This window comes from Equus quagga, chromosome 17 (assembly GCF_021613505.1).
Source record: "Equus quagga isolate Etosha38 chromosome 17, UCLA_HA_Equagga_1.0, whole genome shotgun sequence".
NCBI classification, from domain to species: Eukaryota; Metazoa; Chordata; class Mammalia; order Perissodactyla; family Equidae; genus Equus; species Equus quagga.
Window position 1 is genome coordinate 13,360,812 of NC_060283.1, and position 72,089 is coordinate 13,432,900.

The following is a 72,089-nucleotide window of genomic DNA, read 5'->3' on the forward strand; positions in this document are numbered from 1 at the left end:
TGCTCCCCCCCACCACCAGTAGAAGCAAGGGGAAGCAGTAACCAAACTCTATCTCTGTGTGGAGGCACAAATCCATGCCATCAAGCAGTATGAAAAAATATATTAAATCTCCAGAACAGAAGGAAAATGACAAGTACCCAGAAAACAATCTCGAAGACACTGAAATGTGTAACCTAAATGATAATGAATTCAAAATAGCCATAATTAAGAAACTCAATGAGTTAAAAGAGAATACAGATAGACAACTCAATGAGTTCAGTAGCTATGTCACAAAAGAGTTTGATATGATAAAGAAGAACCAATCAGAAATGTTGGAGATGAAGAACACAATGGAGGAGATTAATAAAAATCTGACTCTCTGAACAGTAGGGTCAATAATATAGAAGACAGGATTAGCAATTTGGAAGATAGGAATATAGAAATGCCACAGATAGAGGAGGAGAGAGAACTAAGACTGAAAAGAAATGAAGAAACTATCTGAGAAATATCCGACTCAATTAGGAAATGCAATATAAGGATTGTAGGTATCCGAGAGGGAGAAGAGAAGGAGAAGGGGGCAGAATGCCCGTTCAAAGAAATAATGGCTGAGAAATTCCCAAACCTGGGGAAAGGGATGGAACTCCATGTGACAGGAGCTAATAGATCTCCAAACTTTATCATTGTAAAAAGACCAACCCCAAGGCATATAGTAGTGAAGCTTGCAAAAGTCAACGACAAAATGAAAATATTAAGGGCAGCCAGGCAGAAGAAAATAACCTGCAAAGGAACCCCCATAAGACTGTCAGCAGATTTCTCAGCAGATACCTTACAGGCTAGGAGAAAGTGGAATGACATATTTGAAACTCTGAAGAACAAAAACTTGCAGCCAAGAATACTCTATCCATTGAAAATATCCTTCAAATATGATGGAGAAATGAAAACTTTCCCAGAGAAACCAAAGTTAAGGGAGTTCATTGCCACAAGACGCCCCTACAAGAAATGCTCGAGAAGACCCTCATACCTGAAAAATCAAAAAGAGGAAAGGGGTTACAAAACCCAGAGGAAAGGAGATAAGTAGAAAGACAAAATCAGAAAGTTGCAGCTCTCCATCAGAACAGGTTAGTAAGGCTAAGTTTAATATTAAAGATAAAAGGAATGGAAACACCAAGAATAAATATGATCTTGTCATTTTAACCACAACCTCACAACACGAGACAGAAGAAAAAAATCTGACAATGACAACCTAGAAGGGGAAGAGAAAAGGGATAGAACGTTTTAATTTAAGGAAATAAGAGGCTATCAGAAAATGGACTATCTCATCTATGAGATGTTTTATACAAACCACATGGTAACCACTAAATAACAAGAACAGAGACACAAATTATAAATAAGAAGAAAGCCAATATAGAAAACTACCTACCTGAATTGGTAGTCCAAAAATCATGTGACGAGAAACAAAAAAAAAATGCAAGAGAACCAGAAAATAAGCAATAAAAAGGCAGACTTAGGCCCCCACATTTCAATAATCACTGTAAATGTAAATGGATTGAACTCTCCAATCAAAAGACACAGAGTGGCAGGATGGATTAAAGAACAAGATCCAACAATATGTTGCCTCCAGGAAACACACCTCAGCCCCAAAGACGAACACAGACTCAGACTGAAGGGATGGAAGACGATACTCTAAGCTAATAATGAACATAAGAAAGCAGGTGCCACCATACTTATATCAGACAAAGTAGACTTCAAAGCAAAACAGATAAAGAGAGACAAAGAGGGGCAGTGTATAATGATAAAAGGGACACTCCACCAAGAAGACATAACACTTATAAATATATATGCACCCAACACAGGAACACCAAAGTATGTAAGGCAACTTTTAACAAGACTAAAAAGAAATATCAACAACAATACAATAATAGTAGGGGACCTCAACACCCCATTAACACCAATGGGTAGACCATCCAGACAGAAAGTCAACAAGGAAATTGCAGAATTAAACGAAAAACTAGACCAGATGGATTTAATAGATATATATATAGAACACTCCACCCAAAAACAGCAGGTTACACATTCTTCTCAAGTGCACATGGAGAAGTCTCAAGGATAGACCATATCTTGGGAAACAAAGCAATCTTCAAGAAATTCAAGAGGGTTGAAATAATATCAAGCATCTTTTACAACCATAATGCTATGAAACTAGAAATCAACTACAAGAATACAGCTGAAAAAGGGGTAAATGTGGAGATTAAACAACATGCTACTGAACAACCAATGCATCATTGAAGAAATTAAAGAAGAAATCAAATATTATCTGGAGACAAATGGAAATGAAAACACGCCATACCAACTCATCTGGAATGCAGCAACAGAGGTCCTAAGAGGGAAATTCATTGCAATACAGGCTCACATCAATAAACAAGAAAAATCTCTATAAGCAATCTCAAACAACACCTAACAGAATTAGAAAAAGAAGAACAAGCAAAACCCAAAGTCAGTAGAAGGAGGGAAATAATAAAAATTAGAGCAGAAATAAATGAAATTGAAACAAAAAAGACAGTAGAAAGGATCAATGAAACAAAGTGTTTGTTCTTTGAGAAAATAAAATTTACAAACCCTTAGCCAGGCTCACTAAGAAGAAAGAGAGAAGACTCGAATAAATAAAATTAGAAATGAGAGAGGAGAAATTACAATGGATACCACAGAAATACAAAAGATTATAAGAGAAAACTATGAAAAACTATACGCCAGCAAATTGGACAACCTAGAAGAAATGGATAAATTCTTAGACGCTTACAACCTCCCAAAACTTAAGCAGGAAGAAATAGAGAATCTGAATAGACCAATCACAAGTAAAGAAATTGAAACAGTAATCAAAAACCTCCCCCAAAATAAAAGTCCTGAACCAGACAGATTCTCTGGAGAATTCTACCAAACATTCTAAGACGATTTAATACCTATCCTTCTCAAACTATTCCAGAAAATTGAGGAATATGGAGCACTTCCTAATACATTCTATGAAGCTAACATCACTCTGATCCCAAAACCAGGCAAGGACAACACAAAGAAGAAAAACTACAGGCCAATATCACTGATGAACATAGATGCAAAAATTCTCAACAAAATTCTGGCAAACCGAATACAGCAATACATTAAAAAGATCATACACCATGATCAAGTGGGATTTATACCAGGGACACAGGGATGGTTCAATCTCCACACGTCAATCAATGTGATACACTATATTAACAAAATGAGACACAAAAACCACATGATCATCTCAATAGTTGCAGAGAAAGCCTTCGACAAGATCCAACATCCATTTATGATAAAAGCTCTCAATAAAATGGGTATAGAAGGAAAGTACCTCAACATAATAAAGGCCGTATATGACAAACCCACAGCCAACATCATACTCAATGGGCAAAAACTGAAAGCCATCCCTCTGAGAACAGGAACAAGACAAGTGTGTCCACTCTCACCACTCTTATTCAACATAGTACTGGAGGTTTTTGCCAGAGCAATTTGGCAGGAAAAAGAAATAAAAGGAATGCAAATAGACAATGAAGAAGTGAAACTCTCACTGTTTGAGAAGACATGATCTTATATATAGAAAACCCCAAAGAATCCATTGGAAAACTATTAGAAATAATCAACAGCTACAGCAAATTTGCAGGGTATAAAATTAACCTACATAAATCAGTAGCACTTCTATACTCTAACAACGGACTAACAGAAAAAGAACTCAAGAACACAATCCCTTTCACAATTGCAACAAAAAGAATAAAATACCTTGGGCCAAATTTAACCAAGGAAGTGAAAGACCTATACAATTGAAAACTACAAGACTTTCCTGAAAGAAATTGATGACGACATAAAGAGATGGAAAGACATTCCATGTACATGGATTGGAAGAATAAGCATAGTTAAAATGTCCATACTACCTAAAGCAATCTACAGAATCAATGCTATCTCAATCAGAATCCTGATGACATTCTATACAGAAATAGAACAAAGAATCCTAAAATTCATATGGGGCAACAAAAGACCCCAAATTGCTAAAGTAATCCTGAGAAAAAAGAACAAAATGGGAGGCATCACAATCCCTGACTTCAAAACATACTACAAAGCTACAGTAATCAAAACAGCATGGTACTGGTACAAAAACAGGTGCACAGATCGATGGAACAGAATTGAAAGCCCAGAAATAAAACCACACATCTATGGACAGCTTATCTTCGACAAAGGAGCTGAGGACATACAACGGAGAAAAGAAAGTCTGTTCAACAAATGGTGCTGGGAAAACTGGACAGCCACGTGTAAAAGAATTAAAATTGACCATTCTTTTTCACCATTCACAAAAATAAACTCAAAATGGATCAAAGACCTAAAGGTAAGACATGAAACCATAAGGCTTCTAGAAGAAAATATAGGCTGTACTCTCTTTGACATCAGCATCAAAAGGATCATTTTGGATACCATGTCTTCTCAGACAAGGGAAACAATAGAAAGAACAAACAAATGGGACTTCATCAAACTAAAGAGCTTTTTCAAGGCAATAGAAAACAGTATTGAAAGAAAAAACAGCCCACCAATTGGTAAAAAATATTTGCAAGTCATATATCTGACAAAGGGTTAATCTCCATACTATGTAAAGAACTCACACAACTCAACAACAAAAAATCAAACAACCCGATCAAAAAATGGACAGGGGACATGAACAGACATTTCTCCAAAGAAGACATACAGATGAACCATAGCCACATGAAAAGGTGCTCATCATCACTAATCATCAGGGAAATGCAAATCAAAACTACACTAAGGTACCACCTTACACACGTTAGAATGGAAAAAACTAACCAAAACAAAAAGTGACAAATGTTGGAGAGGTTGTGGAGAAAGAGGAGCCCTCATACACTGCTGATGGGAATGCAAACTGATGCAGCCACTATGGAAAACAGTAAGGAGATTTCTCAAAAAACTAAAAAATAGAAATACCTTATGACCCAGCCATCCCACTACTGGGTAGCTATCCAAAGAACTTGAAATCAGCAATTCCAAAGGTCCCATGCACCCCTATGTTCATTGCAGCATTATTTACAATAACCAAGACGTGGAAGCAACCTAAGTGCCCATCAACTGATGATTGGATAAAGAAGATATGGTATATATACACAATGGAATATTACTCAGCCATAAAAAAGGATAAAATTGTCCCATTCACTACATGGACAGACTTTGAGGGTATTGTGTTAAGTGAAATAAGCCAGACAGAGAAAGCCAATCTCTGTATGACTCCACTCATAAGTGGAAGTTAAACATGTAGACAAAGAGAACAGACTAGTGGATACAAGGGGAAAGGAGGTGTGGGGGTGGGCACAAAAGTGTGAAGAGGTGAACCTACAACATCACTGACAAACAATAATGTACAAGTGAAATTTCACAAGGTTGTAAACTATCATAATCTTAATAAAAAGTAAAGAAAAAAGCAATTTGAGGTTCTAGATTGGATGCTGAATCAGAAAAAGTATTCTAAGAAGATATGATTACTATAATTGGCAAACATTGTATATGGTCTATGTGTTAGTTCCCAGTTCTAGAGGAAAGTTAAATTTTATGAATTTGATCATTGTATTGTGGTTATGCACGAGAACATCCCTGTGCTTCCATGGTAAATGCTGAAATATTTGAGGCAAATTTTCAAAATGTCTGGAACCTACAAAAGAATTTAAATGTGTGTATAAAACAAATGTGGAAAACCATAAATGGTAACTGTAGATGAAGATTATGTTTGTGTTTAACATATTATTGTTGCAATTTTTCTGTAGGTTTGTAATTTTTACAAACTAAAGGTTCAAAGAGGAAAGAAAATACCTTTTTTGTAGATAGGATTAATCAATTTTCACATTTTTCAATGATCTATTAAATAAGTCTATAATATCACAGTGTCTTTTTTGAGACTTTATGTTAATTTTCTTTGAGTATTTTTCTGTGTCATTATGGACTTACGGCTTTTCATAGATTCAATGTAGTCCAACTACAGTTATAGCTCGCCATTATTACAACTTTGGCCTTAGAATCCCCCATTCTGTTGACCCTTAAATTCTTTGGACATGGCCTCATTGATGTTTGAAAGCTTTCTTCCTTCTGACAAATAAAACAGCTCAAATTTACTTTATATTTGTCTTTAGGAAACATAGAATCAATAATTTTTTCAAGAGGTCTTAGTTACTTTTACTGAAATGAAAATAATATTAGTGATCAGGATGTCTGTGGCTTAAGATTTTCATATGTGAAATGAGATGAATAGCCCTAGCTACTACACTGAACAGTTATAATGATTAAATGAGATAAATCACAGAAAGTACAGTGCATAGTGTCTGGTCTACAATAAATATTCAACAAATGTTACCTATAGTTGTTATCATTACTAAAATGTAAAAAATATGGAATGGATTCTCTGATTATTCCAATTCTTCTTCTAGAATTGGAGAGGAGTACATTGATCTATAGTTAATTTAGTTGCTTTAGAAAAGGCTCAGGCCATTCACCCAAGGCATTCACTTTTTATTTCCCTCCAAGTTCCTCTCACATCTTTAATATTTCTTAGCCTTCCTTGAGCTGTGGCTCACAGTCAAGTTGCTCATAATATGAGGCTCATGGATGCTGAAGATCCAAGGGAGTGCTTTGAAAAGAACAGTCCAGTGTGCTTAAAGTTGAAGATATTTTATGGGAAGCAAGACTTTCAAGCCTTTGGTGAGTTTATTTGGGTATCATTTCAGCATGCCGATTGCCTTATTGTTGGGAGTAGGTGGTAGAGAAATATCCAAAATATGTCAGGATTTACATCTATGCCCATCTAGAGACTTGAAGTCTCTAGACCGTGAGTCCACCTAGCATTGCTCAATTGCCTCTGGTAACTTTCTTGTTAGTTTTTATTGCAAGATTTCCTGTCTAGGGTAAATAATAATGCTATATCAAGGGCTTTCATGAGGAAAAGATAACACAGCATATGTAAAAGTGCTTTATAACAGCTACATGTTATATAACTACAGGATTTTGTTTTAGCATGCCTAAATCTAGTACCCTGGGTGATGTCGTAAAAACATGGGACTAGAGGTCAAGAGTGTGTCTGAATTCCAGGTATGGCTCAGTTACTGGGTGAATAATATTGGGCAAGTCACATCAACATTGTAGATTTTGGTTTCCCATTTTAAAAATGCAGATAAAAATACATGCACTTCTAGAAATGGATATGAAAAGGACTGCATCAATGCAAGTAAGAGAATTAGCTCAAGATTGCAGATGGAGCCTAGTTATCTTATCGTTTGCCTAAGCCTTATTGGATGATTGAATTAGCATCAATAAGATCCAAGGAAGAGAAGAAAGAATTTATTAATGCTCCAGATGTATTGAGGAAATTCCTGTAAACTGGAGAGTGGAAAGGATCAGGACTATGGAGAAATGAAACTGTAAGAAACCACCACCTATAACACTTGTGTGAAATGTCTGCTAGAAAAGTGCAAAAGGCAGGATTAACCCAGAGTAAACAGATACACAAGTTGGAGCAAACCCAACTCAGGGCTATTATTTATCAGAGCTAGATTACTCAGAGCTTGGCTCATTGACCTTTGATTCCATCCTGCTTCTGCTAAACATTTTGCAAGTATGAGGATCTCTAGAGTGCAAGGCAGTTAGGAGGGGTACTGGGGACAAGAAGTAAGACCCTTGGAAGAGTGGAGGACCTCACAGAAAGATGGCAAACTATTGTTTACATCTTGTAACATGTCCTATTCCATCCCCCAAAACATCAGGGGCATGAAACAGTAATTTTGCTTTTTTTTAAAAAATGTCAATAGGAACTCTCAAACTCAAAGATAAAAAGAAAACCAGGAATGACTAAAGAATTAACAGGGAAAGAGACGTATCAAGTTCAACTTGTGTATGAATTTGCATCCGCTGAAAGAGAAATAGAGCAATTATGACTTTAGATAACTATAATTGTGATATTTTCTGTTACATGCATAAAAAAGAATCACCTAGAGATTAACTTTATTGCTGAGTACTGTCCCATTATATCTCATTTTCTATGAGTATAATCTGCTCACCGATAGGCTTATGTCACAAGGAATAGCTCCATAAACACTTGATTCCAATATTTTGCAATTTGATCTAGATAAATATTGAAAAAGACTAGTCCTATACCGTCTGTGCTATCTTCAATAGAGACAGGTTACTTTTCCTTATCAACCACATGATCAATTCCTGTATGATCTAAAAGCAGATGATTCTGGAAAATAAAACTGAGAAAGACTGTCCTGGGCTCTTGCTGGAAGGGACTCTATCAGGTATTTCTGATGGCCAACACAGCTGTAAGTTTACAAGCACTCATCAGATGATGAGACTTAGAAAATTATACCCATTAAAAGTCTTAAGGCAGTTTTCCAGGGAACTTCTGAAAGCAGACAGTCCGGAGAAGTTGACTGCCTCAAAACAAACAAAACAAAGACAAAAACCAGAAAGCCACATAAACCAATGACCTTCCACTGAAGACCACGGAAACAAGATTCTCTTAGATGGCTCAAACTCCTAACAGTCTCATTCTCTTTCACATGTTTTATCCTTTACTGTTTTGTTTGTACTAATGTTTTCCAGTTTAAGGTTATACAATTCTGATTTTCCATAAAATATTCGCCTTAACTGTTAGTAATAACTTGTTTAAGTTCTAAGGACAATCCCACCCTGACTTTATAATTTACTTCTTTCAAGCTACTGCTAGCGCAGTCAACTTAAAGAATTTCTACATAAGGCAGCTCCTGGACGAAAAAAAACCCACAAATAGTGGACATACATTCAATTGATGCTGCTAAATTGAACTCTGAACAATGATATCCTGGTCAGCAATTAATCTTTAGAATGGTTAGAAAAATGCTATTGATGAACATTCATGGTTTATTTGCTGGAACTATACTTTTGTAAAGTCCTATTGATAATAGTTGACCAAATATGATAAAACTTATCAAAGATTATCACTCAATCTAATCATATGAATCACTCCAACCCTCGGCCATACTAGCCCTTTATCAATGTTCAGAGGTATTTCCTTTGTGGTAATACTATAAATCAAATCCCAAAGGCTCAGACATTTGAAACGTTGAGTTATTCTTAAGAAAATTATAAAAGTTTCAAAATTCTGAGACATAGAAAAAAGTGAGTATTGTACCAAACTGTGTCACATTCATCTTACCAATAGTGATACTCTTTTTGGACAATACATACAAGAAGAAAACATCCGTGTGCTGCAAAGATAGACATACAAATATTCCCAAGAATAAGGAACTATTTTTCATGTCAAAACCCAGATATGGAAAACCTACAGCATTAGTAAACTTAACCACACCTCATGAGAGACTCCCGGCTTTTTATCCTATGAGGGAATCAGGTTATTTTCTGCCAAACCAGGACTGGAAATCTTAGTTAGGCCATTCCAGAGTCTCTCCCAACTCCTTCAGTAGACTGTGTGTCTTTTCAAAGAGTCTGAAAGTATCAAGTACACCTGGAGTGTACTTGCCATCAGGTGTCTGATGAGACACCTGCTGAGAATTGGAATCGTACAGCTCAAGGTGGTCATCTAGCCTTGTACTTCATATCTGTTACCATACTAACTAACACACTTCAAGCTATGTAGCCATATTAAACTAGTTTATGTTATGTTAACTCACAGACTTAAGGGTAATGGAACAATCTTGGATTTTCTTTGGCCAACTGGTGGGAATCTGTGCTATTGAAAACACGTTGGGTTAACACCAAAGGTGAGTTAGAACAATCCGTATTTAAAATAAATAAAATTCCACCTTGCTTCCTACGCTTTTATAACAGGAAACTGTGTCTACCTCTCTAGATTAGTGCCCTAATAAGATGGAGGTAATTCACCTCAATACTTTTATCTCTATTTTCAAGATAGATTATGCATGCTAAGATGTCTGGCTACATTTTGATAATGTTTTAACATGAATTTGTTTTTCTTGAACACCAAGAACCCCAAATTAATGCAATGTCTTATCTAACATTGTAATTTGAACATATCCACTTACATACAATGAACTAGTTAAGAATGGCCACCTTAAGCCAACATAAACGAGGAATTCGATGAAGATATTCATTGGAAAATCACACACAGTTATCTGGACTGTGTAAGACTGTGTAGTAGGGCAACATGTCTGTTTTTGACATTCTTCTCTTCATTGTGTCTCTTCATGATTAGCATGATCATATCAAAAGGGGCTGGATCTAAAACCATAGGGGAAAAGTATTTCATGCAATATATTAAGGTAGTTTTGTTTTGGGTTTTGTTTGTTTGTTTCATTTAAGAAATGTTAATGTACATTTTATATTTGTCAGGCACTTGCCTAAGCATTTCATAAATGTTAGCCCATTTAATTTAAAAGATAAAAAAAGAGTAATAGTAGATAGTATTATTCACCCTACCTATAGATGAGGAAACTGAAGCACTGAGAGAATAGATAACTGGCCGAAGACACCAACTTATAAACAGTAGCATAAGGATCCAACCCTGAGATACAATTACACGCCCAAACTTGCATAACCAGATCCCTAAACATTGGACCCGGGTGGTGGGAGGGAGTGAATGCCTCTGGATCCCGTGCCAGCTAACAGAATCTTTCCACCTCCACATCCCAGGTTTAAAAGGGCAGGGTCCACATTAAGAGATTCAGTTTAGCAATTTCTGTGAAAAATTTACCAAAACACATTTGCATGCCAGGATAAAGGAATTTCATATTCTGGAAAAGTCTGTTGCTTCTCATTTGTTCCGGGTGACCCCTCTGCGTGGAGACAATTTTCAAGGTGAGGACTCATCTCACTGGAGAGAATCACTGCTTTCTAACGTCCTTTTTCTCCCACAACAAAGTGGGAAAATCAAATGTTTTTTGTTGGCTTTAGATAGAAAGTACTGAGCTTATTTATTGATACTTATACCGGCGAAAAGGAAGTCTATTCCATTTGAGAAATAACACATCTGCACCTGCTATGCAGACAGCAGATGTACTGTGGGAAAAGTTCTTGGCTGCACTAACTCAGGCTTCCATTTGGAACAGATAAATGACATGGAGGGATTTTGGAAGCTGGTGGGTGAACGAAGAGGTAATAACATTTTCAAGGAAGAATGCTGATCCAAGTAACATTTATCTAGCACCTACTGTATATAGATAATATGCAGACATTATTCTCTTTACTCCTTTAGGAAACATTCCAAAGGAGGCAGCTTGTTCCTCGTATAAATACTAACCAGGAAAGTGAAGTAGTACTCTGTTCAAGTTTAGAGAAGAAATAGGCAGAAGAATACAGACTAGAATGCAGGCCAGATTTACTGTTAGTTTAAATCATATGAAAAAGAAAGTTAATTTAAAAGATTTTACCTATAATGCTATGACCATAAAATAGTTTTTGATATTTCGTTTTCCCTTCTAAATTCATCTTTCTATATCCTTACAATTCTCATATATGTTACATATTGAATATGCACAAGCACAGCTTTACATATTCTAATAAAAAACTATGTGTTGTTTTATGTTCTACATTTTCTCTTTTCATTTTAATACTCTTTCACGTATCTGTGTGTGTGTGTGTATCGTATTTATTATGTTATGTTCCTTAGAGTTGCAACATTCTAAGAGATCATAATTTATGTAACCTTATCTTAGTGCAAAACATAGAAATTGTGTCTTGTTGTTTCTATTTGTTAATGTTGCTTTATAAAACCATTCTTTAGAACTCATTTTCTTTGTTTGAATTGTTCCCCTTTGAAAACATTCCAAGTAAGGGAAAGGCTGGGTATGAAGTGCCTTTTTTTGTGGATTTTGCCCATTGCCAGTGCTGAAAGCTCCTGTTGAGGGTTTAGTATTCTTGTTTAGTGTTCTATAGGCTCCTCAGGTTCCAGTATACCTTATTAGCCTGGGTACTAAGTTTTGTTGTTGTTGTTATATTTATTTTTCACCGTGTGTATGTGTGCATGCCTGAATGTAGAGAAATCTCACATCATGTGGTTTTCAGGTATTATAATAACGTTATAACCCCAGGAATTTGGCATCAAACTCCTTTTTCTTCCTGTTCTCTTGCCACATTCTTAAAGGATACCTCCGGATAAAAGGTTACATTTGCCTCTAGGAATATTAAACTTCCACCATCTTGAGACTCTCGAGTATATGTAATAAATGTCTGGTGATACTTTTGTTTTTCATAACTGAGGCTAAATGTTATACTGGTGGCTAGTGGGTAGAGGTCAGGGATGTTACTATATTTTCTGCAATGCAAAGAATTGCCTCCCACAACAAAGAATTATCTGGGCTGAAATATACATAGCACTAAAGAGGAGACACTACTATAGATTCCACAGACGTTAAGGGGGCCAGAAATACCAGGGACAAGTTTGTGCCATAAATTTGACAGCTTAGACGAAATGGACAAATCCCTCCAGAGATCCAAATAGCCAGAAGTTGTCCAAAAAAACCTCTGAAAAGATATATATTTACTAAAGAAATTGAATTTGTAGTTAGAATCATTTCTACAGAGAAATGCAATTGTAAGTAAAAATGTTTCCCAGTCCTAGATGGCTTCACTGTTGAAATCAACAAATATTTAAGGGGGCCAGCCCCGTGTCCGAGTGGTTAAGTTCACACATGGCGGCCCAGGGTTTCGCTGGTTCGGATCCTGGGCGCGGACATGGCACCACTCGTCAGGCCACGTTGAGGCGGCATCACATGTACCACAACTAAAAGGACCTGCAACTAAGATATACAACTATGTACCAGGGGGGACCTGGGGAGATAAAGCAGAAAAAAAAAAAAGATTGGCAACAGTTGTTAGCTCAGGTGCCAATCTTTAAAAAAAAAAACCAAATATTTGAGGAAGAAACAGTATTAATTCTGAACAAACTTCTTAAGAAAATGAGGAGGAAATGCTTTCTTAATTCATATTTTGTGTCTATAACTTTTATTATTTCAAAACCAGATAAAGATTTTACTAGAAAAGTACAGACTAATATCCCTTATAAACATAAGTACAAAAATCCTTAACAAAATAATAGAAGTTGATACAACAATATGTAACAAGAATAATACCTCTTGATCAAGTGGGATTTATCCTGATGATATAAGGTTAATTTAGCATTCAAAAATAAATAATTATAATTCAACATATCAGCAAGAAAAGAGAAATATCATATAATCATCCTAATAGATGTATGAAAAGTATTTGACAAATTTCAACATTGATTTATGATTTAAAAAAAAAAACTCTTAGCAAGCTAGAAATATAAAGGAACTTCCTTACCTTGGCAAAGCCCATCTATGAAAAATCAACAGCTACTGTTATACTTAGGTGAGAGAATAGATGTTTTTCCCTAAGATCAACAACAAAGCAGGGAAGCCCATCTAATCCCCCATATACAACATTTCCCTGCAGTTTCTAGGCAGTGCAATAAGACAAGAAAAGGAAATAAAAGTCATACAGAAGGAAGGAGTATAATTCTTTTTATTTGCAAAAAACATGCTTGATCATATACATAGAAAATTTTAAGTAGTATTCAAAAAACAATACCTACTAGAACAAATAAGTTAATTCAGTAGTTCACAGTACATAGAACAATATAGAAAAATGGATATTTCCATTAACAAGCAACAAATATTTTTTAAAAGCTCAAAATATAAAATAATTTGCATTTATTTATTTATAATAGCATTCAAAAAATTAAATAAATGAGGATAAATTTAATAAAAGATATTCAAGTACAATAAACCAAAAAACTAAAAACATTTTGCTAAACATTTAAAGAATTCTTTTTTTAATTTAAAGAAAACATAGAGAGTTACATCATATTCATGCATTGGAGTATTCAATATTATTCAGATATTACTTCTCACCCAATTGAACTGCAGATTCACTGCAATCTCAATATAAATTTCAGAAGCTTTTTAAAAGAAATTCACAAGCTATTACAAAATTTACATAGAAATGCAAACAACCTAAGCAAAAAGCATGTAAAAAAATTGATAAGACTCACACTATCACATTTCAAGACTTACTGTAAAGCCACAGTAGTGAAAACAGTGGTATTATCATAATAGACATATAGCAGTGGGAAGCAAATAACTATAAAGGGAAATCAAGAAACACCGAGGATGAAGGAAATGTTCTATATCTTAAGCATGATGATGGTTTCCTGGGCATACACATGTGTCAAATCCATAAAATTATACAGTTTATATGCTTTTAATTCTGCCTATTTAAATTATTCAGCAATAAATTTTTTTAAAAAAGATGCAACCACATCTATAATAATGCTGGCAAAGACTCCTCTGCACAAGAGACTTTAGGGGGATAAAAGGTCTGTTGTTATCCCCAAAGGACAGACAAGCAACTCGGGGTGTGAGGCAGGACACATGCACATGGAATAGTTGAAAATATTCACTTGTTCAAGCAATCTCAAGCCTGTTCAAGCAGCAGGTTCCAAAAAGTAAATGAGATCTTTGGAACCAGAAACATTTTCTCTTTGAAAGAATCCAACACGGGTTCCATCTCCTCAAGTCTTTATCTTAACTGATCTTCCCAAAAGACATGTATTTCTAAAATGAATAGATCTGGGAAGCCAAAATGCGTCAGTGCTAAAGGGCTGATACATAAAATAATCTTTTTCCTGCTTCCTTCAAGGAATGATAATAATAACGACATATTAGTACTATTTTGTGCCAGGCACTCTGCTAAGAGTTTTACATGCACTTTTTCATTCACTTGGTGCCAGTGCCTGGATGACCTCATTTAATTCTCACAACATAACTATAACATAAGTACAGTATTATTCTCAGGGTACCATTCACACTGAAGTCATTCACATTGTGATCTAGGTTAAAGTTACATCCCATTCCCTCAAAACAGAAGAAAAACTCAATGGGCTGATTTGAATAACTACCGCTAAAAATATTAATAACAACAATAAAAATAACATTTTTGAGTTATTATACACTAGAAACTCTTCTATGCACTTACTATGTATTAACTCATTTAATCCTCACCACAATTTTCTAGGTAGGGTCTGTTTTCATTCAGATTTACTAATGAGGAAACCAAGGTACAAAGAGATTAGATAACTTTTTGGAAGTTACACATTTTGTTAGTGGTGGCATTGGGATAAACACTGGCAGTAACAATCTCAAAAGATGCATTTGTATATTTTAATAATACGTTTGTTAAAATAAATGTGTCTCTAAAGACTGAAATTCAGGGTAGTGTGAAAAGTAAAGTGAAAATTTTCAGAAAGAGAACCATGTTCTCTCTGCCCATTCTCATCCTTCTTTGGAATTGGTGAGGACTTCAGTGAGAGTGACATCAATAAAAGACACTTAAAAATGTCTTGGGGGGCCGGCTCCGTGGCCAAGTGGTTAAGTTCGCGCCCTCCACTGCGGCGGCCGAGGGTTCGGATCCTGGGCGCGGACATGGCACCGCTCATCAGGCCACGTCGAGGCGGCGTCCTACATCCCACAACTAGAATGACGTGCAACTAGGATATACAACTGTGTATGGGGGCGGGGGGTTTGGGGAGATAAAGCAGAAAAAAAAAAAGATTGGCAACAGTTGTTAGCCCAGGTGCCAATCTTTAAAAAAAAAAGGCCTTGGGATTAGACATTAGCATAGAACCTGCTACTCTTTTTTTCTTGGTGTCTTCTATGAGATGGTCTCCTCAGAACTTTCTTGATGCCCCTCCAAACTCCTGTCTTTCAGAGTAAGGCTGGAAATCTAGAGTGACCATACTTTCTCTTCCTCTCCAAGGCAGTTATTTTAGAAGTGGACAGATCTTTCTCACCTGTTATCTTCCAAGGTTCAGGTAAAGGTGTGAGGATACAGTTCCTATTGATTCAGCATCTTCTCATTCCTGACTGTTTCTTGGTCCTCTCTCTAGGTGAAAGTACCTGCCAAGATGCTCCACTTGCAGAGTCCACAGATGCTGCAGATGCTAAAAAAATCCTTGTGGAAGAGCCTCCCTGAGTCCTTAAAGGTGAGAATGGGACATTCTCAGGGAAACAAAAGGTTGCTTCACTTCCTGTGACAGAAGCGGGAAAGAGAATGAGCTTTTACCGAGCACCAATTCTGTGGCAGGAACTCACCCATGCTGCATCTCATTTAGTTCACATCACCTCTTTGCAAGGGAAGTATGTTATGCTCATGTCCCAGAAAAGGAAGCAGGGCTCAGTAATGTGACCTGCCCAATGCTCATAAATGGCAAAACCTACTCTCTGTAGACTCAAAAACTTTTCCTTATTTACTTCTAAAATATGTTTCATAGTAACACTGGAAAATTTGCCTAGATTTCTCTTCAAAAGTTTGACCTAAGTACATTCTAGTTTTTAAACATTCATGCTGAGGAGGGATTAATCACTATGCATCTTCTTGGAACATGTAATAGGTCAAATCTCATTTCATCGAAACCCAAAAGATTGCCTATTATCCATAGAGGAGACCTAGAAATAATTATATACTATTCATTACTTTATTGTAACAACATGTGTTCAAAGGGATTGGATTTATGCATATTTGTATTTATTTTTCACTTTTAACATTCAGGGGATTGCCAAAACTAGTAACCGATTTTTTAAAAGCTCTTTTTCCACCTAAAGATCAAAGAGCAAGTCACACACAACAGTTCAGCACCAACACCAACAGGGACCTCAGGGCCAGGAGCAGTGGCAGCACAGAAGCCTTAGTAGCAATAGCAAGTACTTGTTGCCCTTATCTTATCCCAGTCACTGGGCTTTATCTATGAGACACACAAGCCTCAAAACTCTCCTATGAGGAGAGTGCACTCTTCTCCCTATGTTGTAGATAATGAATATGAGACCAAGAAAAATTGAATAACTTGCCCAAGTAATTACTGCTTGGGTCAGGAATATAATCCACCTACTGAATTTCAACACTCCTGATCCTTCCTGCATGTTTTGAGAAAAATAAGCCCTCAACATCAAATGGTAGTAAGAATGGGGGGAAACGGTCGCTCACACATTGCTGGTGGGAATGTGAAATGGTACAGCCACTCTGGAAAAACAATTTGTAAGTTTCATTTAAAATTAAACGTGCAACTATCATACAACCAGAAATTACACTCCTGAGCATTTTCCTGAGAAAAATACAAATTTACACTCACACACAAATATATATACTATTGTTTGTAACACCCTTATTCATAATAGCCTTAAACTGGAAACAACCCAGATGTCCTTCACTGGGTGAATGGTTAAATGAATTATGGTACATTCATACTATGGAATACTACTGAGTGATAAAAAATAATGAATGGACCATTGATACCTCAAAACAATCTGGATGAAGCTCGAGAGAATTATGTTGAGTGGAAAAAGCCAGTCTCAAAAGGTTACTTGCTGGGGTGGGCCCCGTGACCAAGTGGTTAAGTTCACATGCTCCATTTCCTTGGCCCAGCGTTTTACCATTTTGGATCCTGGGTGCAGACATGGCACCACTCATCAAACAATGCTGAGGCAGTGTCCCACATAGCACAACCAGAAGGACCTACAACTATAACCTATAGCTATGTACTGTCAGGCTTTGGGGAGAAGAAGAAAAAGAAAAAGAAGATTGTCAACAGATGTTAGCTCAGGTGCCAACCTTTAAAAAAAAAAAAGGTTACATGCTGTATGATCCCATTTATATAAAATTCTTGAAATAACAAAATTAAAGAAATGGAGGACAGATTAATGGTTGCCACTGGTTAAGGAGGAGGTGGAGAGTGGGAAGGTAATATGTGTGTCTATAGTACCAACAAGAGGGATCCTCATGATGGAAATGTTTTACATCTTGACTGTGTCAATGTCAATATCCTGGTTGTAATATTGTACAGGCACAGAGACAATAGGTCTGCCAAGTTCAGAGAGTAAGTAGCAGAGCCAAGATTTTACTCCAGGTAAGTTAACACTTGGAGGCAAGTGCTAACCATTTATGTTCATCCACTTGGCACAATGCACTGGATATTGATCAATAAATATCATATATTCTATTTCTGTTGTTCATCCTTCTTTAGAATGTGCACCCTAATCCTACCATAGGAGCTAAGCTGATGGCAGTGACATCTTATTGGTTCTGTGGCTAAAAGGACAGACTCAGGAGACAGCTTGCATAGGTCTGTGCCTGTCTCTTCTACCAACAAGCTGTGGGCTCATGCCACATTACTAAATCTTTGCATGCTTCAGTTTTCTTACACAAAATGGGAGTAATGACAGCTCTGACCTCTTGGGGTTATTGTCAGGATGAAAAGACTATTTTGAATGGGTAGAACTGTGCCTTGCACACAGAAAAGCTCTGCAAATAATAGCTAATATTGTTATAGATAAGACCATAAATTTACAATGGGGTGAATCATAGATACATCTATTTCCCTCATTTGAGGCTAATACTTTGAAAGACTTGACCTAATTTTGGGGTAAGCTGAATACATTCACTTCCATTTGTAATCTCAACTATTTGTAAACCATCTGCCCACTCTGGGGAAGAGGAAGGTAAGGATTCTTCTATAGGTAGATCATGTGGTTTTATTTTCAATTACTGGAAGTGGGCCAAAGAGACAACTGTCCCTGCCCTTTAATTACTATAGCCTCCACTTATTGGTGGGACATCTTTTGTCTTTACTACAGCATAATTTGAAGACATATGTTAAAAGCCTGAAACACAGGATAACTTTAGATCCAGAATCTCCCTTCCACAAACCTTCCCAAAACAAATATCAGGCACATATGCAAAGATTTCTGCAAGAACATTCTTTGAAGAGTCATTTGTTACATTGAAAAGTTGGAAACATCTGGAATGTCCATCAAGAAAAGCTAACAAAATAAATTATGGGGCACTTTTATTCTTTTCTCTTACTAAACACAGCAAAAAAAAAAAAAAAAACCCTAGACGTTATATATAAAACAAACATATGAAGACTCTGAGATATGGAAAGAAAAAGGTAGACCAAGTAGGGACCTTTGGACTCAAGGACCAGTATAGCAATGAGTTCCTTGGATTTTCTTTTTGTTTCAAATATTTCAGACTAGGTGCTGGAAAAAGCCAGAAACTCAAATGTACCCACCATCACAGGCAAAAGAAGTCCCAAGAAAACCTCTTTAGCCAATAGACCAGGAAAGGGGTAGCCTAGAAAGATAGGAAACTTTAGGCAATAATTGTCTACTCCAGCCAACCACCACAGGAAAACTGAAGCTCTATTCCCACCAGCATAGGCTGAGTAGGGAGCCTGGATTTCCATCCCTACCAGAAGTAAGGAGACACTCTTTCCCCTGTCTACTGAGGAGGTGTCAGAGAAGGTGTAGTGAAGAGTCAGGACTTTCATCATCCAGCAATAAAGAAGCCAAATAACCTTACTGTGGCATCAGTGGAAACTACATGGAGAACAGTAAAAAGGTACCCAGTCCCTCCACTCCAAGCCAGGTATCAGTAGAGGCCTAGTGGAAACTGGAACTCCCACCCACATAGGAACATGGAGTCTCAATACCCCTCTAGTGTCAGTGGAGGCTCAATGGGAAACCTGGATTCCTACTCTCAGCTTGCTGTAAGGAGTGTCCCCTACCCTTCATCCCCTGCCAGAGCAGTGTCATAGAAAGCCAGCCAAAACAGAACATTTGAATAAGAACCAGGGTCTTATAACATACTCTCCAATATGTCCAGGATTCAATTTTAAAAAATCACTTGTCATTTAAGAACCAGGGAAATCTCAAAGTAAGTGAAAAAAGACAATTAACAGATACCAACAGTGACATGACACAGATCTTAGAATTAACTGACAAGGATTTTAAAGAAGCCATCATAAAAATGTTTCCATGAGCAATTAGAAAAACACTTGCAACAAGTGAAAAAAATAGACAGTCTTGGAAAAGAAAGAAAAGATACAAGGAAGCAGCAAGCAGAGATGTTACTTCCAAAAATATAAGAACAGAAATCAAAAAAACTCAATAGATGGACTCAGCAGCAGAATGGAGAGGACAGAAGAAAGAATAATAGAACTTGAAGATAGAATTATAGAAATTACCCAAGCTTAACAATAGAGAGAAAGTACACTGGAGGAAAAAAAGAGGAGAGTCTCAAGGACCTATCAGCCTATAGCAAAAGGTCTAACATTTATGAAATTGTGGTCTCAGAAGCAGAGGAGACATAGTGAGACTGAAAAAAGTACCTGAAGAAATAATGGCTGAAAATTTCCCAAATTTGAAAAAAAAAACTTAAGCCTATAAATTCAAGAAGCTGAGTGTAACCCAAACATGATGAACCCAAAGAAATTCATGCCAATGCACATCATAGTCAAGCTTCTGAAAACTAAAGACAAAGAATAAAATCTTGAAAGCAGCAAGAGAAGAACAATCTTACTTATAGGGCAAAAACAATTTGAGTGGCAACAGATTTCTCATCAGAAACCATAGGAGGCTAGAAGGAAATAACAGACATACTTCAAGTGCTGAAAAAGAACTGTCAACACAGAATTCTAAACCCAGAAAAAATATCCTTCAAGAATTAAGGGGAAATTGAGACATTCTCTGGTGAAGAAAAACTAAGAGAATTGCTGCCAGCAGACCTACCCTAAAAGAATGGCTAAAGGAAGTTCTTTACACAGAAAGGAAATAATAAAAGAAAACATCTTGGAATATCAGGAAAAAAGAACAATGGATAGTAAAAACATAGGTAAATACAAAAAGCTTTCCTTCTCCTCTTGAGTTTTCTATGTTACATTTGACTGTTGCCACAAAAATTATAACACTGTCCAATGTAGGCATCAATGTAGGTAGAAGGAATATTTAAAATTATATAATATATAGAACCTTATTATAATTGAAGGAAGGTAAAGTGATGTCAATGCTGAGAGAGGTGAGGGTGAGTTTGACTGTAAATGAGTAGCTCTAGGGAGATCTTTGTGGTAATTCTGTATCCTCATTGTGGTAGTTACATGAACCTACTTAATAAAATGTCATAGGACTATACGCATACCTTGTACTAATGTCAGTTTCCCAGTTTTGATGTGGTACAATAGTTGCTTAAGATTTATTGTTGGGAAAAATTGGGTGAGCGTAGATGAGACCTCTTTGTACTATCTTTGCTACCTCATGTAAATAAATAAAAAGTTTAAAAAATGAATTTTAGTTCATCAATATTGTAGAATGCTATCCACTCGTTAAAAATCATTTTTATTTATTAGAAAAGAAATATGGCTAGAATATATTTATTCAGCAGGAGGGAAACTTTTCAAAATCACCTGTATCTGAAATTTTCACTTTGTAAAATTTGTTGTCTGTGTATATGAATAGAAGGAAATTTATGACAGATTTTTAAATTTTTTTATTGTGGTCCAAATAGTTTATAACATTTTGAAAATCCAATGATACATCAATATTTGTCAAACACCATATAAATGTGCCCCGGCACCCCTTGTGCCCTCCCTGTCCCCCCCTTTCCTCCTGGTAACCACTAAATTGTTCTCTTTGTCCATAAGTTTGTTTATATTCCACATATGAGTGAAATCATAGAGTGTTTGTCTTTCTCTGTCTGGCTTATTTCGCTTAACATGATGCCCTCAAGCTCCATCCATGTGACTGCAAATGGGGCAATTATGTCTTTTTTATGGCTGAGTCATATTCCACTGTATATATATATATATATATATATATATATATATATACCACATTTTTATCTGATCATCAGTTGCTGGGTACTTGGTTTGCTTCCACGTCTTGGCTATTGTGAATAATGCTGAAATGAACATGGGGGTGCATAAGTCTCTTTGTATTGTTGGTTGCAAGTTCTTTGGGTAAATACCCAGGAATGGTATACCTGGATCATATGCTAATTCTATTTTTAATTTTTAGAGAAATCTCCATACTGTTTTCAAAAGTGGCTGCACCAGTTTGCATTCCCGCCAGCAGTGGATGAGGGTTCCCTTTTCTCCACAACCTCTCCAACATTTATTATTTTTTGTCTTGCTGAGTATAGCCATTCTAACAGACATAAGATGATATCTAAGTGTAGTTTTGATTTGCATCTCCCTGATGATTAGTGATGTTGAACATCAATTCATGTGCCTATTGGCCATCTGTATATCTTCTTTGGAAAAATGTCTGTTCAGATCCTCTGCCCACTTTTTGATTGGGTTTGTTTTTTTTTTTTGTAGTTTAGTTGTGTTCTTTATATATTATGGAGATTAACCCCTTATCAGATATATGACTTTCTTCCAGTTGGTGGGTTGTTTTTTCATTTTGATCATGGTTTCCTTTGCCTTCCAGAAGTTCTTTAGTCTGATGAAGTCCCACTCATTTATTTTTTTCTTTTGTATCCCTCCTCTGAGTGGACATCATATTTGAAAAGATCCTTTTAAGGCTCATGTCAAAAAGTGTATTGGCTATATTTTCTTCCAGAAGCTTTATGGTTTCATGTCTTACCTTCAAGTCTTTGATCCATTTTGAGTCTATTTTTGTGTATGGAGAAAGATAATGGTCTACTTTCATTCTTTTGCATATGGCTGTCCAGTTTTCCTAGCACCATTTACTGAAAAGGCTTTCCTTTCTCCATTATATGTTTCGGGCTCCTTTGTAGAAGATTAGCTGTCCACAGATGAGTGGTTTTATTTCCGGGCTTTCAATTCTGTTCCATTTGTACCAGTACCATGCTGTTTTGATTACTATAGCTTTGTAATATGTTTTGAAGTCAAGGATTGCAATGCCAGCAGCTTTGTTCTTGTTTCTCAGGATTCCTTTGGCTATTCTGGGACTTTTGTTTCCCCATAAGAAGTTTAAGATTCTCTGTTCTATTTCTGTGAAGAATGTCATTGGGATTCTGATTGAGATTGCATTGAATCTATATATTTCTTTAGGTAAAATGGACATTTTAACTATGTTTATTCTTCCAATACATGTACATCAAATATCTTTCCTTTTCTTTAAGTCATTCTCGATTTCTTTCAGTAATGACTTATAGCTTTCCTTGTATAGGTCTTTCACCTCCGTGGTTAAATTTATTCCTAGATATTTTATTCTCTTTGTTGTGATTGTAAATGGGGTTTTACTCTTGAGTTCTTGTTCTATTAGTTCATATTAGAGTACAGAAATGCCACTGATTTTTTTTTTAAAGATTTTATTTTTTCCTTTTTCTCCCCAAAGCCCCCGGTACATAGTTGTATATTCTTCGTTGTGTGTCCATCTAGTTGTGGCATGTGGGACGCTGCCTCAGCATGGTTTGATGAGCAGTGTCATGTCCGCGCCCAGGATTCGAACCAACGAAACACTGGGCCGCCTGCAGCGGAGCACGCAAACTTAACCACTCGGCCACAGGGCCAGCCCCGAAATGCCACTGATTTTTGTAAGTTGATTTTGTTTTCTGCAACTTTGCTGTAGTTGTGGATTATTTCTAATAGTTTTCCAATGGATTCTTTAGGGTTTTCTATATATAAAATCATGTCATCTGCAAACAGGCAGAGTTTCACTTCTTCGGTGCCTGTTTGGATTCCTATTTCTTTTTCCTGCCTAATTGCTCTGGCCAAAATCTCTAGTACTATGTTGAATAAGAATGGTGAGAGTGGGCGCCCTTGTCTTCTTCCTGCTCTCAGTGGGGTGGTTTTCAGTTTTTCCCAATAGAGTATGACATTAGCAGTGTGTTTGTTATATATGGCCTTTATTATGTTGAGATATTTCCCTTCTATACCCATTTTATTGAGAGCTTTTCTCACGAACAAGTGTTGGATCTTGTCAAATGCTTTCTCTGCACCTATGGAGATGAACATGTGGTTCTTTTTCCCCCTTTTTTTAATATGGTATATCACATTGATTGATTTGCACATGTTGAACCATCCCTGTGTCCCTGGTATGAATCCTACTTGATCATGGTGTATGATCTTTTTAATGTATTGCTGTATTCAGTTTGCCAGTATTTTGTTGAGGATTTTTGCATCTATGTTCATCAGCGATATTGGCCTGTAGGTTTCCTTCTTTGTGTTGTCCTTGTCTGGCTTTGGGATCAGGGTGATGCTGGCCTCACAGAATGTGTTAGGAATATTTCCATCATCCACAATTTTTTGGAATGGTTTAAGAATAGGTAATAAACTGTCTTTAAGTGTTTGGTAGAATTCTCCAGAGAAGCTGTTTGGTCCTGGACTTTTATTTTTGTGGAGGTTTTTTTATTACTGTTTCAATCTCCTTACTTGTGACTGGTCTATTCAGATTCTCTATTTCTTCTTGATTCAGTTTTGGGAGGTTGTGAAAGTCTAATAATTTATACATTTCTTCTAGATTGTCCATGTAGTTTTTCATAATATTCTCTTATAATCTTTTGTATCTCTGTGGCATATTTTGTAATTTCTCCTCTTTCATTTCTAATTTTATTTATTTGAGGCTTCTCTCTTTTTTTAGTGAGTCTAGCTAAGGGTTTGTCAATTTTGTTTATCTTCTCAAAGAACCAGCTCCTTGTTTTGTTCATCCTATTTACAGTATTTTTTGTTTCAATTTCATTCATTTCTGCTCTAATTTTTATTATTTCCCTCCTTCTCCTGAGTTTGGGCTTTGTTTGTTCTTTTTTTCCTAATTCTGTAAGAGTAGTTTAAGGTTGTTTATTTGAGATTTGTCTGTTTTTGACATGGGTCTGTATTGCTATAAATTACCATCTTAGGACTGCTTTTGCTGCATTCCGTAAGAGTTGGTATGGTGTGTTTCATTCTCATTTGTCTTCAAAAATTTTCTCGTCTCTCCCTTTATTTCTTCAGCGACCCACTGGTTGTTCAGTAGCATCTTGTTTAGTCTCCACTTTTTTGTTCCTTTTCCAGCTTTTTTCTTGTAGTTGATTTCTAGTTTCACAGCAATGTGGTTGGAGAAGATAGTAGATATGATTTCAATCTTCTTAAATTTATTGAGGTTTACCTTGTTTCCCAGTATATGGTCTATTCTTGAGAATGTTCCATGGGTGCTTGAGAAGAATGTACATTCTGATGTTTTTGGATGGAGTGCTCTCTATATATCTACTAAGTTCATCTGGTCTTGCTTTTCATTTAAGTCCACTATCTCCTTGTTGACTTTTTGTCTGGATGATCTATCCATTGATGTAAGTGAGGTGTTGAGGTCTCCCACCATTTTTGTGATGTTGTTGATATCTCCTTTTAGATTTGTTAATAGTTACTTTGTGTGCTTTGGTGCTCCTGTGTTGGGTGCATACATTTTTATAAGCCTTATGTCTTCTTGGTGGAGAGTCCCTTTTATTATTTTATACTGTCCCTCTATGTCTGTCTTTATCAGTTTTATCTTGAAGTCTGCTTTGTAAGTATGGAAACACCTGCTTTCTTTTGTTTACCATTAGCTTGGAGTATTGTCTTCCATCCCTTCACTCTGAGCTTATGTTTGTCTCTAGAGCTGAGATGTTTCCCAGAGGCAGCATATTGTTGGGTCTTGTTATTTAATCCATCCTGCCACTCTGTGTCTTTTGATTGGAGAATTCAATCCACTTACATTTAGAGTGATTATTGATATATAAAGGCTTAATATTGCCATCTTATCACACAATTCCCAATTCGTCTGCATTTCCTTTTTTTGTCCCATGTATTTCAGACTACCAATTTGATTAGGTAGTTTTCTCTGTTGGTTTTCTTCTTTTTCCCCTTGTTTATTGTAAATATCTCTATTCTATTTATTTACTTAGTGATTACCCTTACTTTTATATAAAAAATCTCATAGTTGAGATTGTCCATTTCCTGATAGCCTCTTATTTCCTTAGACTATACTGATTCCATCCCTTTCCTCTTCTCCTTCTAAGTTACTTATTATTTTTTTTTGAGGAAGATTAGCCCTGAGCCAACATCTGCTGCCAATCCTCTTTTTGCTGAGGAAGACTGGCCCTCAGCTAACATCTGTGCCCATCCTCCTCTACTTTATATGTGGGACATTGACCACAGCATGGCTTGCCAATTGGTGCCATGTGACACCTGGGATCTGAACCAGTGAACCCCAGGCCTCCAAACCAGAATGTGAAAATTTGACCACTGCGCCACCAGGCCGGCCCCTCTAAATTATTTTTGTCATATCTTTTTCGATCTTGTGTTGTGAATTTGTGGTTAAAATGATGAGATCACTTTTGTTTTGGTATTTTCCTTTTCTTTATCCTTGATGTTAAAGTGAAGTGTTTACGAACCTGATCTGATAGAGAGTTGCCATTTTCTGATTATTGCCTACCTATTCATCTCCTTTCTCAGGGTAGCCTCTTCCTATTTTTTGGGGGGGGGGCCTTCGTGATGATTTCTTGTAGGGGAGATCTTGTGACAATGAACTCCCTTAGCTTTTGTTTCTCTGGGAAAGTTTTTATGTCTCTGTCATATCTAAAGGAGAGTTTGGCTGGATAGACTGAAGTTTTTGTCTTTCAGGATTTTGAATATCTCATTCCACTTTCTCTTAGCCTGTAAGGTTTCTGCTGAGAAATCCATTGAAAACCTGATAGGGGTTCCTTTGTAAGTTATTTTCTTCTGTCTTGCTGCCCTTAGTACATTTTCTTTGTCCTTGACTTTTTCCAGTTTCACTACTATATGCCTTGAAGTGGGTTTTTTTACATTGACAAAGTTAGGAGATCTGGAGTCCTCTTTACATGGATTTCCAGCTCCCTCCCAAGGTTTGGGAAGTTCTCAGCTATTATTTCTTTAAATAAGTTTGCTGCTCCATTCTCCTGCTCTTCCCCCTCTTGAATACCTATAATCCTTATGTTACATTTCCTGAATTAGTCAGATATTTCTCTGAGAAATTCTTCATTTCTTTTTAGTCTTAGTTCTCTTTTCTCCTCCCTCTGAAGCATTTCTACAGTGCTATCCTCTAACTGGTTGATTCTCTCCTCCATATTATCAGCTCTGTTGTTTAGAGAATCCAGATTTTTCTTTAGTTCATCCATTGTGGTTTTCATCTCCAACAATTCTGACTGGCTCTTTTTTATGGTTTCAATCTCCTTTGTGAAGAAGCTCCTGGATTCGTTAATTTGTCTTTCTGTGTTTTCTTGTAACCTGTTGAGTTTTTTTATGATAGCTCTTTCGAATTCTTTGTCATTTAGGTTATGGATTTCTGTGCCTGCAGGGTTAATTTCTGGGTACTTGTCACTTTCCTTCTGGTCTGGAGATTTAATAAACCTACTCATCCTGCTTGATGGAGTGGATTTTTGCTTCCTCATGGTGCTCTTATCTGGTTGCAGCTGCCAAGTAGCACCACTGGGTGGGGATCAGGTACTGTGTATTCTGGACTCCATACAAACAGGGGCTCCCCAGATCTGGCCATTGACTACTTATCTCTCTGAGCTACTGCTTGGTGGCAGATCTGGGCTGCCATGCAGGGGGAGGGGTACTCTCCTTCCCCAGCACTTTCCCCAGTGTCTGCTTGTCTCTCTGTATGGGGCTCTGGGAAATTGGAGGATTGTGCACCTTTTCTTTTCCCAACCATCACTCCCTCACTCACCACTCTGTGCTCCAGGCAATCCTGGGGCTGGAGTGCTGGGGAGGGGGGGTGTGATGCACCTCCCTCTCCTGTGCACTTTCTCTTCCACCACTGCCACACTCTCCACATCATGCTCTGGGCGATTCTTGGGCTGTGCACTTTCCCTGCTGCCACTGCCAAGTTCTCTGTGCTTTGCTCCAGACAATTCTCTGGCTGCAAACTTTCCCCACCACTACTACCATGCTCACTGCACCATGATCCAGATGATTCTGGAATTGGAGTACCAGGAGGGGATGGGGCACCCTTTTCACCTATGCACTTCCCACCCGTCTTTCTCCATGGAGCTCCTGCAGATCAGCTTCCACTTCATCCAGAGGATCCAGCCCTACAACCACCTTCAGGTTTATGGCTGTGTGGTTCTCTCAGACGTCTTTTGTGATGTGTATATGTCCTCTGTTGGTGTATGACTGTCCTTTTGGTTGTATCTTAGAGAGGAGAGGGCAAGGGAAGAGCTCACTCTGCCATGATGCTGATGTCACTTCTAAAGATATTATTAAATTTTACAATGAGAGAGTTCATGATTTTTATTCATAAATTTTATTTGTCTAGATATTTTACTATGTGAATATTATTAAAAGATATATTTATTAGGGAAAAAAAGTAGAAACTAAAAACTGGTCAGTAGAAATGCTCAGGTACATTCCAATAATAAAATTCCATTATTTCATAGAAATAATCCTTGTCCTGATCAAACAAGGCACTTTGCCATCCCTTCCTAATAAGCTAACTCTCTCACTTTCTTTGGATGCTGTAGGTTTATGGGACTGTCTTCCACATGACTCAAGGAAACCCATTCAAGCTAAAGGCCCTGGTGGACAAGTGGCCTGATTTTAATACAGTGGTTATCCGCCCTCAGGAGCAGGTAAGGTGCCAGATGAGGAATGAATATGTTTCTCTGTTCTTATTTGCTATGTGCCTGCCATGCTCCTAGCAACGTGATGGACCCTGGGGATACATAAATGAATCACAGTGATGGTGAACAAGGTCTGTCCTCAAGAAGCTCACAGCCTAGAGGAGAATATAGGTAAGTCCATAGATACAGGCATACCTCTTTTTATTATGCTTTGTTTTATTGTACTTTGAAGATATTGCATTTTTTGCAAATTGAAGGTTTATTGTCACTCTGTGTCAAGCAAGTCTATTGGCATCATTTTTCCAACAGCATTTTCTGACAATGTCTCTGTGTCATATTTTGGTAATTCTTGCAATGTTTTAAACTTTTTCACTATTCTTATATTTTTATAGTGATCTGTGATCAGTGATCTTTGATGTTACTATTATAATTGTTTGGGGACACCACCAACCACACCCTTATAAGATGGTGAACTTAATCAATGAATGCTGTGTGTGTGTTCTGACTGCTCCACTGACTGGCTATTCCTCTGTCTCTGTCTCTATCCTTGGGCCTGCCTATTTCCTGAGATACATCAATATTGAAATTAGGCCAATTAATAACCCTACAATGGCCTTTAAGTGTTCAAGTGAAAGGAAGAGTCACACATCTCTCACTTTAAATCAAAATCTAGAAATGATTAAGTTTAGTGAGGAAGTCATGTTGACTGCTGAAATATGCCAAAAACTTGGCCTTCTGCACCAAAAAGTTAACCAAGTTGTAAATGCAAAGGAAAAGTTCTTTAAGGAAATTAAAAGTGCTATTCCAGTAAACACATGATTGATAAAAAAGTGAAATGGACTTTTTGCAGATATGGAGAAAGTTTTAGCCATCTGGATAAAAGATCAAACCTGCCACATCATTCCCTTAAGCCAAAGCCTAACCCAGAGTAAGATGCTAACTCTCTTTAATTCTATTAAGGCTGAGAAAGATGAGGAAGCTGCAGAAAATAAGTTTGAAGGTAGCAGAGGTTGGTTCATGAGGTTTAAAGAAAGACGCCAATGGAAAACAGTATGGAGATTCCTCAAAAAACTAAAAATAGAACTACCATATGATCCAGCCATCCCACTACTGGGTATTTATCCAAAGAGCCTGAAGTCAGCAATCTCAAAAGTCCTATGCACCCCAATGTTTATTGCAGCACTGTTTACAATAGCCAAGACGTGGAAGCAACCTAAGTGCCTATCAACAGACGAATGGATAAAGAAGATGTGGTACATATATACAATGGAATACTACTCAGCTGCAAAACAGAACAAAATCATCCCATTTGCAATAACATGGATGGACCTTGAGAGAATTATGTTAAGTGAAATAAGCCAGTGAGAGAAAGATAATCTGTGTATGACTCCACTCATGTGAGGAATTTAAAACTATGGACCAAGAACAGTTTAGTGGATACCAGGGGAAAGGTGGGGTGGGGGGTGGGCACAAAGGGTGAAGTGGTGCACCTACAACATGACTGACAAACATTAATGTACAATTGAAATTTCACAAGATTGTAACCTATCAATAACTCAATAAAAAAAAAAGAAGAAGAAAGACGCCGTTTCCATAACATAAAAGTGCAAGGTGAAGCAACAAGTGCTGATGCAGAAGCTGCAGCAAGCTATCCAGAAGATCCAGCTAAAATAATTAATGAAGGTGGATACTAAACAACAGATTTTCAATGCAGACAAAACAGCCTTATATTGAAAGAAGGTGCCATCTAGGACTTTCTTGGCTAGAGAGAAGTCGATGCCCAGCTTGAAAGCTTCAAAGATAGGCTGAATTTCTTGTTATGGGCAATGCAGCTGGTGGCTTTAAGTTAAAGCCAATGCTCAGTTACCATTCCCAAAATCCTAGGGCCCTTAAGAATTATGCTAAATCTACTCTGCCTGTGCTCTATAAGTGGAACAACAAAGCCTAGATGGCAGCATATCTGTTTACAACATGGTTTACTGAGTATTTTAAGCCCACTGTTGAGATCTACTGATCAGAAAAAAAGATTTGTTTCAAAATATTACTGCTTATTGACAATGCACCTGGTCACCCAAGAGTCTGATGGAGATGTTCAATGAGATTAATGTTGTTTTCATGCCTTCTAACACAATATCCATTCTTCAGCCCATGAATCAAGGAGTAGTTTTGTTTTCAAGTCTTATTATTTAAGAAACACATTTCATAAGACTATAGCTGTCATAGATATTGATTCCTCTGATGGATCTGGGCAAAGTAAATTGAAAATCTTCTGGAAAGGATCCATTATTCTAGATGCCATTAAGAACATTCACAATTCCTAGGAAGAGGTCAAAATATCAACATTAACAGGAGTTTGGAAGGAAGTGACTGCAGATGTGATGGAAATATCAAAAGAACTAGAGGTAGAAGTGGACCCTGAAGATATCACTGAATTGCTGCAATTTCATGATACAACTTTAATGGATGAGGAATTCCTTCTCATGGAGGAGCAAAGAAAGTGGTTTCTTGAGATGAAATCTACTCCTGGTGAAGATGCTGTGAAGATGCTGAAATGACAACAAAGGATTGAGATCATATAAACTTAGTTGATAAAAGGAGCAGCAGGGCTTGAGAGAATTGACTCCAATTTTGAAAGAAGTTCTACTGTGAGAAAAATGCGATCAAATAAGATCTCATGCTACAGAGAAATCCTTCTTGAAAGGAAAAGTCAATTGATGTGGCAAACTTCACCGTTGTCTTATTTTAAGAAATTGCCACAACCACCCTAACCTTCAGCATTCACACTCTGATCAGTCAGCAGCCATCAAAATCAAGGCAAGACTCTCCACCAGCAAAAAACTTATCACTTGCTGAAGGCTCAGATGATGGTTAGCATATTTTAGCAATAAGGTATTTTTAAACTAAGGTATATACATTGATTTTATACATGATGCTATTGCCCACTTACTAGACTACAGTATAGTGTAAACATAATTTATATGTACTGGGAAACCCAAAAATTTGTGTGACTCACTTTATTGTAATATTTGCTTTACTGTGGTGGTCTGGAACTGAACCCGCAATATCTCCGTAGTATGCCTATAAATTACAACATAGTGTGAAATGTGCAGGAAAAGAAGAATGAACAAGATAAAGAAGTAACACAAGTAGAAAGCTGATTAAAACTATATGTGGTACACTTTCATACTCATTCATTGTTTTCTTTTGTTTTCCAAACAGTCCCCAAAACACAAATCTGCTGATTCTGAAGACCAAATACTCTTCGTTTTTTCTTGCACTCAGTTTGTGGGAATAGAGGCAACCGATGGAAGGTTGTGCTAATTTAAGATTATGTTGATAGTATAGATAAGAGGCTGATCTCTTATTAACGATATAAAGGAGCATTTCCCAGGCTAGACTTCTATATTGTAATAAACCAGATGCTACTTCCATTTTTAACTTTTAACCTAACAGGGAAAAATATTTTTTGCTCTTTAAAAACACCAACTTTGAAACCCCAACTCATTTACACTAACTCTCAACTTCTTATTGTGATACTGTCTTCCCAGTGAGATGCTGCATGGAGTTGTAACCTCCTGTCATCAATAAAGTCAATAAAATGGGACACAAAATAAAACTAAATGTGAGAGAGATTTCAGGTAGAGGATCAGAGAGGCTTCCTAGTGGACATTTTAGAAAAACTGGATGTTGAAGATAAAGAAGTTTTCTTAGACAGGGCAGGACTGCATTCCAAGCAGAGAAAATAGCAATTGTGAGGCATAAAGTCTGAAACAACAGAATGAATTGAGGACAATTAAGGAGCAAATTAACATGTTGGGAATTGTTGATTGGAATTACATATTGTGTAATAATTTGGCTTGCTAATATTTCATTGAGAATTTTTGCATCTATATTAATCAGAGATACTGGTCTGCAGTTTTATTTTCTTGTAGTGTCCTTATCTGGCTTCATTATCAGAGTACTGCTGGCCTCAAGATATGTATTTGGGAGAGTTTCCTTCTTTTCAATTTTTGGAAGAGTTTGAGAAGGATTGACATTAACTGTTTAAATGTTTTCTTGAATTCACCCACAAAACCATTTGGTCTTGGGCTTCTCTGCATTGGAAAATTTTTGATTACTGATTCAACTCCTTACTTGTTATTGGTCTGTTCAGATTTTCTATTTGTTCATGATTCAGTCTAGGTAGGTTGTATGTTTCTAAGAATTTATCCATTTCTTTTAGACTATCCAATTTTTTTGTGTATAAATGTTTAGAGTAGTTGCTTATGATCCTTTGTATTTAAGCGGTATCAGTTATTTATTCATTTATTTTTGCTGAGGAAGATTCGCCCTGAGCTAACATGTATTGCCAATATTCCTCTTTTTGCTGAGGAAGATACACCCTGAGCTAACATCTGTTGTCAATCTTCCTCTTTTTTTATATGAGCCACCACAACAGCATGGCCACTGACAGACGAGTGGTGTAGGTCTGCAACTAGGGACTGAACCCAGGCCACCAAAGCAAAGCACACCAAATTTAACCACCAGGCCACTGTGGCTGGCCCTCAGTGGTATTAATTTTAATGCCTCCTCTTCATTTCTGATTTTATTTATTTTCTTCATTTCTGAAGAAGTGAATTTATTTATTTATTTATTTTCTTCATTTCTGATTTTATTTATTTATATCTCTTCTCTCTTTTTTCTTTTTATTTTGTTGGGGCTTCTTTCTTTTTTAAAAATTTATTTATTTATTTTATTTATTTTTGGATTGCATCATATTTCGAATTCTGTGTAGATTACATCATGTTCACCACCTGAAGACCAATTATAGTCCATCCTCTCACATGTGAGCCTAATCACCCCTTTTTCGCTCCCCCCTTCCCCCTTCCACTATGGTAGCCACCAATCCAATCTCCAATGCTATGTGTTTTTTTGTCGTTGTTTTTATCTTCTACTTATGATTGAGATCATATGGTACTTGACTTTCTCCCTCTGACTTATTTCACTCAGCATAATATCCTCAAGGTCCATCCATGTTGTCACAAATGACCGTATTTCATCATTTCTTACGGCTGAGTATTATTCCATTGTGTATATATACCACATATTCTTTATCCATTCGTCCCTTGATGGGCACCTAGGTTGCTACCATGTCTTGGCTATTGTGTATAGTGCTGCAATGAACATAAGGGTGCAAGTATCTTTTTACCTTTGTATTTTCAAGTTCTTTGGATAAATACCCAGCAGTGGGGTAGCTGGATCATATGGTAGATCTATCCTTAATTTTCTGAGGATACTCCATACTGCTTTCCATAGTGGTTGCACAAGTTTGCACTCCTACCAACAGTGAACAAGTGTTCCCTTCTCTCCACATCCTCTCCAACATTTATTGTTTCCTGTCTTGTTAATTTTAGCCATTCTGAGTGGAGTGAGGTGATACCTCATTGTAGTTTTGATTTGCATTTCCCTGATAGCTAATGATGTTGAGCATCTTTTCATATGCCTGTTGGCCATCTGTATATCTTCTTTGGAGAAATGTCTGTTCAGATCTTTTGCCCATTTTCTAATTGGATTGTTAGTTTTTTGTTGTTGAGCTGTATGAGTTCTTTGTATATTTTAGATATTAACCCCTTATCTGATATATGGTTTGCAAATATCTTCTCCCAATTGTTAGGTTTCCTTTTCATTTTGTTGATGGTTTACTTTGCTGAGAAGAAGCTTTTTAGCTTGATGTAATCCCATTTGTTCATTTTTTCTTTTGTTTCCCTTGCCAGGTCAGACATGGGACTTGGAAATATGCTGCTCAGAATGATGTCAAAGACCGTACTGCCTATGTTTTCTTCTAGAAGTCTCATGGTTTTGGGTCTTACATTCAAGTCTTTAATCCATTTTGAGTTGATTTTTCTGCATGGTGTAAGGGAATGGTCTACTTTGAATTAACATTGTTAAAATGTCCATACTTCCTAAAGTAATCTATAGATTCAATGCAATCCCTATAAAAGTTCCAACAACATTTTTCACAGAAATAGAACAAAAAATCCTAAAATTTATATGGAACAACAAAAGAACCCAAATAGCCAAAGGATTCCTGAGAAAAAAGAGCAAAGCTGGAGGTATCACACTCCCTGATTTCAAATTATTCTACAAAGCCATAGTAACCAAAACAGCATGGTACTGGCAGAAAAACAGACACACAGATCAATGGAACAGAATTGAAAGCCCACACGTAACCCACACATTTATGGACAGCTAATATTTGACAAGGGAGCCAAGAGCATACTATGGAGAAATGAGAGTCTCTTCAGTAAATGGTGTTGGGAAAAGTGGACAGCCACATGAAAAAGAATGAAAGTAGACCATTCTCTCTTTTTTCTTAGTGTAGCTAGAGGTTTGTTGGGTTTATCTTTTTAAAAAGTCAGCTTAGTTTCTGTTGTTTTTCTGTTCTCTACTTCATTTATGTCTGCTTTGATCTTTGATATTCCCTTTCTTCTGCTAACTTTGGGCTTAATTTGTTCTTCTTTTTCTAATTCCTTGAAGTGTAAAGTTAAGTTGTTTATATGAGTTTTTTCTTGTTCTTTAAAATAGGCATTTATCACTATAAACTTCCCTCTTAGAACTGTTTTTGCAGCATCCCATAGATTTAGGTATGTTGTGTTTCAATTTTTTTCCCATTTTGATCTCTTCTTTCACCCATTGGTTATTCAGAAATGTGTTGTTTAATACCCACGTATTTGTGAATTTTCCAGCTTTCTTCATATTATTGATTTTTAGGGCCACACCACTGTGATCAGAAAAGATACTTGATATGATTTCAATTTTCTTAAATTTTCTAAGACTTGTTTTATGATCTATCATATGATCTATCTAAGAGAATGTATCATGTGTGCTTGAGAAGAATGCATATTCTGCTGCTGTTGAATTGAATGTTCTGTATATGTCTGTTGGGTCCATTTGGTGTAAAGTATGATTCAGGTCAAATGGTTCCTTGTAGATTTTCTGTCTGGATGATCTATCTATTGTTGAAAGTGGTGTATTGAAGTCTCCTACTATCATTATATTGTTTTCTATTTCTTCCTTCAGATCTGTTGGTATTCACTTAATATATTTAGGTGCTCCAATGTTCAGTGCACATACACTTGCAATTATTCTATAATCTTGATGAATTGACCACTTTATCATTATATAATGACCTTCCTTGTGTCTTGTTAACATTTTTTGATTAAAACCTATTTTGTCTGATATAAATATGGCTAACCCTGCTCTTTTTGTTTCTATTTGCATTGTATATCTTTCTCATTTCTTCACCTTGACCCCATGTGTTTACTTAAAGCGGAACTGAGTCTCTTGTAGGCAACATATAGATGACCTTGTGGGGTTTTTTAAATCTCTCCAGCCATCTATTCTTTTGATTGGCGAATTCAATCCATTTACATTTAGAGTGATTATTGATAGGTAACAACTTACTAATGCCATCTTATTATTTTCTGTGGTTTTGTAGTTCTTTTCTTCCTCTCTTTCTGCCTTCTTTTGTGAATTGATGATTTTCTTCTAGTGTATTTTCTGTAGCATGTGCTAGTTGACAGATGTCAGCTACAGGGGTCTTTGCTGGTGTTTTGCACTCATGCAACCATGGAGGCCTGGGCTGACTGCTGGTGAAATTCCCTGTCTCCAGCAGGGCCCAAAGGGAGACGGAGTGAAGAGGGACTCAAGTGTTTGGCATCAGAGAATATAAATGCCCATACAGTGAAAGCTGTTGAAATCTGTAGGGGGTACACAGCAGCTCTTTTAACCATTGATTTCTTCAGTGTTAAAACAATCTGGTACAACCCTGAGAGAGCTGACAAGAGCCTTGCAGCAGTTGTAAGCCCCTGAGCCTAGCAACCAGCCACATTGGGCTCTACTCAATTAACAGGAAAATGCAACAGGGATGTGCTATTCGACCTTTCAGTCAACTGTGCTGGGGCTCAGCATGCCCAGTAGTGACTGAAGTGTTCATATCAGCCACACACAGCTGAGCATTACAACCAGCTGCCAGGGGGAAACCTATCTTTCCTGGCAACCTGCTGCAAGAACAACCCTGCCAGAACAGAAGGACACATGTAGCCCACACAGGACACCCCTGGAACATTTGGAACTGGTGACGAGAGGGAAGCACACTGTTGGGCCTTGTAAGGCATCTCTTACATAAGGTCACTTCTCCAAGACTTGGAGACATAGCTGACCTACCTATAAACAGATAAAAGCACAGACAAAGAGGCAAAATGAGGAGACAAAGGAATACATTGCAAGTAAGGGAACAAGACAAAGTCCCAGAAAAAAAACTAAAATGAAACAGAAATAAACAATCTACCTGACAAAGAGTACAAATTAAGAGTCATAAGGATGGTCTCTGATCTTGGGAGAAGAATGAATGAATGAAAGTGAGAACTTCAATAAAAATTTGGAAAATATAAAAGTGAACCAATCAGAAATGAAGACTACAATACTGGAAATGAAAAACTAACTAGAGGGACTCAGTAGCAGAGCAGATGATATAGTAGAACAGGTCAACAAGCTGGATAAAAGACTAGAAAAAATCACCAAAGCTGAACAGATAAAAGAAAAAAGAATTAAAAAGAATGAGGACAGCCTAAGGGAGATCTGGGATAACATCAAGTGCACTAATATCCATATTATAGGTGTCCCAGAAGGAGAATAGAGAGACAAGGGAGCAAAGAATCTATACAAAAAAGCAATAGCTGAAAACTTTCCTTACCTAAGGAAGGAAACAGACACCCAGGTACAGGAAGCACAGAGAGCAAGAAACAAGATAAACCCAAAGAGGTCCACACCAAGGCACATTATAGTTAAAGTGTCAAGAATAAAAGACAAAGAGAAAATCCTAAAAGCCAAAAGTGAAAGGCAACAAGTTACATTCAAAGAAAACCCCATAAGGCTATCAGCTGACTTCTCAGCAGAAACTTTAGAGGTTAGAAAGGGGCAGCACAATATACTTAAATTACTGAAAGGAAAAAAACCTACAGTCAAGAGTACTCTACGCTGCAAGACTATCATTCATAATGGCAGGAGAGATAAAATATTTCCCAGACAAGCAAAAATTAAAGGAGTTTATCACCAAGAAACTAGACTTATAATAAATGCTAAAGGGACTTATTTAAGTAGAAAAGAGAAGACAAAAAGGAATAAGAAAATCAACCAAAAAATCACTATTAAAAGCAAATAAACAGTAACACTAGCAGATAACCAACTGTAAAGATAATATGAAGGTCAACAGGCAAACGTACTAAAATTATCTATTTCCATGATAAGAGGGTAGTGGATACATACACACAAGAAAAGAGGTTAGACATGATATCAAAAATATAAAATGCAGGAGGAAGGAAGTAAAAAAGTAGAATTTTAGCAAGAGCTCAAACTAAAGAGATCATCAACTAAATATAGATTGCTATATATGTACATTACCATATATAAACCTGGTGTAGTCACAAACAAGAAATCTATAATAATTACACAAAAAATTAATAGAAAAGAACCCAAATATAATACTAAAAAAAGCCATCAAACCACAAGGGAAGAGAACAAGACAAGAAAAAAGGGACAGAGGAGAACTACTAAACGCCCAGGAAAAAAGGAACAAAATGGCAATAAGCACATACTTCTCAATAGCTGCTTTAAATGTCAATGGACTAAATGCTCCAATCAAAAGGCATAGGGTGGCTGATTGGATAGAAAAACAGGACCCATGTGTATGCTGCATACAAGAGACACACTTCAAACCTAAAGACACTCACACACTGAAAGTGAAGAGATGGAAAAAGATACTCCATGCAAATGGCAATAAAAAGAAAGCTGGGTTAGAAATACTTACATCAGATAAAACAGACTTTAAAACAAAAACTGTAACAAGAGACAAAGAAGGGCACTACATAATGATAAAGGGAACAATCCAGCAAGAAGATATAGCACATAATATCTATGCACCCATGATAGGAGCACCTAAATATATGAAGAAATTGTTAACAGACATCAAAGGAGAAATAGACAGTAACACAATAATAGTAGGGGACTTATCACTCCACTTACACCAATGGATAGATCATCAAACAAAAGATCAATAAGGAAACATTGGCCTTAAATCACATCTTAGACCAGATGTACCAAAATGTGGTTTTCCATCCAAAAACCACCGAATACACATTTTGTTCAAATGCACATGGAATATTCTCCAGGATTGAACACATATCAGGCCACAAAACAAGTCTCAGTAAAGTTAAGAAGATTGAAATAATACCAAGCATCTTTTCTGACCACCAAGGTATGAAACTAGAAATCAACTACAAGAAGAAAATCAGAAAAGCAACAAATATGTGGAGATCAAACAAAATTCTACTGAACAATGATTGGGTCAATGAAGAAATCGAAGGAGAAATAAAAAAATACCTGTAGACAAATTAAAATGAAAATGCGACATGCCAGAATCTATGGGATACTGCAAAAGTGGGTCTAAGAGAGAAGTTTATGGCAACACAGGCCTACCTCAACAAACAACAAACATCTCAAATAAACAACCTAACAGTACACCTAAAGGAACTGTAAAAAGAAGAACAAACAAAGCCCAAAATCAGTAGAATCAAGGAAATAATAAACATCAGAGCAGAAATAAATGAAATAGAGACTAAAAATCAATAGAAAAAGAATCATTGAAACCAAGAGTTGGTTCTTTGAAAAGATAAGCATAATTGACAAACCTTTTGCTGGAATCACCAAGAAAAAAGAGACAAGGCTCACATAAATAAAATCAGAATGAAAGAGGAGAATTACAACAGACACCTGAGAAACACAAAGATCATAAGAGAATACTACTAAAAGCTATATACCAACATATTGGATAATCTAGAAGAAATGAATAAAGTCTTAGAATCTTGCAACCTTGCAAAACTGAATCAAGAAGAAATAGAGAATTTTAATAGGCCAATTACGAATAAGAGGATCAAAAAAGTAATCAAGAACCTCCCCCCAATTAAAAGTCCAGGATGGCTTCCCAACTGAATTCTACTAAACATTCAAAGAAGACTTAATATCTATCCATCTCAAACTCTTCCAAAAAATTGAAGAGCAGGGGAAGCTTCTTAACTCATCCTACAAAGTCAGCATTACCCTAATACCAAAACCAGACAAGGACAACACAAAAAAGGAAAATTACAGGCAATATCACTGATGAACATCCATGCAAAAACCCTCAACAAAGTACGAGAAAATTGAATATGAACAATATTAAAAAGATCATACACCATGATGAAGTGGGATTTATTCCAGGAATGCGGGGATGGTTCACCATCTGCAAATCAATCAACATGATACACCACATTAACAATATGGAAAATAAAAATCACATGATCATCTTAATAGATGCAGAGAAAACATTTGACATGATACAGCATACATTTTCTATAAAAACTGAATAAAATAGGTATAGAAGCAAAGTACTTCATCATAAGAAAGCCCATCTATAACAAACCCACAGCTAGTATCAATCTCAATGGAGAAAAACTGACAGCTATCTCTCTGAGAACAGGAACCGGGCAAGGAGACCCGCTTTCACCACTCTTATTTAACATAGGATTGGAAGTCTTAGCCAGAGCAATCAGGCAAGAAAAAGAAATCAAAGGGAAAGGGATCCAAGTTGGAAAGGAAGCAGTGAAACAGTCACTATTTGCAGATGACATGATTTATATATAGAACACCCTAAAGAAAGCACCAAAGATCTTTTAAGATAGTAAACAAATATGATAAAGCTGCAGGACACAAAATCAGCATACAAAAATCAGTTGCATTTCTATACATTAACAACAAAGTAGCAGAAAGAGAAATTAACAATAGTCCCATTTACAATTGAAAGAAAAGAATAAAATACCTAGGAATAAACCTAACCAGAGAAGAAAGATCTGTACTCTGAAAACTATAAAACATTATTGAAAGAAATTGAAGAAAACACAAAGAAATGGAAAGATATTCCCTGCTCTTGGATTGGATGAATTAACATAGTTAAAATTTCCATACTTCCTAAAGCAATCTACAGATTAAATGCAATTCCTATCAAAGTTCTGACAATGTTTTTCACAAAAATAGAACAAAGAATCCTACAATTTATATGGAACAGCAAAAGACCCAGAATAGCCAAAGGAATCCTGAGAAAAAAGAGCAAAGCTAGAGGTATCACACTCCTTTATTTCAAAATATACTACAAAGCTATAGTAACAAAAACAGCATGACATTGGTACAAAAACAGACACACAGATCAATGGAACAGAATTGACAGCTCAGAAATAAGCACACACATCTATGGTCAGCTAATTTTCTACAAGGGAGCAAGAACATACAATGGAGACAGGAAAGTCTCTTCAATAAATCACATTGGGAAAACTGGACAGCCATATGCAAAAGAATGAAAGTAGACCGTTATCTTAGACCATACACAAAAACTAATTCAAAATGGATTAAAGACTTGACTGCAAGACCTGAAACCATGAAACAGCTGGAAGAAAACATAAGCAGTATGCTCTTCAATATCAGTCTTATCAGCATATTTTCAAGTACCATGTCTGCCTGGGCAAGGGAAACAATAGAAAAAATAGACAAATCAGACTACATCAAACTAAAAAGCTTCTGCACCGCAAGGAAACCATCAACAAAATGAAAAGACAACCTAACAATTGAGAGAAAATAATTGCAAACTATATATATGAGAAGAGGTTAATATCCAAAAAATATAGATAACTCATACATCTCAACAATAAAACTAACCACCCAATTACAAAATGGGCAAAAGATCTGAACAGACATTTTTCAAAAGATATACAGATGGCCAACAGGCATATGAAAGATGTTCAACATCACTAACTATCAGGGCAATGCAAATCAAAACTATAATGAGATATCACCTCACTCCTTTCAGAAGGGCTATAATTAACAAGACAAGAAATAAGTGTTAGAGAGGATGTGGAGAAAAGGCAACTCTCATACACTGTTGGTGGGAGTGCAAACCGGTGCAGTCACTATGGAAAACAGTATGGAGATTCCTCAAAAAATTAAGAATAGAACTACCATGTGATCCAGCTATTCCACTGCTGAGTATTTATCCAAAAAACATTAAAACACGAACATGTAAAGATACATCTACCCCTATGTTCATTGCAGCATTTTTCACAATAGCAAAGACTTGAAAGTAACATAAGTGCCCATCAAGGGACGAATGGATAAAGAAGATGTGGTATATTTTCAAAATGGAATATTACTAATCCATAAAAAAGGATGAAATCTTGTCTTTTGTGACAACATGAATGGACCTTGAGGGCATTATGCTAAGCCAAATAAGTCACAGGGAGAACGTCAAATACCGTTTGATCTCAGTCATAGATAGAAGACAAAAACCACAACAAATAAACCCATAGAAACAGATTTGATTGGTGGTTACCAGAGAGGAAGGGAAGAGAGAGGAGGGCAAAAAGGGTGCTTCGGCAATGTGTATGGTAATGGATTGTAATTAGTCTTTGGGTGGTGAACATGATGTAACCTGCACAAAAATCGAAATATAGTGATTCACTCCTAGAATTTATATAATGTTGCAAACCAATGTTACCACAATAAAAAAAAAGAAAGTTGCTGCGTTTGTCTGCAGAGCAGGCCACTGGGAACCCTTGTTACCCTCACTGTGTGGCTGATACTGGTAACCCCTTCCTTGTTCTTCCCTGTTCCTGGCCGTCTCTATACATCTCATCTTTGCCAGACTAGGTGGGATGAAACAGAAATGAGACCATTGTGTGGTGCCCCAAAAGGGTGGGAAAGCTGCTTGCTCACCCTACTCTTCCTTTCCTGGTGGGAGGAACTCTTTGTAGCTGAGGAGTTCCATCTTGGCACTGAGCAATGTCAGCACGGCGGATGGGATAATTCAGGCAAAATAAGCTGTCTTCTTTCTCTTCTTGTGCAGTTATTCTCAGGGTTTTTTTTGTTCTACTGCATTGCTGAAGTTTCTTAAGTGGACGCCAGAGTACTCTCAGAGCTCATGGATACCCGTCAATTGTTGATCTTTGTGGAGGATGGAAGTGGGGATCTCCTACCGTCATTTTGGTGACATCATTCTGAAAAGTAAACTTAATCAGCAGTATCATTGCTGAATTGGAAATATATTTTGTTTAATAATTTCTAGATATTTTAGGAAAGAAAGCTTTCTGATTTTCATTGGTTGAGGTAATTTTTTCCTCTTATCTTTTCCTTCATCTTCAAATAATCCCATGTCAGCTTTGATGGTTTTGCTAGATATATTTGAATGAGTATGTTTGCGTGCTTGTCTGTTTGATGAAAATATAGTTTGTTTAACAGTGGTAAGTTTTATTTTAAAGAAAGTAAATCTAGTGCATCATCATTTTCTTTAGTTTCATCATTTAACATGGATAGTCTAATCCTGTTACTTGTATCAATTTTAATAGACATGTTTATCACCAAGATCTTCTAAAAATCTCTGTGCTAGAGCAGGATTTACTCTTTTAGCCAAAGATTTTGCTTGTCAATTGTCATTTTACTCCTATACTTGTAGGTATATAAAAATAATTTTAAATGGCTCATTTTTATTTGGTTTGAAATTTTAAAGCAACAGCTAAGTTAGGAATAGTTTTGTTCAGGATATTTTTCATTATTAATTGAACAAGGAAGTCCTTGACCTCCCTATGTAAATAATTCCTAAATAAAGTCAATACACCAACAGAAAATACTAATATTTTAATATTTAAAAATATCATAGGATAATGGAACACTGAAAATCAGTATGAAAATCACTAAATACAAACACTGGTTGATTCTACTTTTCCCAACCCTACAGGAGATGACAGATGATCTTGATCACTACACCAATTCTTATCAAATCTACTCCAAGGACCCCAAGAACTGTCCGGAATTCCTCGGCTTACCAGAAGTCATCAACTGGAAACAACATTTGCAGATTCAAAGTAAGAGGACTGGGAAGTGTGCCAGCTCCTGAGATCTCCCATGTCTACACCAGTAGGGTGGCATTTCCTTTTTAACAACACTCCTATATCTCACATGTCTTTACTTCAAGCCCTGGAAACTCAGCCAGCTTTCTATTCTTTGTCTCAACTGCCACCACCTCCATGGTGAATTAGAACTTTAAGACTGCAATGTATCAGGCTTACATAGGAAATCACGAGTAATAACATTTCTTAATAGCTAAGGATTCATGATTTATTTTCAGTATCTATTAGAGAGTATGAGGATGGTAGCAGAGCTTCCTCTCTGTCTCATTTCTGTTTTATCATTCTGTCAAATTTGTGAAGGAGGAATTTAGTGGTTAAGAATATCTTCTCTGGGGTCAGACTACCTAAGATTGTGACCTTATTGGGCCTTAGTAGCTGTGTGATCTAGGGCAAGTAATGACCTCTCTGTGGATCAGTTTCCTTGTGTATAAAAATGAGAATTGTAATAGCACTCAAAACGTAGGACTGTTTAAAGGTTGAATGAGATCTTGAATGAGATGTGCTTAGCACTATGCCTTGTTTTACCAGTTAGTTTTTCAAACTATCCCAAAATAGCGATTTAAAACAACAATCATTTATTAGTTTACAATTTTGTGTGTCAGTACTTTGGAATGGACTCAGCTGGGTGATTCTTCTGCTAGTCTCTCCTAGATTCACCCATGCAGCTGCAGTCAGCTGGGGGTTATTTATGAGCTATTAAGACTAGGTTAGTCACAATCCAAAGTCTGGCTATTGACACTAGCTTTGTTTGTGCTGGCTATTGACTGTGCAGATGGAAGTGAATTTGGCGACATGTAGAAGTCACAGGGTTCTCAAGAGTAGAAAGAGAAGGCAAGCCTTAATGCACAATCACTTTTCACATTTCTTATTAAATCATATTTGCTATTGTTCCATTGGCCAAACAAATTTCATGGTCAAATTCAGAGTCAGTTCAGGAGGGAAAATCAGGATAAGGAGGAAGGAACAAACCAGGATCATTGTAGCACCAATCTACCACATTGAGTGCATAGAATTGTTCAATAAATTTTGGTTAATATGTTTATACCTCATTTCCTTTGCTGGTCATAACTGTACTGTGATATGTTCAGGAATTTTCAAAATGTGGCAGTGATTTAGCTGTTATCATATAGAAGCTGTATCATGATTGGACACAAGCTCTGATGACTCTAAACTCACGAGTTTTCCAGCTCCTGGACAGCTTTTCCCTGGCATTGAAATGAACAGTGATATCTCATATGATTCCTCATTTTTGCCATCTAGGTTCACAGTCCAGCCTGGATGAGGTGATAGAAAATCTTGTAGCTATTAAATTGGGCAAGGTCAAGCGAACACAATGCCTTCTCTATATGGTGTCTGAGACAACAAAAAAATTGGTTCATTCCATGCAGGATTCAAAGAACTTATCACCCAATGGTGACAACCACAAGTCCATGTAAGTTTGATGGAAGCTGCTCTGCACTACTCATATCTCTCACTACTGAAATAGCTTGTGTATTAGTTTTCTAGGACTGCTGCAAAAAGTCAGCACAAACTGGAATGCATTTACAATAACAGAAATTTATTCTCTCACACTTCTGGAGGCCAGAAGTCTGAAGTCAAATTGTTGACAAGCCTATGGCCCCTTCAAAGCCTCTAGGAGAGAATTTTTCCTTGCCTCTTCTAGCTTCTGGTTGCTCTAGGCATTCCTTGGCTTGTGTCTGCATCACTCTAGTCTCTGGTTTGCCTTCACATGGCCTCTTCTGTGTGTGTCTTCTCCTCTTCTGTCTGTTATAAGGACACTTGTCATTGGATGTAAGTCCCACTAGATAATGCAGGATGCTTTCATGTTGAGATTGTTAACTTATTTACATCTGCAAAGATCTTTTTTCTAAATAAGGTCACATTTTCAGTTTCCAGGTGAACATATCTTTTGAGTGAACACACCGTTCAACCCACTCTACCTCCTAACTTCTCTTTCAGCTTTTGTTCTGGCTTCCCTACAATCTATTTTCTGCTAAGCAGCCAGAGTAATCTTTTTTAAAAATATAAATTAGACCATGTCCCTCCCCTGCTTAAAAGACTCTAGTACTCACCATGTCACCTTGAAATAATTCTGAACTCCTTCATCACCCTCTAAGAGCCATCATGATCTACTTTTTAGACCTCGTCTGTCTCTTGCTTATTCCCCCCAACTACACTATCTTTCCTCCTGCTATTGATCATCATAAGTTCAAGCACTTTGAATCAGCTCTTCCCTCTACCTAAAACGTCTTCTCCCCCACCCCACCCAATCTTTGCACACATGACTTCATTATTCAGAATTGTTCACATGTCACCTCACCAGAGAGTCCTGGCTAACGCACCCATCTAAAGTCACTTCATACCTATTTTCCATACATGTTTTATTTTCTTCATAGCTCTTAGGATTATTTGAAATTAGCTAATTTAGTTAACTTACTTATTTGATGTTTAAACTCTTCCAAACAGTATTGCAAACCCCACAAGCGCAGATATCTTCTCTGTCTTGTTCACTGACAGACCCTCAACAGCTAGAACAGTGCCCAGTATATAGTAGGTGCTTAGTAAATGTCTTTGGTGAATTCATTTCACAGAACAAAAGATTTCCAATAAAGACAATTTCAACAAACTGTACATTTTACTCATTGATGGTCCAGTCTAACACTGAATAGAATTCAAAACTGAGAGTGAGGATTTGATCTGGAGATGCTCAATCCCATGCCTGGAAGAACTTTATTCATGTTTTATGACACTACAACCTGAAAACCACTTCCATATCTAGAATCTCACTGGATCTATTTGTCTACACTGTGAGATAGAGTATGAGACATTATTCTCATTTTCCTGAAAGAAAACAGTCGCAGATGATGAAACAGCTCACTCAGGTCATGTGGATAGTTAAGGCATAACTGGGGTTTGAGTCTAGATCTTCTAGTTCCACATTGTGGGCTGTTTCCAGGACACCTCCTGCAGCCCCTTTGCACCATTGCAGAAGCCTTCAGACTTCAGTGTTATATAACTTTGGGGCCACCTGCACTCCACATCATTGCCCGTCTCTGGACCTCTTGAGCTTTCCCATTTGTTCAAAATGGTGGCCAGGAGCCTTCTGACACCAACATTCTAAGATTCCATGATTCTATGTTCTGGCTTTACTGCTTGCTACCATATCCTGTGGGGCACCCATTTATTTTCTCTGAAACTTTTTCTTTCTATGTAAAAGGATAAGAACATCTGCCCTAACTACCTTGGAGGGTTATGGGCAAAGCCAAATGAAACAATTGTCACTAATTTCTGTGGAGTGCTTACTATCTTCCAGGTGCTGGTTCTAAGAACCTACAACCATTGGTTCATTTAAGCCTCACGCTGATTCTATATGGGAGGTGTAATTATCATTCCTATTTATCAGATGAGGAAATAGAGGAAGTGAGTGATGAAGTAATCAGCACCAAATCATACAAGTAATCAGATTGTAAACCCAGGAAGATATGCTTAAGTTTGCTCCTATTTGCCTCTCAGGACAATTTTGGGGGAAAAAAATATAATACTTCACAGTATGTGTAATATTATGGACTATTCTTTCCCCTTGTTTCCAACAGCAACCAAAAGACATTAAAACTCTCATCCCTGGACGTTACCCATGCTGCCTTGGTGAATAAATTTTGGTCCTTCGGTGGCAATGAGAGGAGCCAGAGATTCATTGAACGCTGTATCCAGACCTTCCCCACCTTCTGTCTCCTGGGTCCTGAGGGGAACCCTGTGTCTTGGTGCCTGATGGACCAGACAGGAGAGATTCGGATGGGAGGCACAGTGCCTGAGTACCGGGACCAGGGCCTTGTCTCCCAAGTCGTCTGTGCCCAGATCCGTGCTATGGACAAACTTGGCTTCCCCATGTATTCCCATGTGGATAGGGCCAACCACATTATGCAAAGAGTGAACTTCAACCTGAAGAGCATCTCCTTGCCCTGTGATTGGAACCAGTGGAACTGCGTGCCTCTGTGAAGCAGCCCTTAACACAACACAGTGTTGAGTAGAATGGGCATGTGACTAGGGGAACAGATGGGTGGATGGAGAGAAGGAATAAATTGTAATCAGTGGTAATGGAGTGGCCTCTGAGTTCTGGGGAAGCAGAGATGGGAGATGAACAGAACAGCCTCAGTCTCTATTCTCAAATACCTCACAGACTTCCTTTAGTTTCCTCAGTATGAAACAGACTAGGCATTCCTGCTGTCCAGCTGGTACAGCTTCTACATTTCTAGGATCCTTGTCATGCTTTATACTCAGTTGTATGCTTCCCTAAGTTGTTCTTCCTGAAACTCCTAGTTCATTGACCCTTGCCAATTTACCAGTAGGTGGTAATATTTTGTGGGTTATATGATTTTTCCCTCTGGCCTTTTTTTTTTTTTGGCTGGACAGTGGCCTGTCTTCTGCGTAGGTCTTTGCAAGATCATCCTTTCCCAGGTCACTTCTTAAGTCTTGTATTAGTATAATCACACAGAACTATATTACACACATGCACACACACAAACACACGCAATTTATAGGACACATTGAGGAAAATTCAAAGAAAAAGACTGAATGGTGTTAATATCTTCTTTTGTAACTCCTTCCCCAAGAAAATGATACTAACATCACTTCTAAAGATATCATTATGAATTCTTGGTTTTGTCATATTTGAAACGTTTCTATCCTTGGAATTATTATTCTTGATTAGTGGGAATCCTTTCAAGTTGGCTTCTGAGTCTTTTAGACATGATTCCACTAATCATTGACAGCTTCCTTTCTTTCATGTTCAAAAAGATCTTCTAGGCTTGTCTTGCTCATTTCCTTCCTCAGACCTGGAATCAACTATTTCTCCAAGCTCAATGGTTCCTCTCATTGGGAAATTATATTGAAGATCATAAGTTAGGTTGGTCACTGTTTCCAGGCTTTTTCAAGCTTGGACATGAAAAATATGTGTGATCTGAAAAATGTGTGTTTGATCTTTAATTTTCCTCAGGAGAAAATTCATCATGACTTCATACTGATATGTCGAACACAGTTTCAGATTACCTGCTTTTTATTTAATGTATTTGTTTTTCTTTATTTGTAATTCTTCCCTCTTACAATGAAAATCTTGGTTCTTAATGACATTATAATTATTTAAATTATGAATATAATTGTTTATTTAATTGCCTGATCATGTATACATACACATATAATTTCAGAAAAACAATATAAATATTATCACTAATAATGTTATCACTGAAAATTTTATAATTTTTAGTTTTAATTCCACTTATTTTTAACCTTAGGACATATCACACTTAGGACATGTAATAAACTATTGTGCTTTAAAGTCAGTTGCAAAAATTTATTTCTGTGTGTTTCAACCATCAGTTTAAAGTACAATTTGTTTTTGTTTCATTTTGATTTTAAAGGATGGCTTTAATTTCATTTTATTTAATATTTAAGAAAAACATTTACATGATTTCAAGGTCAAATCTACAAGATAAGGTACAAAGAAGTCTAACTTTCATTCCTATGTTCTTTACCCTTTCTTTCCCTCATAACCATTTTAATTAGTTTTTAGTTTTTGGCTTATCCTTCCACTTTTTAATACTATGCTAAAATGAAGCAAAATATATGCATTGTTCAGTGCTTTTGCTTTTCTTCCCTGAAACACATAGCCCAGAGATATATCTTAACAGTAAACATAGTTCTTATTCCTTTTTCCTTTTCTATTCCATCATAAGAATCTGCCATAATTTATTCAACGTCAGTTATTGATGCACATTTTGAGTGTTTCAAAGTCTCCACCTCCACAACATACACCCTACACTTTAAATTTACCTATTCTTTGTATTTTCTACCCTTTGTGCCTTCATTCATGCTAGTCCCCCTGCCTCAAATATCTGTTTTTACTATTTCTCAGCATCTTATTCTTTCCCATTTGTCAAAGTTTATATGCAGAGCTGCTCCTTTAAAATGCTTTTAAGATTTAAATCTTCCCAGTTGGATGTTGAAATCACTAGTTCCTGAATGGAAATTTACACCTTTCTCTGGTCTCCTCTTGAAGAGTGCTCCATTGATTCAATTTGTTTTATGGTCATGGCCTTTTTTAGGTGAGACCTGGATGAGGAAAGTAACTACTTATAATGGGTTAGAAGAATCTGAGGTGTAGCATTACCCCCAATAGATCAAATGTGCTGCCTGCAGAGATGAAAACCGGTGCTCTTGGAGGGAAATTTAGCTTTTAGTCTCTAAAATCACCCAGGTTGAAGTTTTCTGGGAGTTTACATGAAAAAGGCTGGTATCACTTAAGAGAATATAGGGGCGTGCCCATGGAGGAAAGTGTGTGGGAATAAAAGAGCTGTTCGACATTATTGGTTTATGTTGCTGACCTTGACAAAGTTGTCACCCCTTTGAAGATACTTTCTGTCTGGTTCTCTAGAAGTAAGAATAAAATAAAAGTCTCCCCTGGTTGTGAAAGTGTCATTTCATCCCAGAGCTGAGCATTCTGTGTTGTCCTCACCCTCCAGATGGCAAAAGAAACCTGCCTGTAAAGCTCTCTCTTATGAAATGTCTGAGTGACACATATACAGGGGTATTCCTACAGTGGCTGTTTGACTTTTACGTGACATAGAAAGCGTGCAGGTTTGCTTTTCTTTGATTAGACAGTCTCCTGACATGTTATGTCCACCTTTCTGTAATTGGAGCTTGTGTCTCCCTTGAACTCCTGCCTATAAGGGCCACATATAAGTATTTACCTTATAGTTGTCTGATCAAAAAATGGAGTTAACTGAATGCTGGAGAAGTGGCAGGAAGTGACACACTCATACATTTTTGCAAAGTCCCTGTGAAGGGCACTTAGGCCATATATACTGAGAGCCATATTGATGTTCATATTCCTCTTGAAACCCAGAGTTTCCAGGTATGGGAATCTAAAATATGAAATTATTGTAAAGAAAAAATCACATACAAAAAAGTTATAGTAGCATTAATTTGTAACAGGAAAGAACTCTGAACAATAGCAACATTTGACATTAGAGAATGGCTAAGAAAACTCTAATCTCTTTTATAAATTTATCTTGCACACCTGTTTATATATCTATAGACACATTTTTAAGTGATATTGGCACGGGTTTGAGAAAGCAGAAGAACATAGAATCTGTGTATGTCTTATAGTTTTAGCAACATGAAATGAGCAAGAGAAAGAGTTTTCTGGGTGGTTGCCCAACCATAAGCCAGGGAGATTTGGGGTACTTACAGAATGGATGGGTCTGGGATTTGCCTGCATACTCATCTAGTGGTAGATGGATTCTGCCCTGATTCAGAAGGCCCAACTTTTGCTCATTGAACTGTTAGGGGTCCCCTTCATTCATTGCCTGAACTTCCCTTTGGTTCTCAGATGCTCCTCATGGGTTTGTCAGGTTTTACTTCATTAATGCTGTGTAACAAATAAATACAAAAGCTCAGAGGCTTACAACAACAATCTGTTATTTCCCTTGTTCACAGTTCTGTAGGCTGACTCTGCTCCAGTCCATGGGTCACGTTTACATCTAATCAACCTATCTCCTTATTCAGACGTGTATCCACATTCTTCACATAAGAGATGTTGGAAGCACAAGAGTAGCAAGCAGCTTCTGCCTGAAGCTGGCATGCTCTCACTTCTGCCCATATTTCTATTGCCAAAAGAAAATCAGATGACCATACCCAACATCAATGAGGTTAGGAAATGTAGTCTCTTTGCTCTAGTGTAAGGCATAGAAGTCACATGTCAGAGGTCATGAATGCATGATTCCATTACAAGGAGAAAATAAGAAAATAGAAACTAAAATCACAATTTACCACACCAACTTGAGACCTGAAACTTCATCTTCTGGGGCACCATAGTCTTGAAATTTACTATTACCTACTGCAGACAGTCCTACATATAGATCATTTATAAATGTTTTCATAATGAAAGAACAAACAAATGAACCTATAAAATTATCACTCAATTTTTTATACAAGAAAATCAATGTGCTGAGCACTTTCTAGACTGAGCCCATTTTGCCCCACCTTTCTATTTATCTCCCAATCCAGCCACAACCCAACATACTCCCTAACTAAGAGGAAGTTTTTGTTGGTTCACAATTCCATTGGTTCCAGATTCAGGGTATATGAATATGGTTTGTGTCCAAAAGTGCCCTTATCATGGTATGATTAGTTTTTTCATATGGAGGTACATAGGCAGGTTGAAATTGTCTATATTATGAATATGTGTATATATGATATAGGTCATTAATCTCTTCTCCTGATACTTGAGTACCATGCCTGCCATCCTCATCTCTCCTGTCTAGTCCATCAAGATCCATGACACAGGCCCCCCTCTGGACCCAGAAGACAAATGTTAGGAAAGTGCTGGACACAGTGCTGGATGAATTTCAGCCTCTTCCTGTCCCACCAAATTCCCAAATCTGACTCACCAACTTAACATGGTTTACATACAAAGAGGATTCTTTAAATGTATTTTGGTTGCTGTAGGAAACCAGGAAAAGGAAAAGTGAAACAAATGGCATTCTGTTGCTTCAATGGCAGTTACTCTATGGTTTCATTTAATCTTCAAAAACCCTCTGAAATATATAGGACAGAAATTTTGTAATTATTTGGTAAATGAGTAAAACATGGATAAACTTTCCATTTATTAAGTAGCAGATTTAATATTTAGAACATTGGAGTCTTTTAGAGCTCAAAAACGGGTCTTGAAATCACCTATGCCAAGGGACTCACATTACAAATGAGGAAGCTGAAGTCCACAAAAATAAGATGACTTGGACATGCTTTCACAAACGTAGCTTGAAGCACAGGCTAACATGGGACACACTTCTCCATACTCCCATGCAGGTTCTCTTTGTCCATCATCTTCTGATTCAGATTGTCCATAAACATACCAAGATTTTATACTTAGACCAAATTTGGTCAATGAACCTCAAAAGCAGAGATTTCACTATTTACTTTGGACATATCATCCTTGATAATTTTTTAATGAATGAGAATATGACCTCAAGCTTTAAGAAAAGGAAAAGTTCTATGCACACAAAGAGATTGATGAAATACTGGCTGTATTTGATTTCAAAGCGTGGAACCAATCTGAATACATGAAAATGTGGTTTAATAATGAGAAAATATAGAAAAATGCCAGCATGTCTAGTTAAGAAGGATGAATTTAGAGTAAGACAGACTTGAATTCACATCCAAGCTCTATCCTTTCACAGCTGAGTAACCTTTGCCAAGTTAATTACTAGACCCGAGCTTCTGTTTCTGACTCTATAAATGAATGGGTGTGAAATGCTTTCACATTTTTTTACATTTTGGAGAAATAATAAGCAGGACATACAGAAAGATAAAAGAATTTCAGTCACTGGAGTGATGACCATTGCTTGTATAGAAATAGAATAAAATTAGGCTTAAAATCTTGAGCTCTAGAAGCAGATAATCATGATTTCAACTCTAGTGCTGCCATGTGCTAGCTTTGTGACCTCATGCAAGTTCTGTTTGCTCTCTGAGAAATTCTCAGAAGGTTTGTGAGGATAGAAGGAGATTATGTGTGCACAGCACAGGGAACTGATATGTATTCAGTCAATGATTATATTCACTATGATTGACCATTGGAAAAGGATCTTCTCACGTGATAAGGCAAACCAATGGAAAACTGAATTATCTTTATAGTGACTTTCTGTGCTTCCAACTCCACTGGGACACACCTGATGTGTGAAATGTAGGGTGGGTGTGTGTGTGCACACGCACATTTGAATTACCTATTATGTCACTCACAAGTCCTTGGGTGTGGCAACATATGGTGCTGTTTCCTTTTCATCAAGCAGGGAAGAAATCAGTTTCTTCACTGTTTCCAGGGACATATAGATGAGCCATTCTGTTCATTAGACAGTGAGAGAGTGGAAGCTGCAACATTCTTAATCATTTCATTTAACCTAGACTGAGAAGCTACAAAGGAGAACAAAAGAGAATATCAGAACCCAGGGAGCGGTTTTATGGTGGAATTCTTACATTCCAAAAATATTTGCAGAGCATAAGGTTACGCACTGTACTGCTTAGTTTACAATAGTGAACAAAACAGATAATTCCTAACTGTGCAGATCTAATAAATAATAAGTAAAGAGGTAGAGATCACACATGTACCCACATAAATAAACATATACTTAGAAGTCATGGTGCTGGGATTGATGTCAAGATGGTGGTGTAGATGGACTCTTAACTCACTTTCTCCCATGAACACAACCAAGTTACAACTATTCTTGGAACAATTACTCCTGAGAAGGAACTGAAAACTGGATAAAAAGAACCCCTGCAAGCAAGGGACTGTTCTGACTGAGGCAGAAGAGGCAGAAATTCCTTTCTGGAGAGAAAAAAGCCATCTTCTTAAGACACGGTGCTTCACAGCCAGCCAGGAGCAATCCTAAGGTACACAGCCTTCCCTGGAGGAGCAGGGGACTGGAGCTGGGGAACATTACCACTATAAGCATCCTTCAGACTCAGCACAACTAAAATGAGTGTCGTAATAGCTGGCTTTGCTGGCTATTAGCTACAATGGGGAATACCTCTAGAAAACCTATCAGACATAAGCAGAAAAAGCCCACTCTTATAGGACCCATGTACAAATTCACCCATTTCAGGAAGCAACCTAAAATCACCAGAAAGAAAGGGACATGGTCCTTTGGTGAAAACAGACTCACTTGATAAGCTATGGGTGCATCTCAGTGAGGGGTGAGACCTCTCCAGAGTCTGAGATATTGGCAGCAGCTGTTATTGTGACCTAGTATAGGCGTGCTGACTCAGATGCTGAAAGACACCATTGGAGTTCTTCCCCTGGCCTAATAGCCCAAGGTCTGCCCCACCCACTAGAGCACTGATTTAATGCAGCTCACCCTGGGCAGGCAGCCCACCCTAGGGACTGGCCCTACCCAACAGCAAGTCCTCAGGCAGCTTTTCAGCCTACATAGACTAGGTGCCTGGATCCACTCCAGGCAGGCAAGTGGGTCTGCCTCTGTGGCACAGGACATGCATGAAGAGTGGTTGGAGTGGATGGTGCATCGGTGGAGCGGGTGGGAGCCTCTGCAGTGGGGCACCCAGTTACTCTCCAGGGGGTCAGGACATGTGCATGGGCCAGGCTGTGTTGATGGTGTGTGTGGCCCTGTGGGCCATGGGGCTTATCGGTGGCAGAAGACCTGTTCTTCTCAAACAGGCACATAGGGGATTGGCTCCACCTTCCAAAGCCAGAAACAGTTGGGTACTCAGGTGCCTGAGGTCAGCCCCACTCAGCTGCAATCCTGAGGGGGCTGACAATAGCCTTGAAAGCTGGATGCCTACAGCAATTGTAAGTCCCTGAGCCTAGCAACCAGCCATGCTGGGGGCCTACTCACTTAACAAAAAAACTCAACAGGAATATACTATGAGACCTTCCAGCCAACTGCGCTGGGGCTCCCCAAACATGATAAAGTGACTGAAGGGTCCATGGTAGGCACAAGAAGCGGAGTATTACAACTAGCTGGCTAGGGGGACAGCCTAGCCTCCCTGGGCACCTGCAGCAAGAGCAACTCTGCCACAACAGAAGGACACACTTAGCTGACACAGGGATCACTCTTGGAATGTTTGGAACTGGTGATGAGAGGGAAGCACACTTTGGGGCCTCAAAAGGTGTCTCTTACATAAAGCCACTTGTCCAAGATCAGGAGACATAGCTGACCCACCTAATACATAGTGTCAATGCAAATAATCCATAACCAAGATATATATATCCTTGAGATGGTGGCATTTGGGCAAAACTCAGTTACTATACCTCAAAGGGTCCCCTAGAAAGGAGAATGTGGCCTTGTGATTCATTAAATAGTTTCCCTAGATTATATTTTGGGCATGTAGCACAAAGAGTGTAGGCTTTATGAACCATGGTGGGAAAAAGTGTCCAAAAGTATTGTCTTCCCTCTTTTGTTTACACCTTTATTTCTTTTCTTCCATGACAGTTTCTTGAGCCTATATAAAGAAATCTTTTACTGGGTTAGCAGAGTTAATAGAAAGTAGCAGGCATTCTTGAGGATGGACAGTATGTGCAGCTTGATAACATCCTTGCTTATAGTTTAAGTCAGATCCATTTGTAAAACAATTGAATAATAGAACGCAGTTGTGGTCTTTTCTTTTTTTGATGTTGGAAGCAAGGTAGCAGGGTTAAAATAGTGAATAGTATTTACCTACACAATATAACCTAAGAAGATTTATCAGCATTTACTTGAATACTTCCCATGCAATTTAGCATACCAAACAAGCCTAATTTGTATTACCTCCACCCCACTTTATAGGAAGAGAGAAAAATTTCCTTGAGAAGTCTCAGGGGCCCTCTGAAAATACTCAGAGAAATTCTCTTCTCTCTTCCAAGTCAAAAGAAAGCCTTTATTCAGGATTTGAACTTGGGGAGAGGAAGGAGCTTGTCAAAAATATCCAAACATTTTAAAACACTTGTTCAAATAGGAAACAATGCTCACTGCAAAACAATGCCAAGTTGTCTACTCAAAGTGACAATAGAAACTGTCAATGGCAAACTGTGAGTTAAAATAGTAAAGAAAATCTTAATAGAGAGATTTCAGTATTTCAAAACATAGGAAATTATTTTAATAAGACATAGATTTTCTGTCTTTTAGATAGACTTACTCAAAAGTAAAACCTTGACCAATGTACAAAACTCTTCAGGGCTTTACTTCTATCAATCTTCTGTCACTTCCTTTTTACATTCAGAATTTGTCCCATGCCTTTCTTTTTCCTCCTAGTACTTTGGGACAAATTTATCTTTCTTAAGAAAGGAAAGTACTTCCATTCTTTATTCCTTCTTCACTGAAAACATACATTTTACTTTCCTTGAATACAAAGATGCTTTCTGTATTAATTTTAGTAGCTTTAATTACATATATTAATTAGAATTTTTAACCCTTACAGACCTTAATTTCTAAGTAAAACCTAAGTAAGCAATTATAAACTTTCTTTTACATTGGCATTTTGGGGCTTGGCAAATTGATAAATATCTTTTTTTTTATAATCTTTTTTTTTTTTAAAGATTTTATTTTTTTTCCTTTTTCTCCCCAAAGCCCCCCGGTACATAGTTGTATGTTCTTCGTTGTGGGTCCTTCTAGTTGTGGCATGTGGGATGCTGCCTCAGCATGGCTTGATGATCAGTGCCAGGTCCGCGCCCAGGATTCGAACCAACGAAACACTGGGCCGCCTGCAGCGGAGCGCGCGCACTTAACCACTCGGCCACGGGGCCAGCCCCATTGATAAATATCTTTTATAATTTCTAGAAACATGTTACCTTTGTAGCACAATCTTTCAATAAAATACAAGACATGTTTACTAATAGACCCAAACATTTTTTAGTTTCTCTGTAATAAGAAGCCAAACGTAGATAAACTTATGCATGTTTAGTGATAATATGTTGACATTTTATCTTATTTGAAAATGACCTACGTGCTCAATCAATTTCTATCATTTAACACAATTTAATAAAACCCTTAAGTTTTAAGTTACGAGAAAGAATTTGGAAGCTGTGTTTTTCAAGTATACAGACCATAAAACATAATTATTGTACCCACAAACTCTTACCCATTTTCATTTATCTAAATCATTTGTTTCCAACAATTATGTTCAGATTACCCATGAAAACTTCATGAAACATTAAACAAAATTAGCTATCATTTAAAGATATTATTTCACTGACCAATTTGTGACAGAGATAACAAGAGCTTATTTGACTAGTAAACCCAGGCTGCATGCCTGCATCATATCCAAATACTGACAAATCTGAAGACATGTCTATTTCAAACAAACCAACAAACTTAAACAAGCTTTCATTTACCAAAGATTAATTTAACTCATGTTAACTTGAAAGACATTTGAGTTGATTTCTATTACACTTAGAATTTATGTAAGTGCTTACTTTAAGCCATTAAACAGAGCTCTTAATTTTGGTCATACTATCCAAAGATAAAATATGACACATATATAACATACATATAGACACACTTACATAGAGCCTCCACACCTCTTGTTTTAAAATTATTGCCATGAATCAGGTGCAATAATAACACACTAGTTATCAATCCAAATTTTGTTTTAAGCCTTTTTACTAATATTTGTAGAGAAGACACTCAAGATACTAGGTTTTGGACAAAGGTGGTCTTATGGTCATTTTTCTGGAGTTTTTCCTTTTTTTACCCTTCAGTTTTAGGAATTGGTGATGAGTTAGATAACCATTACCAGAGAGGCAAAGTCATAATCTTTTTTTTAGATAAAGGAAATTTGTGGAATCTTAACTGCCTCTAGAACTGCTTTCCCAGTCTCACAGGGGTTTGCAAGTTGAGAACACCTGTCCAACTGCATCACCCTAATTTACTTTTTTCCTTCTGGGTGCTTAGTTTTATTTTAACAAGGTAAGAAGACATGGAAAGAAAATTCCTATCAGACTGAATATCAGCTTCCAATCTGGCCAAATTTCTGATCCTAATTTGCTAAATCATTTTGAATAGTTTGTCAGGTTTCAGCCAGGACAAACAGTAACTATCTGGCCATATTGAACACTTCTAGTAATCTCTAGTGTACCAGCCTTCCAGAGAATCTCTCAGACTTTCATTGACTTGGAGAGTGGATTACAGGGGTGTCTGTAAAGTCGTGACCTAATATTTTTCTTGAGGTACTATTTATAACTTAATTTTCCATTTCAACAAAACTTTCAATTATTTTGGAAGTTTAAAGTCTTTGCTTTTAAGTGCACTTCTTAAATGATCTTATCTAACCTGAATGTCCCTTCTAAAGGCCAATGTAATTCCCCTGAGGCTGGCAGTAGTTTGGTAGGACCCTTAGCCACGAAAGGAGTACAGCTCACATTTCTGTCTTACTATCTCTGACTGCAAAATGGGGTACAACCGCATTTTTATGACCATATTTCAGGACCTCTAACCTGAGAATTATTAAACCAAGCCCTCAGGACATGAAACAATCTTGGTAATATATATATATATATATATATATTTTGCTGTTCTTGTAAATATTTACATCTTCTGGAACCTTTAGTTTGAGCAATTGTCCTGGAAGTTGGCGAGCTTGGTTCTTTGAAAATCACTGTGTTACCTGGCTTTTCAAAAGGAGACCCAGAGTGGCCACTGTAATTTCAAAGTATCTCAGGTTATCCTGCCAGTCATTTACAACTATCTTTATTTCATTAATCACTTTCAAGTCACAGCATGAAGTTAGGCAGAATTTGGAGGTGAGGCTGCCCATGAGAGAACTGATCAGATTTTAGAAGCTTGATTTCTCACTTTTCTTTTAGTTTTCTTTTGCTATAAAGTCTGAAAAATTCCTAGGGACAGTGTAGTGGGTCATAAGTGTGCTGCTTGTGACTGCTACTCCCTAAAGAAAGTTGTAAACACTTTTTTTTACATGCCTTGGTTTCTCCCACTGGCAGCCTCAAAGCATAATGGGGGCTCAGAGCTTGGGTGATCAACCTTCCTGTGAGCTTCCCCAGATGAGCCATTAATTAATTAACATGAATAATAGAGGAGTTCCCTACGAGTGCTACAGGTTGTGAGGATTTGACCCACCAACACTCCCACTAAGGTTCTCAGTCATCTGAGAACCCCTCTCAGCTAGGAGGAGCAATGTCTCTTTTCTTTGGAGCTGAAAACATTCAGTCTATCATTTCTCTATCAAACAGTTTGTCCAGACTTTATTAACACAATTCCTTCCAATTTAAAACCAAAATAAAAAGGTCAGCATGCCTCATTCACTCCAAAGTTCCCTCTAGGCTCCCCTGGCCTAGGAAATTCCCCCTACATTTCTCTTTCATAGGAATTCCCCCTCTAGGTTCCGCTCACCTAGGGTATATACCGGTAAACACTTAAGACACCTGATCTTAAGGTTTGAAATGGCTCATATAAACTCTGGGCTGACAACTTAACATAAAGATGTCCAGGTTTCAGGAGAACTTACTAGGGTCACCTGAATAGTGCAGTGATACTGGGGGGCTCAATGGGACCCTATTGATACCAAATGCCAGTTCAGTGTAGATTCCAGGTGGTCTCCACTGGGTTTCTCTGAAATCCTGCTGCAACTATGCCAAGAAATGTTGCTGCAAATAATCCATGACCAACCTATAAATCAAAATTTTGGTGAGTTTATTATGAGCCAGAGTGAGGATTATAACCTAGGAAAGCCTTCAAAGGTGGTTGAGAGAAGCATGGGTTTCAGTACAGTCTTATATCTTTTTAGTACAAGAACATACATTAAATACAACCACAATACATTTTCATCAAAATTTCAAAGAGGTATTCAGTTGCAAATTAGCAGGTCAACATAACCCTGATGTCAAGAAAGGGACTAATCCTGGTGTTACCAATAGAGAGTTAACAATAGGACATTACCAATAAGATGTAGGAGGGGAAGAGTGCATTCTTATCTTAAGAGAGTGCATTCTCAGGGGCTGGCCCCATGGTAGAGTGGTCAAGTTCACGTGCTGCACTTTGGCAGCACAGGGTTTCATCAGATCAGATCCTGGGCATGGACATGGCACTGCTCATGAGGCCACATTGAGGCAGCATCCCACATGCCACAACTAGAAGAACCCACAACTAAAATATACAACTATGTACTTTGGAGATTTGAGGAAAAAAAGCAGGAAAAAAAAAAGATTGGCAACAGTTGTTAGCTCAGGTGCCAATCTTTAAAAAGAAAAAAGACAGTGCATTCTTTTTATTAATGGTTAACATATGTACAGTGTATGTTTGATAGTCCATAGATCAGGCTTTGTAGTTCAAGCTGAATATGTTTTGAACTCAAATACTTACCCCAAATACCTCAATATGAGACAATCTCTTGTCAATAGAATACATTCCAAATGAGGGAACAGGACAAAACCACAGATAAATAACTAAATGAAACAGAAATAAACAAACTACCAGAAAAAGAGTTTGAAGAAAAACTCATAAGGATGCTCATTGATCTTGGGAAAAGAATGGATGAACACAGTGAGAATGTCATTAAAGAACTGGAAAACATGAATAAAAAGCAATCAGAAATGAAGAATACAATACTGGAAGTGAAAAATTCACTAGAGGGATTCAATAGCAGAGTAGATGATACAGAAGAATGGATCAGTGAGCTGGAAGAAATGCTAGAAGAAATCAGCCAACCTGAACAGATAAAAGAAAAAGAATTTAAAAAAAATGAGAACTGTCTATGGGAACTCTGACAACATCAACTGCACTAACACTTGTATTATAGGTGTCCTAGAAGGAGAAGAGAGAGACACGGAGGCAGAGAATCTATTTGAAGAAATAATGGCTGAAGACTTTCCTAATCTAAGGAAGGAAACAGACATCCAAGTGCAGGAAGCATAGAGAGTGCCAAACAAGACAAACCCAAAAGGCCCACACCAAGATACATTATAATTAAAATGCCCAAAACTAAAGACAAAGAGGGAATCCTAAAAGCCACAAGAGAAATTCAACAAATTACATAAAAAGGAAACCCAATAAGGCTATCAGCTGACTTCTCAGCCTAAAAATTACAGGCTAGAAGGGAGACACATGATATATTTAAGGTGCTGAAAGGAAAAACCTACAACCAAGAATACTCTACCTGGTAAGCTTACCATTCAGAATGGAAGGAGAGATAAAAAGTTTCCCAGACAAGCATAAGTTAAAGGAGTTTATCACCAAGAAATCAGTTTTACAAGAAATGCTAAAGAGACTTATTTAGCTGGGAAAAAAAAGACCAAAAATAGGAATAAGAAAATTATCAAAAACAAAAAGAGGCAATAAAATCATTGGTAAAGGCAAAAATACAGTAAAGGTAGCAGATAAACACACACAAAATAAGAAGTTGGATATAATATTAAAAATAGAAAGTTTGTGGGAGGGGAGAAAAGAGTAGAACTTTTAGCAAGAGTTCAAACTGAAGAGAACATCAACTTAATATAGATTGCTATATATGTACATTATTATATTTGAACCTCATGGTAATGACAAACCAAAAACCTATAATAAATGCACAAAACATTAAGAGAAAGCAACCCAAACATAATTCTAAAGAAAGTGATCAAACCACAAGGGAAGAGAACAAGAGAAGAAGAAAGGAACAGAGAAGAACTACTAAAACACCCAGAAAAAAAGTAACAAAATGGCAATAAGTACATACTTATCAATAGCTACTTTAAATCTCAGTGGACTAAATGCTCCAATCAAAAGTCATAAGGTGGTTGATTGGATTAAAAAAAAAAACAAGACTCATATAAAGGCTGAATACAAAGGGCACACTTCAGACCTAAAACACTCGTAAACTGAAAGTGAAGGGATGGGAAAAGATAATCCATGCAAGTGGTAATGAAAAGAAAGCTGGGGTAGCAATACTTATATCAGACAAAATGGATTTTAAAACAAGAGCAACCAGAGACAAAGAAGGGCACTGCACAATGATTAAAAGAATAATCCAACAAGTGGATATAACACTTGTAAATATCTATGCACCCAAAATAGGAACACCTAAATTTATAAAGCACTTATTAAAAGACATAAGAGGAGAAATATGCGTTTGTCAGGCAGTTAATAGAAATATTATGTTATTGTTCTGGATTTTGTAATGTTTGTAGTATTATCCACTCATAACTTTGTAATTTACTGTCCTTTCTTTATTCAAACGAAATCAGATTGCTAACCTAATTTTGTCCTCATACTTTTGTATTCTTTTTCTTAACGTGGATTCCTCCAAATTGATTAAGCTTCAGGAACCCCAAATTTTAGATCTGCCCCGCTTACCTGCTTCTGGGATCTTCAGTCGCTTGCTCTCCCTCAGCCAACATTGCAATCAATGATTCTGTGCCGGCCCTACTCAAGGACAGCCCATTGCACACCCATGGTCTCTGGCTCTTCACTGAATTTCTGGGCTTGTGTAAAGTGCCCACCTACAGGGCATGGGCTTTGGCTTTGCTAGCAGCTACGCAAGGAACTAAAACCACAACTGAGGAATACAAGGAAGTTAACTCCCTGTGAAGCAAACTTCAACCAATGGAAAATAAGAGATAAGAGGGAACCAGAAGAAAACTTCCTTTCCCTTTCTCCTTCCAATGGTTGACGTGAGGCAAGACTTTTCCATATAACCTGTCTGGAGTGTGACCAACCCTGCCAAGCATTTGGCCATGTTGCCTTGTAGTTCACTGTGAAGGAGTGGCAAGCACAGTAATGCATCACCTTGCATTTGTTTCCCTTCCTTGTCTATGTCCCTTTTTCTCACTCTCACTACCCTAGGATTGCAGCTCCAATAAAGCGTTAGTACCTAGGCCTTACCTCAGGCTGTTATCTATGGAACCCAAAATGAGAAAATCACACACTGTGTTAATACATACTCAAAAAATCTATGAAGGGAATATATCCCAAATTGCTATTAGTGATCTTTTGGGAGTGATGTTACAGGAAGTTATTACTTTCTTGTTATTTATTCTATTGTATTTTAATGTTATACAATTAGAAAGTACTGTTACAATCATGAAGGGAGTTATTCAAAGTTTTGTTTATTTTGTTAGAACACTGGATTTACAATAAAAATAATCTGTGGATGGGAGAAAAGTAAGGTTACGAAGTGTCTTTCCATCTTTAAAACAAAATAGATAGAGATAGATATGCAAAAATTTACTCTCAAAATACTTGTACATTGTAAGTTCCATATTAATAAAGTGCTTTGCAAGAAATACTTGGATTTGTTGAAGTCTATATCTTTCCAAATCACTTAATCAAACGAAGGTGAGCAGTTTCTGAGGAGAAAAAGAGAACTCCATTTATCCACATCAGATAAGGTACCTTAAATTTGTTATTTTGCTTAAGTCTCACAATAAATCTCTGAGGAAGGTATTATGGATGCCCTCCAGTCAAAGACCACCAGGACATACCCCTACCCACACAAACTTGGGTTTACTGGCTTGTTGCAACAAGTGAGACCACACACCATGGGAACAGTGAGGGGTTAGTAAGAAGATGTCAGAAATTATTTATGGGTTTGGAGTTTGTGCTAGGTGGTTTTAGGGGAGGTTAAAATAAGTAGGGCTTTACTCCAAACTAGATACAGTCAGGAAACAGGGGTAATTCTAGGAATGAGTATCAATAACATTTACCCAGGAGGTGAGAGGAAAAAAATAAGGCTAAAGCTGTAATTGAAAATGAAGCATTTATCATTCTTATTAACCAGGAAAGGAGGATACTTGGTCATTTTTATGTTTTGAGCAGCATTCTTGTTTTTGTCTGTGTCCAGACATGATTATGGAGGGATCCTGGTTTTTACCTCCCTTCATCGGGGTCACAGAGTGGCCTTATCTGATGCTGGTATTCTGTGAAATTACTTATGTATAGCAGGAGAACACCACAGCTTAACTATGAGTGCCAGGTCAGCTCCTAGCAACACCAAGGACTAGCTGTTTGTGCTAGGTCAGTTCTCAGCTGTCACCAGCTACTTTTTCTTGTTATATTATTCCATTTTACACATGAGGACGCTGCAACTTAGAGAAGTTAAGAAAGTTGCTCAAGGTCATTCAGCAAGTGCTGGAATTTAGATTTTAATCCAGATCAATCTGATTTCAAAGCTCAAGCATTTTGCATTACGTGATTCCAGAAATAGTATTGTCTTTAAATGTAAAAACAGGAGCACCCAAAAGACATATATGCATTACATGAAGAGCCACTTTTCCATGTAAGTACAAAAGTTTTTAAAAAGAACTGCTCTTCAACAGAAGCTTTGCCCTATCCGAGTCATAATTCCTCCCTCGACTGTCATCCAACATGAGAAATTTAAAAATATGTTAGCAGCATGAGGTCCTCGCTTTTCATATAGGGAAGGATGTTAGTCACCTCCTGATTTCAGTTAATTAAACAGCTCAGAATGAAGACGGGGAAAACACATGTGAAGAACTTTGGGTGGAGGTGAGTTGAGGACAAGAGGAAGAGTAAGGAAAAAAGTACACAAAATAGAATTAACAATAGAATTAATTAATAGAATTAACAACTAATAGAAGGACACTGAAGTTTGAGCAAAGTGGAGGAGTGGAGGGTTTAGAGGTTAGAGGATGAAGCCAGGGAAGTCAGTGAACCTGCCAGTGTATGGTAAGGAGGTTAGATTTTAGTCTGCGTGTGAAGAGAAACCACTAGAGAGGTTCGATGTGATTTTTATTTACATTTTTTGTTTCTTTTCTTTTTTCTTTTTAATTTTTTTAATTGCAGTAACATTGGATTATAACCATATATAGCTTTCAGATGTACATCGTAATATATTTTGAATTCTGTGTAGATTACATCATGTTCAACACCCAAAAACTAATTATAGTCCATCCCCTCACATGTGAGCCTAATCACCCCTTTTTCCCTCCCCCCTCTTCCCCTATGGTAACCACCAATCCATTCTTCAATGCTATGTGTTTGTTTGTCATTGTTTTTATCTTCTCTTTATGAGTGAGGTCATGTGGTATTTGATTTTCTCCCTCTGACTTATTTCACTCAGAATACCCTCAAGGACCATCCATGTTGTTGCAAATGGCCAGATTTCATCATTTCTTATGGCTGAGTAGTATTCCATTGTGTATAAAATACCACATCTTCTTTATCTGTTCATTCTTTGATGGGCATCTAGGTTGCTTCCAAGTCTTGGCTATTGTGTATAATGCTACAATGAACATAAGGGTGCATATATCTTTATGCCTTTGTGTTTTCAAGTTCTTTGGATAAATACCCAGCAGTGGGATAGCTGGATCATATGGTAGATCTATTCTTAATTTTCTGAGGATACTCCATACGGCTTTCCATAGTGGCCGTACCAGTTTGCACTCCCACCAGCAACGTATGAGGGTTCCCTTCTCTCTACACCCTCTCCAACACTTGCTGTTTCCTATCTTGTTAATTATAGCCATTATGACAGGAGTGAGGTGATACCTCATTGTAGTTTTGATTTGCATTTCCCTGATAGCTACTGATGTTAAGCATCTTTTCATATGCCTGTTGGCCATCCGTATATCTTCTTTGGAGAAATCTCTGTTAAGATCTTTTTCCCATTTTTAATTGGGTTGTTAGTTTTTTTGTTGTTGAGCTGTATGAGTTCTTTGTATATTCTGGATATTAACCCCTTATCTGATATATAGTTTGCAAATATCTTCTCACAATTGTTAGGTTTTCTTTTCATTTTTTTGATGGTTTCCTTTGCTGTGCAGAAGCTTTTTAGTTTGATGTACTCGCATTTGTTCACTTTTTTCTTTTGTTTCCCCTGCCCAGTTGATACCGACCCTGATATCAGTTTCCCCACATTAAACCCAGCATATATGGGGTTAAAACCAAAACACTCATTCCCTGCTTACTCTCTGGCTTCCTGGCTCCAGAATCCACTATCCTCCATGGAGACAGATACCATCAAGGACAAGCACCTAGACTATCTCCTCCCGCAAAGAGATATGGGCTGGTGAGAAAGCTGATGACCAGCAAGGTCATGAGCTCCCTCCTCTCTCCAAGTGTCTCAAGTTCGAAGACAGGCTGGTGGGAAAGCTCCGACCAGCAAGGCCATATGCTCCCCCTCCCCTACCTGAAACCCCAAATAAAAACCCTTCCTTTTAGCTTTTCGGGGAGTTTGGGATTTCAACGTTAGCTGCCGTCTCTTCTTGCTCAGCTCTGTGCAAAAATAAATTCTTACTTTCTTCCACCACACCCAGTGTCAGAGATTGGCTTGCTGTGCAACAGGTGAGCAAACTTACTTCAGGTTCGGTAACACAGTCAGACATGGTACTTGAAAATGTGCTGCTAAGACCGATGTCAAAGAGCATACTGCCTATGTTTTCTTCTAGAAGTTTCATGATTTTGGATCTTGCATTCAAGTCTTTAATCCATATTGAGTTGATTTTTGTGCATGGTGTAAGGTAAACATTATTTTAAATGTCTTTGACTGCTGTTTGGAGAATTAACTATAATGGTTGCAAGAGTGAAAACAGGAACCAGTTTGGTGGTTAATGGAATAAAACAGAAAAGAGAGAACCATGATTTGACTTGTATAATAAAAACTAATTTGATTTGGGCTAAAATCTGAAGACTTACTAATGGCTTATATGTGAGGTGCGGCCCACTCGACCAACTTTGGTCCTGGACTATTTGGAAATGGAGTTGCATTTACTGAGATGTAAAGTATTGGAGAAAGAAAGGAGAAATCTATTTTTGGTCATATTACCTTGTAGCTGCTTATTTGACATCCCAGGAGAAGTAAAGAGAGCTTCCAACACACAAGTCTAGAGATCAAGAAAGAAGTCAGACTGAGATGTAAATTGAAGTGTCATCTGCCTACAGATGCTATTTAAAGCCGTGAGCTTGAATGAGATCACCTGAAATGAGTAGATAGAGAAAAGGACTGCAGATTAAGCATATGACTTTCAATATTCAAGGTTGAGAAGAAGAGACAAACCAGTAAAAGAGAGAATGATCAGTAAAGTAGTGGAAATTCAGGAGATTGTAGTGGGACAAGAAGCAAAGCTAAGAAAGCATGTTGGTTACCAGAGGGGAAGGTGAGAGGAAGGGATAAAGGGGTAAAGGGGAACATTTTTATGGTGACAGATGGAAACTAAACTCTCAGTAGTGAACACAATGCAGGCTATACAGAAGCAAAATATAACGATGTACACTTGAAATTTACATAATGTTATAAGCCAATATTCCCTCAGTAAGAGAAAAAAAGAAATAAAAAATAGAGGAAGGGAGTCATCAACTATCTCAAAAGCTCTTGAGAGGTGAAAGAAATAAGGACTGAGTTTTGACCATCGTATTTTTCAAGATAGGCATTGTAGATGACCTTGAAAAAAATGACAATGAAATTGCAGTGCTGTGTAGGGAACCGAAGGTGAGAAAATGGAGAGCACAACTATAGAAAACTATTTCCAGCATTTCTACTAGAAGAGGAAGCAGGTTAATGGAGCTGTAATGGAAAGGTCCACCAGGAAGATGGAGGGGTTTTTTTTTGGTTTTGGTTTTTTTGCAGGGATGTGGGTGTTGACAGCTGGGGAGCTGATAGGAATGATATGAATTGCCCTCCTCTGAATTTGTGGAGTGAGTCATAGCTACCACGTATAAGACTTGAGAACTGAAAGATCATAGAGATCATCAGGTCAAACTAACCAGAGGCACACTGAGGCAGGTGGCTTTTACTAATGAGCACAGCTGGATGGTGTCCAAGTCAGAACCAATGCCACAGTCTCCTGACTCCCATGCTCCCTCCACAAGACCCCAAATATTAGGGAGATGAGGAGAGGACATAGGAGAGAACTGATGGAAATTGAGTTCCTATATGAAGGCAACAACAGTGCTGGACACTATATGTGAATATTATTACTGAAACCTTACAGAGGAGGACACTGAGGTTCAGAGTGGCTAAGTTCATACACAAGCAAGTTGTATTATATATATTCAAATTCCTATGTGCTTAATCCCAAAGCCCATATTCTCTTCACCATTACATGTTATTCTATGAAATGACAATATAAGTCAAAATATGGTACATATTTTGATGATAAATCAATATTTCTGACAAATGCTAGGAGTTCAGAAGTTTCTCAGTAACCCTCTTGGTCATAGTACATAACTTTATGTTGACTTGCTCTGTGTATTGTTTTCTTACATTAAATACTACAAAATCTCTTTCTGAGGAGTTTTTAACCCTAAAATCTATGGGCTCCGCCATATTTAATCATTGGGCCTTGAGCATGTAGATGAGAGCTACTAAACAGGATGGAGAAATTCTGCTTTATTTTAAACAGCAACAAACGTGTGGAACTTTCTCATTAAATTTTAAGGAAGAACTCATAACTTTTCTAGGCCAACATATCCCTAAAATTCTTATTTCTACTTATCTTCTACCCAGGCAGGATGCAGAAGACTGTTCTTGATGTGAGGTTCTACCCAACAACTTTACCAGGTTATAAGAGTCAGAAAGCTAGCTAGGATTGAACTATGATTCTCCTGCAGCATTGCTGAAGTGTTTCCACTAAAGCAAACAAGCAAAGAAAAAAGGTTCCATTGGCATTTCTAATGAAAATTGGGGGAAATTCCACCACTGCTCTCTCTCTAAAAACAGCCCTTAGAACAGAAAGGCAGACAAATCCCCAAGAGAGAATAGGGTTCCCTTTAAACAGCCTTGGTTCCAAAGGGAAAGTTTACTTAAATAACAAACCTGAGGTTATGATGACAAGATTGCCCAAATGAGATGTCCTTCCAAATTGCCTTCACTCTAAGTAGACTGCGTTTTAAATTGAATTGTAGTCCTTCCCACCCAATCTGTACAGTGTGAGAGTTTCAATTTGAAGGAACCCTCTGCTTTCTCTCAGAATCATTTGCAGCAATCCATTGCAACTGTCTGACATTCCAGTGAGTGCCATGTCACTGCTGGTGACTTGGATGAGAAACTTAGAGACATGTCGCCCTCAGGAATTGCCTCAATATGTCATATTTTGGCTTAGATGAAATAGACCAGATAAAAAGAACTAATAATTACAGTTACCTATTTAATCACTCTGTGCATGTTGCAAATACCGCCTGGACTTTCTGTTTTAATCCTCACAAGGCTCCACAGTCTTGTATTATCCCCATATCATAGATTAGGAAATGGAGATAGAGGGGGTGAGCAAACTGTCCAAGGCCCATAGCTTGTAACAGGTGAAGCATGATATTCAGGCAAGAAGGCAGTCTGGCTAAAGAGCCTGTGCATTTAATCACTACACTTAACTGCCTCTAGGTCACAAAGCTAGGACCCATAAGCATTCATATTTGAACTGAAACTGGAAAATAATGATAGTTGAATCTTTCTAGACCTGGATGTTTTCCAGGTGTGGGGCTCCCTTTATTTGGTTCATTCTCCTATTCGGGCTGCAGTAACAAAGTATCACAAGTTAGGTGGCTTAGAACAACAGAAATTTATTATCTCACAGTTCTGGAGTGTAAAAGTCTAAAGTCAAGGTGTGGGCAGAGCCACGCTCCCTCTGAAACCTGTAGAGAAGAATTATTCCTTGCCTCTTCCCAGCATCTGGTGGTAGCCAGCAGTCCTTGTCATTCCTTGACGTATAGATGCCTCACTCCAATCTTTGCCTCTGTCATCACATGGTGTTCTCTGCATGCTCCCTGTGTGTCTGTGTCCTCGCATGGCTGTCTCCCCTCTGTGTCTCTCTCCCCTTCATATATAGATACCAGTCATATTGCATTAAGAGCTCACCTACTTCAATATCATCTCTTAACTAATATTTTCAACAACTCTATTTTCAAATAAGGTCACACACATTCTGAGGTACTAAGGGTTAGGACTTTAGCATATCTTTTCAGGGAACATGATTCCACCAACAACAATTCCAAAGTGAAAGATACAGGCACAACTCTCATTTGTGTTAAATCTTGGGACATGTTACCTTTTATGGCCAACATCCACCACACCAAGTCTCAGAAAACACTGAGTGTTGGCTCCTGACTTAGGAACCAACTTACCAGCTATGGTTGCTCAGAGAACAGACAAATATGACAGAAGCATGAGATTCTACCTCATTCTGGGAATGACATCAGCATCATGGTGGAGTGAGTTGTTCCTTTTGTCTCTCCCCTCTAAGTTACAACAAAATGGACATTCACTAACCAACAGAGGATTCCTTACACAGCACAATAGGATGTCTGAGAGACCCACATAGCCATACATCTGAAGATGGGGTGACTGGATCCCCAGAAAACAGTGGAACTAGGTGAGCGGATCCCCCCCCAGTGGCAGTGATCTAGGTCACCTGTCCTCACACAGCAGCTGGTGTGACTGAAGGAGGGGGTGAGGGCAGCCCAGTCTGTGAATGAATGCTTTCAGAGTAGTAGCCCAGCCCACAGGAGCACCCACCATGCCACAACAACCCTGCCTGTGTGAACACTCCCCACCAGGCATCACAACTCAGCCACCATGAAGGAGCACCCACCAAGCACAACAGCTCATCCAAACCACCCACAAATGCAGAGATAGCCCACATGCACAAGAAAGTGCCCTTCCTCTCTTGCCTAGCACACCAGCTCAGCTGGTCACCTGCAGAGTGCAGTGGTCCTGCACCAGAGTGACCCACTGGCAGAGCATAGAGACCCCACCTGTGCATGTGTCCAGCCAAGTGGCTGTGACCAGCATGTAAATGCAGAAGAGCCCTACTAACACAACTTCTAGCAGTTGGGGCAGGATCAGAAACCCACCTGCACCACCACCCCCAGCAGTTGTAGGTGGAATCTGTGACCTGGTGCTCCCACAAACGTGCTGGCAAAAGATCACTCCATTCAACACCATGAAGAATTATATTAACACTTCAGAGTAGAAGGAAAATGACAAGTCTCCAGAAACCAATCCTACAGTCACAGAAATTTACAACCTAAATGACAGAGAATTCAAAATTGTGGTCATAAAGAAACTCAGCAAGTTACAAGAAAACTCAGAAAGACAGTTCAATGAGCTCAAGAATAAAATTAAAAAGCATAAAAATACTTTACGAAAGAGATTGAAATACTAAAAAAAAAAAAAACCCAGAAATTCTTGAAGAAATATCCAACTCAAGTAGGTAAAGCAACAGAAGGATTATAGGTAGTCAAGAAGGAGAAAGGAGCAGAGAGCATGTTCAAAGAAATAATAGCTGAGAACTTCCCAAACCTTGGGAAGGAACTGGACTTATAGTGACATGAAGCCAATAGAATGCATAATTACATCAATGCAAAAAGACCTTCTCTAAGGCATATACTATTAAAACTGTCAAAGCCAAGACAAAGAAAAAATACTAAGGGCAGCAAGGCAGAAGAAAATAATCTACAAAGAAACTCCTATCAGGCTTTCAATGGATTTCTCAGCAGAAACCTTACAGGCTAGGAGAGAATGGAATAATATATTCAAAATACTGAAAGACAAAAACTTTCAGCCAAGAATACTCTATCCAGTGAAACTATCCTTCGGACATGACAGAGAAATAAAAGCTTTCCCAGAAAAACAAAAATGAGGGAGTTCATTGTCACTAGACTTGCTGTACAAGAAATGTTGAAAGGAGCCCTCCCATCTGAAACTAAAAAGTAAAGGTTGAAAAAACCTTGAGCAAGGAGGTAAATAGACAGGTGGAATCAGGAAGTTGCAGCTCTATATCAGAATAGGTTAGTAAACACTTAATTATAATAGAAAAGACAAAGAGAAGGAAAGAACAATTTGTGGCAACAATAACAAAAGGGGCAGAGGAAAGGGATGGAACCTGCTTAGGCTAATGCAGATAAAAGGCTATTAAAAAGTGGACTATCTCATCTATAAGATCTTTTACACAAACCACATGGTAACCACTAGTCAAAAAATCAGAGCAGAGAAACAAATCTTAAATACTGAGAAAATCATTACAGGAAACCACCAAACTGAAAGGGTAGTCAGAAATACAAGGGAAAATAAACAATGGAAATATAAAACAACCAGAAAACAAGAGATAAAATAGCAATATTAAGCCCTCATATATCAATAATCACTCTAAATGTAAATAGATTGAATTCACCAATCAAAAGACACAGAGTGGCTGAGTGGATTAAAAAAAAAGACCCAACAATATCCTGCCTCCAGGAAACACACCTC

At 37.5% G+C, this 72,089-nt stretch overlaps 1 protein-coding gene across 1 annotated transcript; it reads left to right on the forward strand.

The window, feature by feature from the left end:
* Nucleotides 1-10,712: 10,712 nt before the first annotated feature.
* LOC124229550 (glycine N-phenylacetyltransferase-like) lies at nt 10,713-49,879 on the forward strand. The gene is made up of 6 exons (XM_046644819.1): nt 10,713-10,845; nt 15,953-16,048; nt 28,297-28,404; nt 43,250-43,376; nt 44,682-44,853; nt 47,015-49,879. The coding sequence occupies exons 2-6, from the start codon at nt 15,971-15,973 to the stop codon at nt 47,415-47,417; spliced, it is 888 nt and encodes a 295-aa protein (XP_046500775.1). The 5' UTR covers nt 10,713-10,845; nt 15,953-15,970; the 3' UTR covers nt 47,418-49,879.
* The last annotated feature ends 22,210 nt before the right edge of the window (nt 49,880-72,089 follow it).

Coding starts and splice junctions, on each gene's coding strand:
- LOC124229550 (XM_046644819.1), top strand. CDS start 15,971: ATGCTCCACTTGCAGAGTCCACAGATGCTGCAGATGCTAAAAAAATCC. Junction 43,377..44,681: donor ACAACATTTGCAGATTCAAA/GTAAGAGGACTG, acceptor TTTGCCATCTAG/GTTCACAGTCCAGCCTGGAT. Junction 44,854..47,014: donor GGTGACAACCACAAGTCCAT/GTAAGTTTGATG, acceptor TGTTTCCAACAG/CAACCAAAAGACATTAAAAC.